Below are 72089 nucleotides of genomic sequence, written 5' to 3'. Positions count from 1 at the left end.
GGTGCTAATCACTGTTTTAGTTTTGCCTGCAAGATGAGTGAGAAGTAATCTCTCATTGTGACTTTCATTCCTATTTTCCAAAACTCTCAGTGGGTTTAATATCCTTTTATAAATGATCATTTGGATTTTTTTCTTTTATGAAATTCTTATTTCCAACCTTTGTCCATTTCCCTATTGTGTTGCCTTTCTTCTAATAAATGAAAAAATCTAAACTTTTGCTTGCAGACTTTTAATGTTTAGTAAAGTTATGTATTGAATACTATTTCTGATATTATAGCTGTCTATGATGCCCAGTGCCAGGGAGATATCATGGGAAATAAAACATGCTCATATTTGGGAATAGAGCTAAGATGGGTACATAGACATCTATACTACCAAACAGTCTGTAATAAACACTTTAAAATAAAATGTATCACACAATTGGAGACTACAATCACATTATTGGAGCCAAGAAGCAGAATGTATTCCTGCTAACATGGTCAAGAGAAATTTATTAGGGAAGAGAATAGGAACTTGACTTTAATGATTTGGTATGATTTTGGTATTATGTCAGAAGAGAACAATCCAAGTAGGAGAAATAACAGAGATTTTAAAAAACAAATGAGTAATTCAAATACCAGAAGATTTGACCTAAGAACCATGACTTAATCTTTAGTAAAATTTCTTATTGTAACAATATAATACATAATTTTCAAGTTCTAAAAAAGAAGAAGAATACAAATGCCTTCTAATTGTAGTTTTAAAAAATGATGTTATGCTTATTGTTAAGAAATGCAGAGAAATTTGTGCGTCTGTGCTTAGTACTTAAAATTTAGCAATCACTACGCAATTACTCAAGCTATAATATTTTGAAAAATAGGAAAGTCTAGAATTTATACTAGTACCTTATCTCCTTCGGTAACACTAAAATTACAAAGCAGTAGGTTGAAATTCTGAAAAGTAAGACAACTTCCTAAAACATCTAACTTTAAATTAGCCAGAATCTCTGACTCAACCTGAATTGTGCTAGCGTTTGACTTTTTAGCATACCATTATCTACTCTGTGTATTATTCAGGGGTTATTGAAATACACGTATAACCCAGGTCCCTGAAGAGCCTTCTTAGCTACATGGAATGAAATAAATAATAAGAATATTAATAACTCACTTGGGGTAGCTGGGTCAGCTGAACAAATGCAAATATATAACTATTTCACAGTTTCCCAAAATAAACATAGAAGTCCCTGAGCGTAACTACTCTCAGAACTAGTGTGGTATCCATTTAATGCTCTACCTTTGTTGGGCATTTGTAGCCTCTCTACCATAGTGCTTGTTACTACCCTTTGGCACCCTGGCATTTTTCCCATGTCATTGTCTCTCTGATGACCACAGCAGCTGAATACACTGCTTCAGGGCTGCACACTCCATTTTCCCAGGCATAACTGCCGTTTATCTCTTGTCTCCAAAGGGCTGATCATTTCAAAGTCTAGTACCAGAACCTTAACCCTTTCCTTCCAGACAGCACACTCTCCTATAAGCTGCTACCACTGAAGCACTGGCAAGCAGATCAAAGCGGCACAATGGCCCTGATGAAGAGGACAAGAATGCTTCTCTTTGTTCTTGGTGTTGTACATTGTTATGGCAGTCCCCAACGGCTGCTGCCTGTCATAATAGATATGTCAGTTATTAAAACTCTCTCTCTTCCAGGAACTCGGGATGAGGGCTGAAGGGGGCTGGGTGCGGGGGAAGATTGTTATAATGCCCTCACTGTAGATCCTGAAGCCTTCTCTCCTGCCCTGTTTGGCAAGGCAAGGATGGGGAGTTTCCAGGAGGCAATGAAGGTCGCACACCTTGAATTGTCTTAAAGGACCACTGACTCTAAATGGTCCCAAATTGACAAAGTACAGGGACCCTAGCAAGCTCCAGGTTCTGAGGAGGCGTGAGAGGTTCAAAGAAGCTTAGAGTGGTATTCCACATCTTAGCTGGTGAAACCTGTGGCACAGCAGTCCCCATGGGTAGCCTGTAAAGGATCCCAAAATGCTTGCCAAAAAATCAAGTTAGCTTTGGACGTCTGTCTGCCAAGAAAACTCCAATACTAGGTCATGTTAGAATTCACTATGAGTAAAGATCTCTTCTGCATGTTAGTTCTCCTCACTCACCCTCCATAGTCCCAAACTGGAAGGCTCAAAAATTGAGCCCCTAAGTCAGGAGGGAGGAGGAAGAGCACAAGGCTCAGGAAATAGGAAAGATGCTGACAATATTATCTATGGACATCAAACCTGAAGCAGGCTCAGACTAGGAGAAAGGGGAAGCTCTAACTCTCAATGCATTTATAAACATCAAAGATCTGACAATGAGATTTTCTGATTAAAATTGCCAGAGAATTGTTTTAACTATCATAGAGTGACGAGAGAAGTCATGGGACCTATACTGGTGGAAAAGAACTACCCCTACTGAGCAAGTTAGACTGAGCAATGAGTAGAAAGAATAATGTTTTCTCCTAGAAAACAACTTATCTTGTTCTTTCATTTCCTTGTAATGGTTACTGAATTTCTACTGTATGCCAGCCTCTCTTCTTAGCTAAGAAGATCAACAAAAATATACTGATAAACTTAATTTTTAAATAACTCTGTGAAATGAACACGATCATTACCAACCCTGTTTTATAGATAAGGGCATTTAGGTACAAAGAGTTAAGATAATTTGTCAAGGATCACTCAGCTAGTGAGTGGAGAAGCTGGGATACATTGTTCCCTATAGGACTAAGTAAAAACAGAAATATCATAGGCTATGGAGAAATGAATTTCAAAGGATGCAATCTTTACTTCTGTAAAGATTATGAGTTGCTTTTCTTTAAAATAAACTACAAGAATAACAAAAATTTTTATATAATCTCCTTTATGTTCACACAGAGGCACAGCACATTTAAATCCAGAATAAATTACTAGTATAATGGAAAGTTTTGAAAAGGAATAACTGCATATGTTTTATTCATTTCTAAATTATAATCTGTGAATTTTACTATAATGAAGTGTAAGGTATATTAGATACTACAGAAAATAAAATTAAAGATGTTGAAAAATATGAGAAGTTCTTCTAAGACATAGAAGGAATAAAATGATTAAAATGAGAAGAAAACAAGCTATATGGAAAACAGATTGGCAAAGTTTAATCAAAGTACATGAGGATAGGTGGAGGAAAATCAATAATCAAATAAAGAGTGGGAAAGTTTCATCTAATAAAACATCATTCTGAAATCTTGAATAACTGCTATATTTCAGGAAATCAATAAAGAGAAAACAATATCAAAACATAGCTAGTGGAATTGTCACAGTTAAAAGATAAAGAAAGAATCCTACAGTCATTTGGGGGAAAAGTAATAATGTGCACAGAAATAAGATACAATTGGCCCAGATTGCTCTGCAACACTAAATGCCAGGGGACTGTGAGACAATATTTATCAAACTTTGAAAAAGTTATCTGTGAATTCTATTTCCAGGAAGACTGTCAATTCTTGTGTGAAGGTAGCAGAAAGATATTGGATATGCAAGCATGCAGATAACATTTCCCAGATCTATTTCCTGACCATATGAATTGAAGACATTCTGAAGGACAAGAATAAAAATCCAGGAATGAGAATGTCATCCATAAAAAGCACTGACAACCAGTTAACCATATTGAGATACTTACTAATGCAACAGAAACTTTTATTTGAACTCAACAACTTAACAAGAACCTCCATTCCCATGTAAATCACTTAGTGTCTGTTTTCTAGGGATACCGTAATAAAAGACCACAGTCTAAAAGGCTTAAACAGCAAAAATTTATTTTGTCACTGCTCTGGGGGCTGGAAGTCCAAGATCAAGATGCTGGCAGAGTTGGTTTCCGGTGAAGCCTCCTTTCCTGGCTTAGAGACAGCTGCCCATGTACCTGAACAACTAGTATCTCTTCCTCTTTTCTTTCTTTTTTTTTTTTTTTTTTTAAGTGATCTCTACATCCAACATGGGACTTGAACTCACAACTCTGAGTCAATAGTTGTCCGCTCTACCAAATGAACTAGCCAGGTGCCCCACTTTTTTCTCTTTATTTTTTTTTATTTTAAAGATTTTATTTACTTATTCATGAGACACACACACACACACACACACACACACACACACACACACACATAGAAAGAGAGAGATATAGAGAGAGAGGCAGAGACACAGGCAGAGGCAGAAGCAGGTTCCATGCAGGGAGCCCGATATGGGACCCGATCCTGGGTCTCCAGGATCACGCCCTGGGCAGAAGGCAGCCGCTCAACCGCTGAGCCACCCAGGCGTCCCTCTTCCTCTTCTATAACCGACATAAGATTTATTGGATTAAGACCCCACCCTTATGATCTCATTTAACTTTACATACCTGTTGGAAAGGGTCTATCTCCAAATACAGTCACATTAAGGGTTATAGCTTCAATTTTAGGGAGATAATTCAGTATTTAATGGTATTCATAACTAACAGGCTAATCTCAACTCACTGTGTGAAGCCTGCTAAATCTGAGTGCTTATTGGTAAGGGTTACTCCTAAGGCAATAGGTTACCTCTAATTTTCCTTCACATTTAAATTACCAAATTCCACCATTTAAATAGACCAACCATGAATCAGCTATGATAGTTTCCAAATCTTTTTATTCAGTTATAGTTACTTATTAAGTAATTTATTCAAATATTACACAGATTAATGAAATAGTTTGAAAAGTTCAGAGTCATTATATCTAAGTCCAATTATAGTATTTGGAAAGAGTGAAAGGAAATCATATAACAAAATTGATTTTAAATTAATTAGTTGTAGCTGAGGCAACTATAGAAGATGAGAGTAAAACTTATAAACATCCAGAAGGACTCTACCCATGATTACCTCATAAGTGTCCAAGTTCCTACTCCACAGAAACAAAAAAAATATTGTTTTAAGACTGTGGCATAAGAAATAAAAAATGAAGTATAATTAGTAGAAATATACTCAAAAAGATGCCTTAACTCTAAATATAAATGAATAAAGTACATTTAAATGTTTTAAGTTAAAATAAAATGTTTAATTGTGTGTGTATTATTTTTTAAAAGAGTCAACTTTCTTGGTTACTCAAGCAATTATGGATCATGTTATATAAAAAGGATTCTTCTGTATCTATTTAAATACCAGTATAGGGGCACCTGGGTGGCTCAGTCAGTTAGAGCAGCTGACTTCAGCTCAGGTCATGATCTTGGGGTCCTAGGGCTGAATCCTGCACATCATGGTCCATGCTCAGCGAGTGGTCTGCTTGTTCCTGTCCCTCCCCTTCCCCCCCTCATGCTCTCTCAGTCTCTCTGTCTGACTCACAAATAAATAAAATCTTTTAAAAAAATTGTAAATGAATAAGTAACAGTACAAAGCTGATTATAAATCATTTTATTTAAAAAATTATATATTTGCTTTAAGAACAGGGTTTGTATCCCTAATTTCCATTAAAATAAAGTTATCAGGATGACTGAGTAGGCTGCATAATCTTTATATTTAAATATAAGTATTGTAGTTATAAATACTGTAGAGAATGGAAGGGTTTTGTGGTGGATCATGAAAAAAGATGTAATGTAGCACACACAAACTTTATGGGACTGCACTTGGACAGAGTTGCATAAGAGAGAAGCCCCTCACAGCATGAGATTATCCAGAGGCAAATGGCAACAGGGACAACGGAACACGTGGGAGAGACGGGTATGACAATGGGGGCTAATACATCTAGGGAACAGTGTGGCTGGGAGTGTCTGGGTCAGAGGACTCCAAAGGACCATAGCTGTCTGATGTCTTATAGCCACAAGGCTCTATTGTATCAGTGGGCAGCAAAAGAAGATAAAATTTCTCAAGGTATGAAAAGATGACAGGCTCTAAATAGCTAAAAGTCTGTTTGGGCTATTGTAAAAGTAATTGATTATAAAAATTAGAGTTTCATACCAGTGGGCTTTTGAGCCAACACGTGTCCACCTATTGTGAAGAAATAAACAAGCTAGGGATCAATATACAATGGCCATCTTTGGCTCTTCTATAATACAATTACAGTATAAATAATATATACGTGTACATATATACATACTGACACTATTTCACATTGGTATCTGTGATATTCAACAATGAAATTGCCAAACTATAATTGCCATAAATGAGCATGAACAAGGAGGACCGAATATTTATTTCCCCTTAGTAAAAACAATTCAAGTGAACAAAAACACTATCCAGGAAAAATTAATACTTAAGCAGTTTTACCAATTATAAATGTATATTTTAATGTGTTTAATTACAGATAAATTATTTTAACTTGTGTAAAATTGCCAAAAGAATGGATTACCATCATGCTTTTCAGAGGAAATTTTAAGTATTTTCTCCTCTCTTATTCTTATTTTTATTCTTCTTATTTTCTTACAGTCACTCTGGCATTGCTGTCAGGGAAGGAAAGTCAATTGAAATACATATTATCGATGTTACATTAACAGACTCTACAGCTAACAATGTAAACCATGAATATAATAACCACATAAAATACAAATGTTCGTAATGTTGGGAAAGGGGGAGGCAAAAATAATAAATAACAGCTTTAAAATTGTGTGAAAAGGAAATAAAACATCATTCCAATAAATTAACACACAGGACCCATTAGATTTATTAAATGCAAAGCACAGATGCACTTTACATGATGTTAATAAGACCAGATGGGGCATATTTTATTAAGGAGCTGTTCAAAGTTTTAAAAGAATACTAAGATAACTGTAGGTTGAAAGCTTGCTTTGAAATAATAATAACAACAACATCAATAATAATAATAATATGTGTGTTAGTGGAAGGTCAAGTAGAATAGCTCAGTTCAGCATATCATTAAGAACCAATTATGCAGTAGGTGCCCAGGATGTCAAGGTGAATTCAAAAATGTTCCTTCCAGGTCTACCATGTAGTAGGTAGTCAGTGTTACTGCCTTAAAGTAGCTCACAGTCTAGCAGAAACAAAACAAAACAAAACAAAAACAAAATACCGTATAAAGAACAATTGGTCTTTCCCTTTTAATTACCACAGTGCCTGTCTTCTCCATAAAGCTATGAGTACTTTGAATATAGGCGCTATGTGTGCAGATTCTCCACTGTAATAGTGCATGGTAGGCACTCAGCAAGCATGTATTAAATTAGTTAATAAATAGTATAGGAAGAGCACCAGCCTGGATTCTTATTCTGCCTCAAGCATAAAACCAGAGTTTAGTCAAGTAACCTATTACCATCTTTGAATTAGTACCATATAAATATGTTTTGCCATTCCAAACAGAATTTCCCCAAACTCAGCTTCACTACCTTTCTCTTCATGTCCATGGTACCTCTTTTATCTGTGAGTTGGGGGAATGTTGTATAGTTTCTTCAAGGACCCAAAGATCCACTGATTAGATCAAGAATACAAAGGGGAAACTTTAGAGCATTATCAGAAGCCCAATTGGAAATCAGTGGATCTAAGAGCCAGAATGCTGGGTCACATGTGGTCAATCTGGCCAATCTGTGATCAGTTACTACCTGCCTCTTCCAAGACCTTTTTTTTTTTATTTTTATGACTCAGAGAGAAGTCAGGTTTACATTTCACAGAATCTCCTTCCCTATTTGGTTCTAGGTTAGACTTTTCCAAAGAGAGGCTCTGACACAAGATTTTGAGAGCAAAAGAGGAGAATCCAGATTCCTAGAGATAAGTGCAGTCAGCTGCATGCACAGATCTGAGGTTCACAGAAGCTTCCTGGGAAGGTTTTGAAAACCACCCATTTCACTAATGCAGACTGAGAAAATTGGTGGCAGTTAACCAGTGATTCTAGACTATTAAAGCAGCTCCTGGGCAAAATAAGGACCACCCACTTCGATATTTTCAGATGAGACACTTAATGACTACTTTACTGACATGTGTTCCCTCGCTATTCTAACAGTTGAATGAGCTTCTATTTCCTATAGTAAACTTTTGTGTCCAAGTCACAGAGTGAATAATAATTAAGTGAACAATATCAGAAAATATTGTTGATATCCACCCCCAGTTCTTAGGTTCTTAGATAAAAGGTAAGAGTGGGAGACCTCACAGAACTATTTTTGTGTCTGCAATATTAGCCAAAACCAAAACTAGTTGTGTGAGTAGTAAAGAACCTCAAATATGGTTTATGGATTTCTTAGACTTTTCTAAGAATTGAAGCTAGTATCAGTGGTAGGACTGATTCAACTTCTGAGCTTGTAAGCAAGTAAGTTCACATTGTGGTGCTCCTCATCTCATTGGGAGATAAAAGCAATCTGCAACTTGCTCCTTGCTCAGTGTTTTCATTCTTTCACATGCATGTAATTGTGGTAAAATTAAAATAGACTATTCATCCCAATCGTTGGACTGCCCTGCTCAAATAGGGATTCTCTACTTCACATCTGTACGTGGCATAGCTCTATTATTTATTTTCTATACACAGAGCCTCCTGGCTTAACAGACGACTTTTAGTATTACTGAAATTTCACTCTAATCCCCAGTGGCTGCTTAGTATTTTCTCTGTCTTTGTCACTAACCTCTTCTGAGGTTAATAGAGGTAAACTTAGGCTATAAATACATATATTCTTACTAATACAAAGAGGGCCTTACTTTATAATTTTCACAAATCTTATTTTATTTTTTATTTTTTAAAAATATTTTATTTATTTATTCATGAGAGACACAGAGAGAGGCAGAGACCTAGGCAGAGGGAGAAGCAGGCTCCCCACAGATCCCAGAACTCCAGGATCACAACCTGGGCCAAAGGCAGACGCTCAACCACTGAGCCACCTGGGTGTCCCTCACAAACCTTATTTTAAACAATATCATCAGAGTACTGCTATATTAGAAATGTGGTAATTTTTAAATGTTGTGTGGAGGGGTGCTTGGGTGGTTCATCCAACTCTTGAGTTTGGCTCAAGCCAGGATCTCAGGGTTGTAACATCAAGCCCTGCATCGGGCTCCATGCTGGGTGTGGAGCGTGCTTAAGATTCTCTCTCCTTTTGCCCTTCCCCCCTACTCCCCTCTCTCTTTCCCTCAAATAAATAAATAAGTAGAAATATGAATTGAGAGTTTTTTTCTCTAGCCCTGTCTATAACCATGTCCTAACTATGCTACACTGGACCATCAAATTGCTCTTTTAACTCACCTCTCCACCTTCAGTATGTCTCTCCTCCATTTCCAATTTCTTCCAGATTTCCAGATTACCTATTGTACATTCTCTGAGAGTAGATGGGATCACGTAGATCAGTTCTGAGACAATGTAGGCAGAAGAGAAATGCTCTTTCATTCCTGCCCCCCCACCAAAAACAAAAACAAAATGCTTCTCATACACTAATTTAAGTGCAGTGTTTTCCACTGAGGTCATAGGAGCTGGTGAGAAGATCTCTGGATCCTGAATGGCTGTATGAAGTAGAGCCTCCCACTGACTCATACTGAACTATGATGTGAGCAGGAGAAAAGGGTTGATTTGTGAAGCCACTGAAATTTTGGAGGTAACCAGTTAAGAGTAGAAAGCTTAATCTGGTTAAAGAGGTTAGTCAAGTCTGTCTAATCTCTAACATGTCCCAGGTGTCTACAGCATGGAAATTGAATATTTTATAATGATTTTCTAAGACATCCTTCCAACAAACTGTTCTAGTGTAAATTTATCCCCTTCACAGACCTCATGCTTAAGATCAGAGTCAAAATTAACTGAAGTAGTTAATTACATGATCTAAATAATCTGAGAATATATCCATCAATTTTTTCCCCATTTAGAATTTCTTTTCTTGAACATTTACCATGTGAAATCCCACATATGTGTTCATTAAGGTGACTAAATTATCAGGGGCACTGTATTTTTTGTGAATGTGTGAGTGTGTATGTGAGCGTACTTAGTATGTGCATTTTAAAGGTTGTCATGACAATAAAATTGGGTCTGCTTGGTAAAGATAAAGGTATTATGTCGTACAAAAATTGAAACTCTCATCTGTGAACTATGGTTTGCAGCATTCTGATTTTTAAATTCTTTCAAAGAAAAGATATTCCAGGGACACCTGGGTGGCTCAGGGGTTGAGCACCTGCCTTTGGCTCAGGGTGTGATCCCGGGGTCCTGGGATTGAGTTCCACATCAGGCTCCCTGTATGGAGCCTGCTTCTCCCTCTGCCTATATCTCTGCCTCTCTCTCTCTGTATCTCTCATAAATAAATTTAAAAAGGAAAAGATATTCTTGGTTTCAGGTGAAAAGCCAAGCCTCACATTATATTCTAATCTCACTACCACAGTATATTAGACAAAATATTAGGTAAAACATTAAAGCCAATCCTAATATTTTAAACATTGTTTCTAATTTTCCTTACCAACACAGGTAGCATATTTTGGAAATGACATTTGTTTTGCAGTTTTGTGTTACCCCAAAAGAGGTAAGATCCATAAACTAAATAAAAGACACCCACTCTGAAGAGTGACGGTTTATTGTTGTTGTTATAGACTCATATGGCAAATCTATATAAATGCTCTTACACTGCTTGAGACAAGATTAAATATATAATCATTCCAAGATATTCCAAAATGTATATATTTACTGATCAGTCAGCATTCTGAAGGATGAAAGTCATCTCTTTGTTATGTAAGAGTTGGCTTCATACATGGGAGACCATGGAGCCTTAAGGCTTAATTGACATTTGTAAGAAACAATCTGTCTGCACAGAGCACCATCTGTTTACAGTTATTGCCTATCAAAAGAATATAAGAATCATCTTGTGAACAATCATTGTAGAAACCATTGTATCATTCTCACTGGGTAGCTGAGTAGCAGAAAAAAAAATATCATTTTGTTAGAAAGTAGGCTAATTTCCATTTAGGAAGAACTATGGAATTTAGAATCAAGTTATTTCTTGTCACTGCTTAAATTATATATGGTAACCAAGAAGCCAGGTTAATTCCTTTTTTCTTGAGCAAGTGGGATTATTAGAAATGACAAAAAATGGCTGAGGTAGTGTTGTGTCTTTATATCCCAGACAGTGTCTTTCAGAGTTTTTGTACATAATAAGAAGGTAAACATTTGTTTAATATTAGTTGAAGAAACTGATGTGGCATCTAAACACACAAATTGAGTTTGTTTGTTTTTTAAAGCATAAATATATTTAGACTAAGTGCACTGTTTGATTCCTATCTTGTTTTGGCATAAACACTCACAATGAAAACTAGCAAAGATGAAAATCTAGTATCTATTGTTTTGGATAGGACAAAAGCAATATAAGCCCTGCTGTTTGTGAACATAAAAGAAAATTGCTTATCTGATTCAAGAAGAAGTTGGACCAATTCTAAAAACAACATTCCTTTTATACTTACTCTCTTTTTTTTTCTTTTCACCAGTCCTGATTTTTTTCTTTTGTTTTTTAAGCTGAGATTATCTATGTGCAGACTTGATAATATGGTTAAGTAGGAACAAGGCTAAATAAATCAACTGAATTTTTACTTACAATTTGAATGTCAATGATGCACAGTTTTCAAGAGACAATGCCTATAATTAAGTCCATTCCCCAATTTTTTTATCTGCAGTGATCGCATAGCAATACCATAATTATACAAAATGACACATTTCCCAAATTATGCATTATGAGACATTAAAGATATTTAAAAAGTAATCACATGTAGATTTTAAAAAGGCAAAAGACTGTTACCTAATCCTTCAAATGAAATTATTGACTATCAAATTCCCACTTTAAAAATTTTAAATAGATGTTCATGGGTTATTTCTCCTATGGTTTCAGTTTGCTTACATTCCCAAGTTAACTCCTTGCCTGTATCTACAAGATAGTAAGCACTCAGATAACATTTAAATATGTACTTCACCAACAAGAAAGACAGAAATATGTAACATAATAAAGAGGACACAGAAATTGATTAAAATATGTTGGTAAATGTTATTAACTATTATATTTAATAGTTTTATGTATTAAAAGAAAAAATATGTGGCACCCAGCTTAAGCAGCGCAGAGAGAATTTTTGGCACTGAACATCTACATTAGAAAAAAGTCAATTTTCAAAACAGTAATTTACAGTCATCTTACATTTTACGAAGTTTTAGTATTATTCTGATATCAAATCCAGACAAAAACAACACACACACACACACACACACACACACATACATACACACACACAAAACACAGCCTATTATTCCTCATGAATATAGATGTAAAAATCCTTAACAAGATGTTGGAGCATAGAATTCAACATTACATGAAAAGAATTATGTTCCATGATCAAATGGTCAAGGTATAAGACTGGCTCAATAGTTGGAAATCAAACAATGTAATTCACCACATTAACAAACTGAAAAAGAAAATCACATGATCACATCAATTGATGCAGAAAACACATTTGACAAAATGAGACACCCATTCATGATTTAAAAAAAAAAAATTCTCATCAAGCTGGAGTTAGAGGGGGACTAAATAAAGAACATCTACAAATTTAGTTTGTAGCCAGAATCATACATAATGATGAAAGACTTAATATTTATCCCCTAAGATCAGAAAAGGGCAGGATATCCACTCTCACCATTGCCATTAAACATAGTACAAGAGGGACCTTTGGGTGGCTCAGCAGCGGGCGTTCACCTTTGGCTCAGGGCATGATCCCAGGATCCCGAATCAAGTCCCACGTTGGGCTCCCTGCGAGGAGCCTTCTTTTCCCTCTTCCTGTGTCTCTGCCTCTCTCTCTCTCAGTGTCTCTCATGAATAAATAAATAAATCTTTAAAAAATAAATAAACATAGTATGAGAACTTTAGCCAGTGACATGGAGCAAGAAAAAAAAATAGAAGGCATTAAGATAAGAAAGGAAGAAACAAAACCATATTTGCAGAAAACATGGTGTTCTACGTAGAAGCTGATGTTGAGTGACAAAAGTCAATCTCAAAGGTCTCATATTGTGTGGTGCCATTTATATAACTTTCTCAAAATAATAAAGCTATAGGGATGAATAATAGATTCATAGTTGCCAGGATTACAGGATGATGGAGAGGAAGGGAGGGAGGGAAGTATGACTAAAAAGGGAGGGAGGGAGGGAAGTATGACAATAGAGGCAGCATGATGGAAAATGTGTTAATGGAATTGTTCTTTCTCTTGATTTTGGCAGTGATTACACAAATCTACACATCTCATAAATGATATCAAACTGCACATAACATTGTACAATGGTCACTTTCCAGGTTTTGCTAATGTATTACTGTTATGTTCCAAGGAAACTAGGGAAAGGGTATATGGGATCTCTCTATATTGTTTATGCAACTTCCTGTGAAACTACAGTTATTTCAAAATAAACTTTAAAAAAGAGAAAGCCACAGACAGAAGAAGATATCTACTATTACTATGAGTGACAAGAAATTATTACATAAAATTTATGAAGAATCTAAAAATCAGTAATAAAAGTAAATAACCAATTAGAAGAATGTGCAAAGTCTGGAGGGAAATTCTTAGAGGAAGAAAAAAGTGCTAGTAGACATAATTAATTCACCCTATTCATTATGCTACACTCTGTTTCCTGTATATTTGGAATATTCCATTAATAAAACCATGAATTTCCTCCAAGTTATAAATGGAAAACTGGACACACAGATTTGTCCACACAGTTACCATTTATCTTTTCTCCTATTTTGTAAAATATTCAGACTTAAGAATAAAAACTACTTCAGATACTTTGAAATACTAAATGTTAGTGTACAGCACCATTCCTAAATGCTTTGTTTAGAAGTCAGGATCTCCCAATTTCTAACTAGTTAAAAATACTATAAAATGAATAACTTTATTTGATTTGCTGCATAAATCGTGTGTGTAGACAGTGGAATAGATGTTAAGAGAAATAGCGGCATGGAAATGCTTGTGAGGGTGGGGAGGAATGTAGTTTACAGAGCTAAACAAAACTGTAATCTAGCCAGTATATACAGAGTTTAATAATTCAGACTGACAGAATTTTTTATTGATTTCAGGTAGTCATTTTTTGAAGAACAATGCCATGATTTCTGCCTCAGTTCAACTAAATTATCATGTTCCGACCTGAAGGGAAGTAAGCCTTCTACTAAGGTATCAAAGTTACTACTTTCTATTATAACCAAATCTCTCAGAGCTCAAGATTAATGAGAAAATTATCTTGACTAAACGAAGGGAAAGAAACATACCATACAACAAACTCAGTCAAGTTGATCTTTAGTTTTATAACACATATGAAATAAATACATATTTTCTGTAGCAGTATACATTTCCAGGAAGAGAGTATATGCAGAAAATAAAGATTTGGGGTGTTCAGTGGGAAAATTACTCTGGAGCCTAAGTCAGCAAAATCATCCCTGAACCTCCCATTCCCTAAGCAACTTCCTCGATGGGAGATGGGGTGGGGATGGGTCCAATTCAGGATGGTGCTAGTTTGCAGTAATGACAGATTTTTCAATATGGTGGTTCAGGTGTAAGTATTATGCATTCAAGGGGTAATCTAAGAAAATTAAGTCATTAGAAGAAAAAAATGTGAGAAATAGCATCATTTGGAAAAGAATAGTATTTGTCTTTTATGTTTTTATAAAATTTAAAGTTGGTTTGTACAAGTGTTTTATTAGTAATAAAAAAGCTGGGATGTTTTAGATGTTATGAAATTTATACATGTTGAATAAACTGATTTCAGCTTAATATAGATTTATCTATGATATACAATAAATGAATTTCTGGTAACATTTTTGAAAAATAGATTTCCCAATATATATTTAGATTTCCAGGGAAATTCTTCATTCTGGACTATCTCTGTTATAAGTGAAATACTGCACGTATATAGTATAGCATTTTTAATTTAATCACGATGAATTCCAAAGTAAGTATCTTTCATCATCAGTCACCTTGTAATTATAATTTTCTCAAAAAGCCAAATTGGAAAATATGGTTATTGAGAATACTTTGAAAATATAAATTAATTTCAAAGGACCAATGGCAACCTTTTTCTTCTTCTTACCTAAATATCGAAGACTTAAGTAGACACCATCACTTGCTTTTCTTTTTGTTCACAGAAGTGATTAATGTATTTCAGTGAAAGATGATACTCAAGCAGAAGAATAATTTCAGAGTAATTAAGTAGTTTCTTACATTTGATGTTCCAAAAATGCTTCCTGTTTATTTGTTTTACACACTTCTTTTCTCCACACAGAAAAAGAATATTCCAGAGGTGCCTGAGTGATACAGTTGGTTGAGTGTCTAAAACTCGGTTTGGCTCAGGTCATGATTTCATGGTTGTAGAATTGAGACCCGGGTGGGCTCCATGCTCAGTGAGGAGTCTGCTTCTGATTCTTTCTCCCTCTCCATGCCCCTTCTACTCCTCCTCACTCCTGCTCTCTCTCTCTCTCTCTCTCTCAAATGAATAGTCTTAAAAAAAAAAAAAGAAGAAAAAAGAATATTCCAAAAGAAGATATACAGCTTAATAACCCACATAAATTAGCACCATTAGACTGGTTAGAAGATACCAATGCATGTAACAGTGTTTATGACAAATGAATACTTTTCACTTTCTAATTCTCTTATTATAAGTGTATTAAAGATATTTTTTATATGCCGATATTGCTTTTTCCCAATGCAAGTGAGATATACACATTTGTTATTTAGATTTTCACCTTGGATTTATATGTTTCGTGAGACATTTTTTTAAAATCTGTTTGATTAGGGTATGAAGAAACACCATTACTTACTGCAACCTCAGGTGCATTAAAACTAAAGCATTTCAAAGGCAGCTAAAGAAAAAAAATGGGTATAATATTCCCAGGGAACAGCAAAGCACTCAATGCATTTCATAGTGGTAACAAAACTTTTCTCTTAAAATAGGAAAAAGATATTTATATGAAACTCCATCATCATAATCAAATATAGCACTACAATACCGAATATTGACTTTATACATCATGCAAGACTTTGCTATGACTGAAATGTATTATTAAAAGTAGAGTGACAGTTGTGACAAATCTACTGCTTGTGTGCCTTCAACTACATTAAGTCTCATCACGAACTGAAAGAAAAGTGTATCACATGGGATAAAGAATAAAAAGAACAACTCCAAGGGTTATTATCTTGTCACTTTCTATATATCCAGACTTACTCTAGAGCTATTCTTTTAAGTGAGTGAAGAGCTATACTACATTACAGTCTATAGCATGTTTCTAAGACCTCTCTTTCAATGTACTCTTATGTCCTGAAGTGATCACCTCCAAGCCCATGGCCTCAAATCAATTGTAAATTGATGTTCTAAATCAGTTTTATTTCAGAATTCTTCTCTGAGGTCCATATCCACCATGGCAATGTCTACTCAATTTCTCTATTTGGACATCTCAAGAGTGCCTTAATTTCAACAAAGCCAAAACTGAACCAAAATTTGTCAGTTTCCATTTTTACCTTATTGTTCTCTTATTCATTTTCCTTTATCTCCATTGAGAGCTTCCCAGTCCAATCTATTATCATCTGTCATCAAATTCTACAATCACTAATGGCTTTCCCACCAGTCTTCTAGAAATCATTTTGGCCCTATCCTAGCCATTCATTACTCAATAGTCAGAAACATTATTATTTTTAAGACAAAAAAATGACCCTGGGACAAAGGGAATCATCAAATGTATCTTGTACTACATTCAAATAAAATTATAAATGACCAGAGAAAAATGAACAGAGGAGTTAACAAAATGTAGGACCCTGGTGATGTTGACAAGAGAGGTCAGATTCAGTGGAGTGGTAGAGATGGAAGCCAGAGTGCAGTGAGATGAAGTAGAGATATTGTGTGAAAACAATGGATTTAAGGACTTTCTGGACTCAAGCAGAGAAAGAGAGCAGGTGTAACACTGAAATACTGGATCAAGGAAGGAATTTCCTAGGATTTGTATGCTGGTGGATCCATCATGCTCCAATAGTACAAAACCAGGAAGAACAAAAGCGGCAGGCTTCTGTTTTTTAATGGGAAAAGATTGTTAGATAAAATCTGTGGTTCACAGGACATTTCTCCATCCAAAAATTTTGGCCCTAAAGACAATATTGTGATCAAAAAGGCAATTAAGTAATGAGTAATTGTTTCTCACCACGCCCCCTCCCTGCACCGAGGGCTGATGAATGTAAGGTACCCAGCTGTATGAAGTGGAGCTTCACTAAGAACTCTAAATGAGGAGCATCTGGGTGGCTCAATCAGCGGCTCTGACTCGGTTTCAGTTTAGGTCATGATCTCAGGGTTGTAAGATCAAGTCCCGTATAGGACTCTGCAATCAGCACTGAGTCTACTTGAGACTCTCTCTCCCTCTGCCCCTCCCTGCCCTCTTTCGCTCGCACACTCAATTTCTCTGTCAAATGAAAAATGAAATCTTAAAAAAAAAAAAAAGAACTCTAAATGAAAGGCATTAGAGTGGTCTTTGTAGAACTCTGCCAGATTGTAGACTACTGCCACTTTTCCTTCCTGCTTCATTGGTGCACTAATAATACTCAACTGTATTGATCCTTACTAACTATATAAATAACTAGTTAAAGTGAGAGACAATTCATATTAGCATAATGGAGTGTCCATGACCAAATTTTCTCAGATTACCGGACAAAAGAGTTGTATTCCTAATATCCACAAGTTTCTGCCATAAAATTATACCAGAATATGAAAGTAAAAGCAATGGAGTCCTAGAGCCAGCACCAAAGGGTGGGTAAAGGGATGAAATAATGAAATTCTTATAATAAAACAATGAAGAAAGTACTAAAATTTCTCTACTGGTAAAATTGCAAGTTCCATAGGTTTTTATTTAAAAGCCCAGACTCTGGAGTCAGACTGAATTTAAAACTCATGTAGGCACTATCATTTAGAAGCAGGGTAATATCCTAAGCAATCAATGTTCTGGAAGATCAGTTTTCTTTGAACAATGGAACAATTTCTTTTATTAATTTCATGTTGATTTTTATTACTGCCAGCTGTTTTTTAATTGTTATTTTTTAAAACAATAGCACAAAAAATGTTTCAAGGAAGCAGCCTCACAATCTGATGAACTGAAATCCAGGTAAGCCATACCACAAATGAATTCCTGTTAATAATGGACACACAAAAAAAAATTAAGGAAGAGAAAAAGAAAAAGACAAAGAGAAAAAGGTAGAGAGCAAGAAAGAAATGAGATTCAAAGTTAAAACATGCTGTATTGGATAACTAAGACTCGTTAGTAGGATTGCTGTTGAAGCAGAGCAGTACAGTCTTAAGTCTGCTACTGGTTTTTAAGGGGTTACCACTAATCTACAGGCCTGGCAGCAGTTACCACTGACTTTTCACCCATCCAAAATGAACAAGGAGAAGCCAGTTTTGATACTGTCATAAAGAGGTTTAATGGCCTATCAAAAAACAAAAATCATTCTTAGCAGAATAACTTTTTCAAAAAAGTTGAAAACCTTTTCATTTCTATTGTGTCACCTATATGTACTTCAGGGTTCTTAAAAATCATCTTAAAAAATAAAGAAAAAATAATGTGTACCAGTTTCTTTTATTTAATGTGGCTATAAAAGATACTTGACCCCCAAAAAACTGAAACATCAGAAAGAAAAGCTTAAGACTCCTGTTAATGTGATATTTCTGTTTCATCCTTATTCTTGTATTCTGTAAATATAAGGCAGAAGTATAGTAAGAACAATCAACTGACGCTACTCTTTTTTTATAATATTATGGATACAAGAAACTGGATGTACTGGTGAAATTCTATGTCTCCATTCGGGTTAATTATAAGAATGGACAGACGGCTGGCTAGTTGAGTTGCTAGAAATGTGAATCTTGATCTTGGGATTGTGAGTTTGAGCCCCACATTGGATATAGAGATTACTTAAAAATAAAATATTAAAATAATAATAATAAATGAAAGGATATAAACCTTTGACTGACAAATATCAAAGTAAAGCATTTTACCCCTGAAAATCGCTATTTGAAGGATAATAATAGTAAAACAAATCCATCAAAATTCAGTGTGGATTTTTATGATGTTAGTCTTTGAAGGTTGGCATCTTCCTTCACACTTTACTGCACTGTCAGTGGGAAGTAGAGTGTTTTATCAGCTTCTGGAGAAAAGGCAGTATTCTAAACAGGAATAACGGTTGACACACTTTTTTTTAAGATAATGAGCAGCTTATTGCCATTAAGACAAGAAAATTACTATTACAGACAGTCATCACTTGTAACTTTAATTGCAGGCATTCTAAAATGTCTGTTTAGGAAAATTACCTCTGGTATATTTATGGACTACTTGGAGATATATAAATTATAGATTTACAAAATTTTTTCTAGGGAACTAATCAATTGTAGATAAATACAGCTTGATCAACAATTCAAGATACAAAGTTGCTACACTAACTTTAGAGACAGTAAGTGTGTTTTATTTCATTACCTATACTTGTTTGTTTTAAAACAGCTCAGACATATGTTTGACAGAGCTTAACTCAGGCCTCATTCCAGAAATAACTGTTGAATTTAATGAATGAATGATTCCATGAATGAATTAACAAAATAGTTAACTAGTAGAGAACATTTATAAAGTCAAAAATAAGGTTCTTTTTTTAAAGATGTTATGTATTCATTCATGAGAGACACAGAGAGAAAGAAGCAGAGACACAGGCAGAGGGAGAAGCAAGCTCCATGCAGGGAGCCCGACGTGGGATTCGATCCCGGGTCTCCAGGATCATGCCCTGGGCTGAAGGCTGACACTCAACCACTGAGCCACCCAGTTGTCCCAAAAATAAGGTTCTTTATTAAAGGACTGATTTAGAACTATTTTTTAATTTAAAATGTTAATCTTGGGATGCCTGGGTGGTTCAGTGGTTGAGCATCTGCCTTCCGCCCAAGGAGTGATCCCGGGGACCCAGGATTGAGTCCCACGTCCAGCTCCCTGCATGGAGCTTGCTTCTTCTTCTTCCTGTGTCTCTGCCTCCCTCTCTCTCTCTCTCATGAATAAATAAATATCTTTTAAAAAATAAAAAATAAAATGTTTTTTTTAAAGATTTATTTATTTATTTATGATAGACAGAGAGACAGACAGAGAGAGAGAGAGAGGCAGAGACACAGGAGGAGGGAGAAGCAGGCTCCATGCAGGAAGCCCGACGTGGGACTCGATCCCGGGACTCCAGGATCGCGCCCTGGGCCAAAGGCAGGCGCTAAACCGCTGAGCCACCCAGGGATCCCCTAAAAAATAAAATGTTAATCTTTATTGTGTCAAAATCTTTCCATCTAGTGTTATCCCTTTCATCTCAGCCACTCCCAAGGCTCAATGCTCTTTCTTTAGTGACCACAGCATGTTATGATTACTTTACCACTTATTGAACTTTGTTATAATTATTTATATTTTGTGTACTCCACTAGACTGTAACTTACCTTAGCGCCAAGGTAATAGAGCACTATACCTAATATCTAGCATCGTACCACATTATAAGCATTAAAATGTTTTGAATGAATTAATGAACAAGCTCATCATGAACGGAATAAGTGATCTGGCATAGAGACCAGGAGTCCACGAAGGCTGCTCTCAGGATACAATAGTATTTCTTAAAGTGAGAAAACTTTCACCAAGCAAAGGATGCCAGGGACATGGTTGGGGTAACAATGGACATAAATATGAAAATTGGAATCTGAAAATTTCTCAGTGTGTCAATAATTTGGTATATCTAAAAACAAAATGCACGAAGAAACTGGGAACTTAGACACATCTTGCAGTCAGTGCTGTTGGTACCCTGGCCAGATCCCCCCTATTTTTTTGGTGCTTCATTGTTAAGGCTTCAATTGTGCCTCCCAAAACGATATGTTGACATCCCAGTACCTGTGAAGATGACCTTATTTGGAAATAAGGTCTTTTCAGATACAATCAGGTTAAGATGAGGCCATTAGGCTGGACCTACTACAACTCATTTCCTTTTAAAAAGAGGGGAATTTGAGCACAGATACAAAGAAAGAATGCCAAGTGACAACAGAAACACACACAGGAAGACACTGGCTGATCCCAAAAGCAATAGCAGCATCTCACTTCCAGATACCAATTTCTGTTCCAGTGATGTATTGATGTACACAACACCACCCCAAATTTAGTAAACAACCATTTAGTTATGCCCATAGAAATTAGATGTGCTGCAGAACAGAGTTTCATTATGACATCCATGCAGACCCTGATGTTTAAGAACCACATTCATGCCTTCCTACAAAGTGGCTGGGTTTCGTTATCAGGGACAGACTACTGGGCTGGGTCGTCTCACAACTTTGAAAGTTCTTTTTGGCGGTGGGTTGTCTCTACATCTATTTCTCTTTTATCCTTGGAAGACAGAATTCAATAATCAGCAAGAAAACCTGAAATCTGCATTGCTAGCAGGTAAAACATGTTCCTGTTACAAAAATGTCTGCTTTTCTTCCTATAGTTAATTTTTTGCTTAATCTCTCAAGATTATTTTATAGTTCAAAGTCACACACAGTTGTAATTAAAGTCTGATAAAACATCCATCATTCTTTAAGATTTCTGGTACCACTCATGCATAGATAGGCAAAAATACTCACAGCCGACGAGGCATTTTTTAATGTGCTAGTAAAAAAGAAAGAGAATTCTAAGGTAATATTAGCCATTTTCTTTCCTTCATTTACATTTTTTATTAGTTCTGAAATGTTCTGTGTACTATACAATATAAAATAAGCATTTTAATTCAATTGGTTAAAAGTATTGACATTGCTTAGCAAAAATCAGATTTTAGGTAATTAAATGTTGAACATCTTCCAAAACATTCTCTTCTACCTTCTGGCTGCAAAAGAATAAGCTTCAAAAAAGAAATTACCTCTGTTTTCACTGTGATGCCTAAAACCAGTATACATTTATGAATATAACGGAATTGATTTTTTAAAGTTTCACAATTTGGGAAATTTTGCTTTAGTCCATTCATGTTTTAATCACTTAATCCATCCTTTAAAAAAAATTTACTTCATACTTAAGAAAATAAATGTTTGCTTTAAGTAAACAAAATATGAGGCTAATAAATAAGATAATAAAATTTCATACTCTATTCTTCATGTTTCAGTACTAAAGCACCTGTCAGCCTATCTTATTTTCAAGTATGCAAAACACATTACAGATTTTGTCAGTAAAATCTAAGAAGGGGGCAAACAAGTTTAAGTAACATCATCCTTTTTTTCTTAGCAACTGAAAATCAATGAACTTAAAAACTAGCATTAGTCTCTTATAGATCAGTGTTCTTCAAAGAAAAACTATACACTGTTATGAAATTTTAGGCAATACTAGAAACCTTATATAAACTCCCATTTTACAACTAACTAGTTATTAGTAAATATCTAAAATTATTCTATCTTATTTAAAAAAAAATTAACTGTGGGGTGCCTGGATGGCTCAGTCGATTGCTTAAGTGTCTGTCCTTAGCTCTGGTCACAATCCCAGGCTCCTGGGATTAAGCTTCTTATTCCATAGGGCTCTTTGCTCACTGAGGAGCCAGTTTCTTTCTCTCCCACCATCCCTGCTTGTGTTCTCTCTCTCTCTCTGTCAAATAAAGAAATAAAATCTTTAAAAATAATAAATAAATTTAAAAACTTAAGAACAATTAACTTTTTATTAATGTTTGATCACTTCCTCTTTCTAAAAAGAGTTTTAGACTTAATTTTTTTCACTATTTTGTAAATTACATTTTTAAAATTCACAATATACTTATTGCTACAGGTACCAAAGTGAAGTGAAATGGAGCATTAAGCCTTCTGCCATGATCTATTTCCATGTGTCACTTATCTATATATTTCACAAGGAAAAGATTTGACTAAATCCTATATTTCATTGTGGTTACTTTTTGATGTTTAGAGATTATCCCACTATTTCCTTAAAATCACCTTGTATATTATAATCAAACTTAACAAACTATACATTATTAAAGATATGATATAGCACTTTCTTGAAAAATTGATTTAAAATTTTTGCATTTGTTTTTTCTGGCATATCCAAATTTTCCTTACATTATTTATGATCTTAACTGCCACATTAATAAAATCACATAACACTATACTGCTATTTCTAACATTGTGTACTATATACACAAATAGAATCACTAATACAAAAAAAAAGTGCTAAAATTGTAAGATTTTAGTATGGATGCCTTAAATTTGTCTTTGGGATTATGTTTGTACAGTAATATGTTTGAAAGGGATAAACATGATTTAATATTGCTAGGAACAATAACATTTTTGACAAAGTAATAAAATAGAGCATGTTTTCATGTATTTTCAAGTTGAATGTACCTTTCTAACCAATATGAAAATATTGAAACTGTTATTTAAAAATTATCATTGAATATGCTTATTTTAAATACCTAAAACAAATTGTAATCTAAGATATAATATGTAAATGATATAGTTGCACATATACCCAGGAAAGAAAACTTACCTAGAAACTTCCATGACTTCATTAAATGTACATGATATAGAAATCACCTGAATATTTTAAATTTTGTCCATAGTAGTCTGTCCTAATTTAACAAAACAAAGAATCTTCCTCTTCATGTTGTCTGAAATTATCTGTAGAAGCATCATTTCTTTTACTTAGACTTTGATTCTTGCTAACTTGCAAAGTCTTCAGAGAACATTAGCACTCCAATATAATGTCCAACTGTTTATATATTAAAAAGCTATTAAATTTAGATCTCATAAACAAACATTTTCCCAGAGACAGTGTGTTTCTTGAGTCCTGGAGAGGAACGTGCAGAAGAGAAGAGTCATGATGTGGTAGAACAGGAGTAGAGCTCAGAAACTGAAAGACTGGTGCACCTAGGTTGCTCAGTCAATTAATCCTCTGCCTTTGGCTCAGGTCATGATCCTGGAGTCCCAGGATGGAGCCCAAGTCAGGCTTCCTGCTTAGTGGGGAGTTTGCTTCTCATTTCCCTCTGCCCCTCCCACCCCAGCTCATGTTCTCTCTTTCTTGCTCGCACTCTCTCAAATAAATAAATAAAACCTTAAAACAATTGAAAGATTAAGGGCACTATTTTTTAACCTAAGAGTTGTGTTTGATGTGGGTACTGTGCTCATACACACCCGCGTGTGACTTTGAAATTAGAGGATAGAAAATCAAGTATAAAGTTTTTAACTTTCAAAAACTTTCTTAGAGTAGTGCAGAGGGAATGTTTTCCTTTCATCCTTCCACTTGGACTCAGAGAGAAATAACTAGCTAATGTCTGCCCTGAGATACCCACTTAAAACAGTCAGCACTGTAATACCTGCGGCTCTGTGTGCATGGTGAGGAAAAGAGTATTTTGCCATATGTCTAGACCCTTCCTGTTTCTACACATTTAAAACATTCGATTTTTTTTTCTTTCCACCCTACTGCCTTAAATGCTGAGTCCCTTGAAAAAAGAGAAAAAGAAGTTCAAAGACAATTCTCAGATTCCGGACTGGGATGACCAGAAAATGGAAATGGCATCAATGAAAAGACAATTAGGAGGAAGAGTAGATTTGTGGTGCAGGATGGAATTGCATCAGCATAACATATTCCCTTTTATACAGACTGCCTGGGGTGCTATTACGACTCCGTAGGGGAGCTTATTAAAACTCTTCAATGATGGCAGCATTGACAGAAGGGTTAATTAAGTACAGAAGGTGGAGGGCATTGCTTTCAAAAAGATGACCAGTTCAGCATCTAAGAGGGAAAGGAATGAGAACTTTTTCTCCTATTATCATTATCAAATCACCCTGTCAAACCTTTTTAGTTTTTATGATTCAAACTTTGGGATCTAGCATATTATTTCCCTGATATATTTTAATTTGGCATAATTTGCATCCTTAATCTTTACTGTTTCTGTCATCTTTCCTGGAATTACAAATTATTTGATGTTGCAATGTGATTTTAACGTTGTATCTGTATATTTTTGCCAAATTCCCATGGTTCACATGAGAAAGAGAAAGGGAGGAAGGGAAAAAACTTGTCCAGAACAAAATTGTTTATATGTTATCATTTGTTATCTTGCCTGTTGATCTAACCACTCTCTTTAATCCCTTGCTGCTTCCAGCCATCAACTCCACCTCAACCTTTCCTAGGTAATCTTGCCTTCTAGAAAGGTTTTGGATTGTGAATTTAAGTCAAATTCTTACTTCTGTTTTTGATGTGTATCTAAACCTTTGTTTCTAATTTTAGAATGAAAGATTTTACTTTCCTTTTGAGAATGATAGGAAAGTACTGGGATTTCTTTATTCCCCTGTAGTCAGGTTTGTCTACTTCCCCAATATATGCACAAGACTGCTCTGAGAAGTGGATGTAATTCACATCAGTAATTTTACTTCACATAGTAAAAACCTGTGTCCTGGGAAAATAACTTTTAATTCATCACCTGTTTTTTTATTAACCATGAATTACCTTTAGGTCTATCCTCTCCCGCCATTTCCTTCCTTCAGGATAGGATTTCTACAGCAGGAATGCAAAAAGAAAAAGGGGGAAAAACCCTTCAATTTCAGCTTTTGAGTTTCTGTAAAGACTTTGGAAAATACCAAGTAGCACAATAGGTTGAATAATAGGGATTTGGATCTTGCATTCCTGAATACTGACTGTCAAAAGCCATCTTAATGCTGATAGCTCTGGGATAAGAATACAAAATTCAGACTTGTTCAGCAATGACTTCGACAAAGTTTCCCAAGTTTACAATAACCTATACATCTACAAATAATCTACAAATAATACAGAACATAGTAATAATAACCTACACTTCAATAGTCTCCTACTCAAGGTTTCTTGCATGATTCAGATTATTTTCCTCGCAATAAATGAACAATATTCTGATTTCCTCATTTGGTAAGAGAAGTGTTTTTTGTCGCATTTTAAGTTTATATTCTCTTTTTTTTAATATTTTATTTATTTATTCATGAGAGACACCGAGAGAGAGGCAGAGACACAGGAAGAGGGAAGAGAAGCAGGCATCATGCAGAGAGCCCGATGAGGGGATTCAATCCTGGGACTCCGGGATCACACCCTGAGCCAAAGGCAGATGCTCAACCGCTGAGCCACCCAGGTGTCTCTATATTCTCTTTTTAACAATTATGTTATTTACCTTTAATAAACTGTAGTTAATATTTTTAATACAATGCTTTTGTTTATCTTTGTTAATCAAAAAGTGCATGAGGTAGCAGTACAGAGCTCCGTAGCTCTTGTAGGACAGTGAGAAAACTAGGAAACTTTCAGAGATAGAACACCTAGGGTTTTTCCTTCAAAGGATGGTCTTCCTCATGGCACCAGTCTAGAAAGAAGTTCCTTCTGAGTCAAATGATAATAGAATTTCCTGAGGAACTGATTGAAAAGCTGGGAAATGTCTGATCCAAAAGGCCAGGAGGGTAGGAGTGCCGTGATGGCCTGGGTGGCTTGAGAAGGTATCTTTGAGACATATAAACACAGATTTTGCAACCTTAATACAAAAGCTGATGATACAAACAGAGAAAGTGCAGTAGGTATGAGGAAGGTAGGTGATCCCACAGAGGGAAAAGTAGCAGCACAGACAGTGGTATGCAAGTAATAGTAACAGCTGCTATGTGTCAAGCATTGCCACTTGCCAGAGATAGTGCTAAGCACACATGCTTATTTAATTAAAAACTAATTGTCTATTTTAAAGGTAGAACTAAGGATAGGTTCATTACCTTCTAAATGAGTGGCTATCTAAGAACACAGATTCACAAGATAGGAATAAAACAAAAGCAAGGTTTAATATTACTTCCCATCTGCCCTCGATGCAGTGTGGAACAGAGGGGAGGATCAATGGAAGCATATAAATGTTCAACACTCCAGGCAGCGGATAGCATACACTGATGACAGAAAAGGGAGTGGGCACTCTGCCAACAGACTGCAGAGCGGACTAAGGCAGTTGGGCTTTTCCTTGTTGAGAAGGGTGAGTCATTGCAGTTCTCCAGATGGATCTCAGCAAGTGCAGAAGGACTGGCTCAGACCACGTGTATGTTCTTTTGACTCATGGTGCTGTGAGGAGATGGCCACAGGGCAGTGGTTTTCAACCCAGAACAAAGTTTGCCAGCAGAGAGGACTTTTGATAACATCTGGAGACAGATTTGGTTGTCACAACTTGGAAGCTGAAGTGTTACTAGCATCTGGTGGGTAGATGCCAGAAATGTAGCTAAGCATCCTATAATTCGCAGGACATTATCCTCAGCAAAGAATTATCTAGGCCATAATGGTCCCCTGTTGAAAAACTTTGCAGTAGAGCCAACTTATGTAGGACTGAGTGCAGCTTTGGCTTTAATTAAGAATATCTAGGCATCAAAGGTTAGGGCACTTAGGGGCAATTAACAAGCCAATCCCCTTAAAGTATTATTTCATTGCTAAAAGTAAATTATGGATGCTTGAAACGTTCTATATCTTAATTGTGGCATTGGTTAGCAAGTATATACAGTTGTCAAATTCATTGAACAGTCTACTCAAAATAGACGTGTTTTGTTGCACATTACTAATGTCTTAATGAAGTGGATTTTAAAAACCAAATCATAATCTCACACTCAAAACATAATATTTGTATTTATGCTGAAATTGCCACATAATTTGTTCATTGTTGGGGATCCCTGGGTGGCTCAGCAGTTCAGTGCCTGCCTTTGGCCCAGGGCATGATCCTGGAGTCCCGGGATTGAGTCTCGCATCAGGCTCCCTGCATGAAGCCTGCTTCTCCCTCTGCCTGCCTATCTCAGTCTCTCTCTCTCTCTCTCTCTCATGAGTAAATAAATAAAATCTTAAAAAAAATAATTTGTTCAGGGCAGCCCCGGTGGCTCAGTGGTTTAGTGCCGGTCCAGGGTGTGATCCTGGAGTTCCAGGATCGAGTCCCATGTCGGGCTCCCTGCATGGAGCCTGTTTCTCCCTCTGCCTCTCTCTCTCTCTGTCTCTCATGAATAAATAAATAAAATTTAAAAAAATAATAAAAATTTGTTCATTGTTTTCGGCAAACATTTCGAGTGTCTCCATGGAGGATTCTTAGGATAGATACATAAGTGATAAGTAAAAAAACAAAACTTTGCTGCCCTCAGAGAGCTAACATTCTAGTAGAGCATCACACTTCTTTGTATTTCGGATCTACATACTTCAGACCATCGAGAAAGACAGAAAGTTAATTAAAAAGTGATATATGGAGAGTCACAGGAAATTTGCTAATATAACATTTTGAAGCAGCAAATATTTCAATTAACCCTTCTTGTAACCCCATAGAGTAGGTAACATTATTGCCCCATTTGAAAGATGAGAAAAGGTCATGCAACTAATTAAAGCTAGATAATTAGGATATATTGTGGATTTGAATCCATGTCAGTTTGGTTCCAGGTTATAATATATTGCTTGGAGTGTGCAACTCTGGGTAAATGTGCACGAACGAGAAATTATAGAACAATTATGACAATTTACAACCACTTTAGCAAAGTTCCAAAAAGTATATAAAACCCTTGGAAATTGAATTCCTATAGAGGCACTCTATAAGATTTCAACAAGAAACTGGGTCTCTGTAGAGGAGATGTTATGTGTTCAACTAGACCATTTCCCTTTTCCTCTAGGACACACAGAACTCTCAACTCTTCAGACCCCCTGCATCTGGATGGTAGCACATGATTGATTCAGATAATAGAATTTGGGCACAAGGGGATCCCTGGGTGGCTCAGCGGTTTAGCGCCTGCCTTTGGCCCAGGGTGTGATCCTGGAGTACCGGGATCGAGTCCCGCATCGGGCTCCCGGCATGGAGTCTGCTTCTCCCTCCTCCTGTGTCTCTGCCTCTCTCTCTATGTCTATCATGAATAAATAAATAAATCTTTAAATAAAAAAAAAAAAAAAGAATTTGGGTACAAGCAGTGTATGCCACCTACTGACCTGGTCCATGAACAACCCTGTGTGAGCCTCTACTTTCTCTTTCTTAGCATCGTGGCAGGCAGAGTCAATCCAGAGGATTGAGTGGAGCACAGAGGATGATGACACTTGAGTATACCATGTGGAAGATCACGTGCTGAACATCTCATTCAGACTGTGACATAGTAAGAAAAAAAATCTTCATTGTATTAAGCCATTAACATTTTGGGATCATTTGTTATGTTAGCTAGCTTTAATTACCTTATCTAGCCCAGGCTCCATGAAGCAAAGAAGAGTAAAACTGATAAAGTAAGTAATACTACAACAATTTGCTATGTGAAAAAAAATTATGATTTATTAGTTTATTTACATGCTGATATTGTTCCAGAAAACATTTGAGGTATAGAACAAAGACATATATAACAAGATAGAATAAATTTAAAATTGGAGAGGAAAGTGAAACAAGGGTAAATAAATTTAGAAAAGAAGATGGAGCTAGGAGTGAAGTAAAAAAAAATAGATCCATCGTCTCCACTAAAGGTGGGTCACATAATGGGCTATAAGCATCCTAGGAACCAGTATAAGGAGAAAATTACAGTGAAGTCTGTTATTCACGGTACTCATAAGACAAAAGCAAATCAGCTATCCAGGAGAAGCATGTTTATTTGAGTTCTAAGACCAGGAAAAAATTTGTCCTATGGGTCCTCATAAAAATGATGATGTGAAATATATTGAAACACATCCTCAGAGGAACAAATATCTCCACAGTAAACCCAGCAATGAGATTCATAAGTCTGATATTTATAAAATCCCTTAGTACAAAGTGGTGAGAAGATACTGAGCACAATTCACATTCAATGATACAGTTTTAGAACGCTGCTCAAAGAGAACTGGAAATTAAGCCTAACCTACTTTGTGTAATAATTTTATAATTAGTTTAAATGTTTAAAATAACTGTTTCGTGAGTTCAGTAATAATTTACTCAAACTGCATAGATATTCTCAAGAAATGCACATTTTTCTTAATGGTAAGTTCAAACTAAAAAGCCAAATACAAAAATTGTTATAGCGTAAACAGACATCTTGATGGGTTGTATTAACTGTAGAGTTACCAGCCCATTGTCTAAAGGAACAGAGTGCCTTTGATCTGATTCCTGCAATCTCACCCGAATGGTCAAAATATAGCAGCAGCTTATATGCTATTGATCAGCAGTAATGGACGTGGTAAGAAATCAAGATTTCCAGAAGATCCTTACTTGCACAATTTTTTACAATCATCACATGTAATGCAACATGGTTGGTTCTATTGTCACATATCTCCTCTGTTTTTCTTCTGCTCTAAGAAAAAAGGACTTCTTTTCAGAATGATGCATCAGATTGGTTTTTGGTGCGCCTGGGAGGCTCACTGGTTGAGCATCCACCTTTGGTTCAGGTCATGATCCCAGGGTCCTGGGATCGAGTCCCACATCGGGCTCCCTGCATGGAGCCTGCTTCTCCCTCTGCCTGTGTCTCTGCCTCTTTCTCTGTGTCTCTCATAAATAAATAAATAAAATCTTTTTTAAAAATTGGTTTTCAAAATCCCCTGCCTCATTTAAATTATGTTTGCCTTGGAACCCCTGGGTAGCTCAGCAGTTGAGCATCTGCCTTTGGCTCAGGGTGTGATCCTGAGGTCTGGGATCCCCGAGGTCTGGGATCGAATTCCACATTGGGCTGTTGTGTGAGAGCCTGCTTCTCCCTCTGCCCACGTCTCTGCCTCTCCCTGTGTGTCCCTCATGAATAAATAAATAAAATCTTTAAAATAAATAAATAAAATAAATTATGCTGCCCTAAAATAAGTTAATAAAACTATTTAACCACTTAGTATCCCAGTTATGGAAACAACCAAGAGATACCATAGGGCATTTAAAGAAACCCGTTCAAAGCAATGATAACAAGTTCCATTTCAGGTTAAGTCAGGATGGACATGGAACATAGATGTAACTAGAATCAGTGATTTTTAAATTGAGAAATGTTAGTTTTGTATTTATTTTGTAAAAATGTACCTACCTATACTTGGCGATTCTTAGTGACAAATAATTATATTACTGTTGCAGGGTTGCAGGGTTCTTGTCTCATGGAGTGGAAGAATGAATCTCGCCAACAAAAGGATGAAGTGAAACTTTATCAAGTAAAGGTGAGAATAGAAAGGAAAGAAAAGGAGTGCTTTGGAGTGAGAGGTGTCTCAAATGGGTTGCCATTAAGGGCTTTTTATGGTCAGTCTTTTATAGAAAACTGACCAGGGAACTTGATAAATATCTTGTCCATATCATTGAAGTCAAAGTAGATTTGTAAATATTATGAAAATATCTCATCTATATTTAGAACAAGGTGTATTTATTATGTGCCCTTGTCTCTGGTTAATATCTTATCTATAACATTTCTCCACATCTGGGATTTCTGTGAGCCTGGTTATATCACCCCCTGCGTGACCCTAGTCACATCACCCACTATCTAGCCTCAGGTTTCCCTTACTCGGCATGAGTGAATCTATAAAAAAAAAAAAAAAAAAGAAATTGTTTTTAAACCTACAATAAAATTGGAATAAGAAATGTGAAATGCTTTTAAGAAAAAATGGTATTCAAAAGTAATGAAACAAAAGGAGGAGAGGAGGAGTAAACATACAGCTTGATGAAGTTAGCATTTTTTTAGCAGAACTTTTTCATCCAGTTGGCCATCAGTCAATCATTCGGAAGGCTAGGAGAATATTTTCCAATCCTAATTGCCACAGTGGTATTACATTTTGTCTTTTCCTAAAACCAGGTACCCCACCCCCACCCCCCGCCTGCCACAAGCGTAAAATTTCAAATAAAAGCTAACACAGAGTCCTGACTTTAATTCTGCAGTAGGAGAAATTCTAAAAACCTAAAACCAAAAAGAACATATTAACTTGAGTTTTTCAGTGTAGGACAGAAACATAATTTCTTCACTAAACAATCTATTTGTAAATAAACTCTAACCTAGTTCTTAAAATCCTATATAGTAGCTGTTGAGAGAAGTGACAAATATTGTACTTTAATTTTTAGAAATACTGTTCTATATAATGTAATTTCAGTCTCCAAAGACTCCTGAGTCTAGAAAGTACACTGCTCACTCTATGATATACACTCTACTCACTACTTAAAATAATTGGATTTTATTTTTAAAATATGACTTTGGAGTAGGCCTCGTGTCCCTAAAGATGTTTTCTATTTTGTACCAATATGTGAAATGTCTCATTTCTCTTGAAATTCATTTTATACCAAAAAGAGTATCATACTGAATCAAAAATTTCTCTAGGTTGATTCACATCTTTCTTGCCAACTATTTTTTTTTTTCAAATGTAAAAGCTAGAGATTTATTGTTATTTTGTGATTAATAAATTGTCAAATTGGTTATGACACTATCCCACACTGTATACCACCATTCGCCAGTACAGAAGTTTTTTAAACCAGATTGAGGCATACGGCAGAGAGTGCAAAGACACATGAATACCATCCTTAACAACCTCCTCTAGTCATGCCTCCACCTTGATCATCACTCATCTTGCCAACTATTTTGACTAGATTTAGATTGTTAGGCTACATGTATAAGAAACTACGTGTGATACCAGTTGCAGATTTATACTCCTGTATAACAAACGGTCCCAAAACTTAGCAGCTTAAAACAATCATTTATTATCTTTGCTTATAGTTCTGAAGGCTGATGAGTTCATCTCGGTAATTCTTATTTAATGTAACTCATAAAACTGTAGGCAAATAATGGCCATGGCTGGAATCACCTGGAGGCTTCTTTACTCATATATCCAGTTCCAGGTGCGGGGGCGGGGAGGATGGCAAGAAGAGCTAGAGGCTGATCTGGCCTATTTTTTCCCCTTATCTTACCCACCTTTCCCCCACGTGGCTTCTCTAAATGGTTATCTTGGGCTCCCTATTGTCCTGGTACTCTTGGGGTAGTCAGACTTCTTACTTGGTGGCTGACTTTTCTTAAGAAAACATTCCAAGTTGCCTGATTGGAAACTGCAAGGCTTTTGATAAGCCACCTTCAGAAGTCTCAGAAGTTTACTGTGTTGCATTCTATTGGTCAAGCAGGTCACTAAGGTCAAGAGGAGGGGACTTAGATCCCACCTCTCAAAGGGAAGAGTTACAAAGAAATTGTGGCCATCTTTATCACAATTCCTATTCAAAAATGGAAGACTGCCAAATTTCTTTAAACTTTTCCTTCATTCTACAGCAAATTTTAAGAGATTGAGATTAGCCTAAAACCCCTAAACTCAGGGTATGTTAGTTAATTAATTTCTTACTAGTTAGCAATTAAGAAAAACAATATGGAAACCGGTAAGAAATTTTCCCTAGTTCTCAGTTTGACTTTTTTTGACAAAAACACTTTAAAATAATTATCAAGAATGTGTTCTGTGGGTGGTATCTAGCCATTAATAAAATGGTGAATAATCATAGAAATAATAAGAGATCTCAGCAACTTTCTTTTTTCTTTTTCTTTTTTTAGCATGAAGGCCAACTCAGGGCCCCATCCCTGGACCGTGAGATCCTAACCTGAGGCCAAGTCAAATGTGTAAGGGACTGAGCCATCCAGATGCCCTTCTCAGCAACTTTCAATTCCATTCCAATTTACCCTCTAAGTTGTCAGGAGCATCAAAAAGCTGCAGAGTGCATTTCTGAGGCTATTTAGCATTCCCCCAAATTATGCCAGCTGCTACATCACCATCATGTGGAACCGCTCTGCTTCCCAGACTCTAGGTAGCATTGACTGGGGCCACTCACTAATGTTCAGCTGGCGGCTAGACTGAGCTGGGGGGTCCAAGGTAGCTTCACTCACATGCCTGACACCTACCCTGACCCCCACCTCCTTTGGTGGACTCCTGGGGACTCTTCAGGAAGCATCTCCAGCAGAGGAGTCAAACTTCTTACATGGATACTCAGGGTTCCAAGGGCAAGTATTCCCAAAGACAGGAAAGGGACCTGCCAGTATAAGATCGGGGCAGGAGACTAACACGGCATCACTTACAACAAATTCTCTTGGTCAAAATAGAGAGTCCACCTGCATTTGAGGAGAGAAGGCATAGACTCTGTATCTGGATAAAAGGATTTGCAACTATCTTTAATTTGTCGTAGGGCCCATAAGAAGGCAGGCAGTTCTGAAGCCACATGCCAGACTCTATCCTGGGATTCACTTTGGAGTTTGCTGGAAGCCAGTTACACACAGGAGCCTCAAATGATGTGAATTAGAAGTTACAATGAACCAAACACACAGGGGATATTACTTGCATTAGACTGCAAAGGACGATCCAGAAATGCTCGAAGTGAAAATGTTTCCCCGATTATAGTTAAATCAAAATCCTTTAATACATACGAGCCCTGAGGGGGACATTTAGAGAAACTTGAGGTCCTGTAGTCTCTATTAGGAGTGGATTGGAGTTTGCTCCGCCCTGTGTCTCCTGTTCCACTCAGTGACCCTGTTTTCAGGACTCCTCCCCTCCGCCCCGCCCCTGAGCTCAGTGTTGAGGCGTCCTCGGGCGCCTGCACCTCGGGGCGCTGGCCGAGCGCGGCCCGGCAGGTGCCCCCCGCAGAGCTAGGGTAGCCGATCTAGTCATACAAAGGATCACCACACTAGTAGAGCTTGGAAAGGTTTATTTTTGTATCTCATAAACTCAGCGAAACTGCGTCCCTAAATTCAGTAAAATCGCTCAGGTGTGAATCCATCGCGGTAGGCTCTCCGGGCCGCCCCCTCCCGCGCCCGGGCTCGTCCCTCGGGGACCCGGCTCCCGCGTCGGACTACATGTCCCATAATCCTTCAGAGCCGACGCGGCGGTGCGCTCTCTGGACTACGACTCCCACAATCCTCGGACACCGCCCTCAGGTCTCTTTCTCTGCGGTCGCTCCCCGCTTCCCATCTTCCCCGTTCGGCCCCGGCGCGCCGAGGAGCAAGGTCGCGGAGGGGAGCGCGCGGGGTGTTGCCGTTCCTGCCGTCTCGGGGCCCGCGGCTCTCGCAGGACCTTCAGCGGCGCTATGTTGGGACAGAGCATCCGGAGGTTCACGACCTCTGTGGTCCGTAGGAGCCACTATGAGGAGGGCCCCGGGAAGGTTAGTGCGTAGGGCCCCCCGCCGCCGCCTCGTTGGGGGAGGGGACCTGGGAAGCCGGAAATGGGAGCGCGGCGGTGGAGCGGGGGAAGGGGGCCGGCAGGAGCGGGAGCCGTAGGCCGCCACCTCGCCCCGGCGCGCCCCTGCGCTCCCCCCCGCTCCCCTGCGCTCCCCCCCGCTCCCCTGCGTTCCCCCCGTTCTCCCCCACCCCCGCGCTCCCCTCTCCGCTCCCCAGCCCCCCCCCCCCCCGCGGCCTCCAGGACCTGCAGGGCCCCTGGGCCCAAGGCTGCAGGTGTTGGCGGCTTACTGCTGAGCTGGAGGTCATCGGAGTGAAGGTCGCTGGCGACGCATGAGGACGTGAGGCCTGTGGTTGTGGGTCGAGCCTGATTAGAACTCTTACCCCTCTTTAGTTGGGGTTGGGCTCGGCTCAGGTGGGGATAGATTCGGTTGGAGGGGCGCGCGTGGTAGGGCTCGGCGGTGGAAAAGGCGGACCTCGCGATGAGTTGCCCTTGCCGCGTGCCCTCCGCAGGTGGCTGATGGCTCACATCGTAAACCACGACGCCGCCTTCCATTTAGAAAACAGCTCCCCTGGAGAATAGTTTTTCGATCTTCTAAAATGAAAACTTGGCGCCGTGTTAGCCTGACCTGGAGCCCTGCCTAGAGCTCAGTAAAGCCTTTTTTTTTTTTTTTTTTTTTTTACCGCATAGTGTTCGGTGGGATTAAGATCATATGTAAAACGTAATAATGTCCTAAAAGGAGGTATGGTGTACGGCGTCCGTAACCCGAGGCTGTAAGAATGAAATTACTATCTCCTGTGTACTCACCCGGTGGTTTGAAATTTCATTTTTGTTGCTCTCTCTTTTTTCCCCAACAGAATTTGCCATTTTCAGTGGAAAACAAGTGGAGGCTACTACTTATGATGACATTGTATTTTGGATCTGGATTTGCTGCACCTTTTTTTATAGTAAGACACCAACTGCTTAAGAAATAAGGATGTTTTAATTGATCCACTAAACAGGTAATCCATGGATCCCTAACCTTCCCAAAGTCCTGCTTTCCCTTCTATTTCTTTCTTCCTCCCCTCCCCCCACCCACAGTTACACAAACAGTGTGCAAGGCTGATTCCTGAAGTTAGTGTAGATGTGGCATTGCTGGGGACATTTTGATGAAGCTAAAAACAAATATTCCTTTGTTTAAAAAAACAATTTTTATTGGATGCTATTGTTTGTCAGGCGTATTTTACATTAACGATCTCTTGGTGTTACGGAGCAAGCCTGTGAGTGAGATGGGTGACTTAACCTAATCTAAGACACAAAGATGTTAAGTATTAAGTAGCCCATAGCTGGTGGTCGTGGACCAGGATTTTTACCTAGTCTTGTTCCAGAGTTCACGCTCCCAACCAGGTAGGGTTCTGGTTAGATTATCCTTTTTTTTTTTTTCTTAAGATTTTATTTACTCGTGAGAGACACAGAGAGAGGCAGAGACACAGGCAGAGGGAGAAGCAGGCTCCATGCAGGGAGCCAGATGTGGGACTCTGTCCCCAGACCCGGATCACGCCCTGGGCCGAAGGCAGACACTCAACTGCCGAGAGCCCACCAGGCGTTCCCTGGTTAGATTATCTTCAGGGCAATCGGTGTCGGTATATGCCCAAACCAATCTTGTGTGTGGGGTTAGCAGATACTTCGTGTGAGAAGAAAAGATTTATTTAGCTTAATTGTAATCAGAATTTTCCTCAAAGCAACATCATGGGAGGCTCTGTGGGCTGGTATGAATTAATTCCAAAAATACTGTAAGAAAAGGCTTTTATTTGTCTTAATTCATAAGGGAAAGGATTTATCCAGGTGACCCATAATGGAAAGATTTTGGTGCATATGATGAAGCAAATCAGTATGAATAAAGTCATGATACTGTAAACGCTTTCTGATGTACCAGTCATAAACTGATAGACGATATGTTGATGAACTAAATGATCTCTTTTTAATGAATGAGACATTTTAAATGTCAATAACTTACTATTTTTATTTGCAGATGTGAAAAGGAACATTTTAAGAGGTGCAGTCTCTGAAAAATGGATCAAACTCTTGAATTCAACATACTCAACATGTTTGTAAATAAACTTATGGCATGAATCTTTAATGCCTCTTCGCTGAAACATGGAATGTAATGATTGTGCTTTTTTATTTGGGAAATATTCAGGATTAGTTTGTTTGGTCAGAATATGTGTGTGATTGTGCCTGTTTCTTGTTTTTAGATTTGAGGTTTTTGACTTTTGATTACTAGGTCAGGACCTTGTTGGTAATCTATGTTATTAAAAAGGCAAACTTTGTTGTCACATAGTAATCTTTTAGTTGAAAAAGAAGTGTACTTTTATTTGCCTTTACTAAATAAGCAGTAAAATTGGTTTTCTTCATGAGTGACATTTAGTCATGAGGGAAAGCACTAGTGTATACAGACTGAAGCCCCAAGAGTTCTCCAGACCTGTGATCTAAAACTAAAATTTTCCCATGATAAAATTTCCTATTGACCAATGCTAGTTGTTTTTAGACTAAGTAAAAAGTAGAATACTTGAAATGTAATAGCTTGTAAAACCATATGGAAATATTCCAAGTTTATTCTGGAATTTTAGTAGAAATGGACTAAAAGATGGCTCTGATTAGTAATTTATATCAGTAAATCAATTTATGTTGATAGTGAAATGCTACTAGCTAAATAAAATGTAGTGACTTAGTTCCTAGGGCTTTGTATTGGGGCAGGAAAACAGTTTTTAAATGTTTAATCCTCGTTTAGTTACTTTTGGAATACCACACTGATGTTAGAAAAATGCCGTAAAGCAGAGATTGTAAACTGGTGCTCCATTTGAGCTCTAGACTTTTTGGTTGAATAGGGGTGCTGTACTTTTTAAACCATTATTTAAAAACGAGAATAGTTGGAAGAAAGTCTCTTTGGGTTCTTGAAAAATTGCTCTGAGTGGTTCTACATCCTTTCATAGAACAAAACCGCTGCCTAAATTAGTCCTGACAACATGAGATTATCTGTGTACCCCTAATGTTAAACTACTCATTTGGCGGAACCTTAAAAAACTTTATGGTTTGACTGGGCCTATCATCACGATCTCCAATAATCCTGCAATAGTTACTTAAATATGGATATAATTAAATCTTTAGGACTGCCCAACTTATTCCCTGTACTTGAATATCATTGTTTTTTTTTATTATTGCTGAATCAGATGTCATCTGTGTTTATGGAACATTAAGGCTTTCTGCCTTTGGGAAGGTAAAAATGAGTTCAAAGACCATAAAATGATTCCAAATTCTTGGTTCAAATCTCTACTGTTAAGTTACAAATTTAGCTGTCATTCTTTACTTGAGGGAAATTGGAATACAACCTATCTTGTAGTGTTTGGGGATTTGGTAAGCTATATAAAAACATTTTAGTTTCTGGCAAGTTCTAAAAGATTTATTTTTTTTAATGTAAAATACATCACAAATCAAATGTTACTGTTACTTACCAGCAAGGTCTATCTAGCAAACATCTAATACATTAAATTGTTTTCCTCAGTGTTTGAGATTTACATGAATGAGGGGGGGAAAATCTCCCTTGCCTGTCCTGGGAGAGGAGCACAGATTGTCCCAACATAAAAAGGCTTCAGTAACCTGGGTCGTAGTCCATAAGTATGTTGAGAGGTAGAGGCCAGAGAAACAACCAGTCAAGTATGTATAGAAGATTTATTGTAAGGAATTAGCTCACGTATATCATGGAGGTGTGAGAGGTCCAAAATCGGATGCGGGTAGTGCTGAAGGCTGGAGACCTAGGAAGAGTTGCTATTCCAATCCAAAGCTGTCTGTTGACAAGAATTTACTCTTCTGGAAGCACCTGAGTGCCTCAGTAGAGTATGCTACTCCATCTTGGGATCCTAAGTTTGAGCCCCACATTGGGAGTAGAGTTAAAATAAAATCTTAAAGTCCTTATAGGCATGTGGATGGCTCAGTCAGTTAAGCATTTGCCTTTGGCTCAGGTCATGATCTCAGGGTCCTGATCTAGCCCTGTGTTGGGCTCCCTGCTTAGCAGGTAGCCTGCTTTTCCCTCTTCCTCTGCCCCACTCCCCCATTCATTCGTTTTCTCTCTCTCTCTCTCTCTCTCTCAAATCTTCCAGGGAGTTTGGTGTTTGTTTTTTGAGTTTGGTGTTTCTATTAAGGTCTTCAGCTGATTGCATGAGGCTAACTCACATTTTGGAGAAGAATCAGCTTTAGAAACTCAGTTTAAATGTTAATTTCTCCAAAAAAAAACAAAACACTTCACAAAAATTTGACCAAATAATCTGGACTCATGGCTCAGTCAGGCTGACATTAAATTTTAACCATGCCAATTTCATATAAGCATGTGACTTAACGCAGTGTAATATTTAAAATGTTGGAGTTTTAAAAACCACAAAATTCTTGTAAAAATCCAGATTCTTTTGGAAAACCCACTGGACAGACCCACACATTCCTGTATGAAATTGAGCTAGGGCAAATAAAGTACCTCACACACATGCTTCCTCAACTCCAGGATACCTGAATAGGGATTTAGGCTGGGGACTAGAACCGAGGATTTGTTTTGAAGGAAAACCGCTACTGCTTCCATAGTTAAGCTTTGGCCACCCTGAAGGAAAAAAAAAAATCCGTATTTTGCTACAGAGGCAGAACAAAATAGTTAATGGTTTCAAGAGTAAGGTTTGCTTGGATTCCAAGCCAATCTTTGGTCACATATTGTCAAGAGACTGCCTGAGTTCCTGTTCTATCAAGAGTATCTAGTTGTGAAGGTTAAAAGTGGAAGTAGGTCTAATCGAGGCAAATTTCTTTAGATTCCTGCTGTAGAGTACTAATGAAAAACAAGTGAGGTGGAGGAAATAAAGTGGACATGGTTGGAACTGCGAGTTGATCCCAAAACCGTTCTGCAGTTGCTGGCAGGTGTTTGCAGTTACTCCAGCTGCACTTCTAAACAGCTGTCTAGCAGGTACTTCAACCTTAACCATGTGCAAAAATGTGTGGATGCGTATTGTAAGCTGTCACCATCAGTAAAATTCCAGCTTCTTAGCATGTATTTAGTCATTTCCCTACAGTTTCAGCCTCCCCCCTCAACATACAGCTCCATTTTTATTACCACCTCCGCGTCTTTGTACAGGTGCCACATTTTCAGTAAAGCTCTCCTGCTGATTCCCCCCTTTAGCCCAAACATATTACACAAAGGTCTCCCGATACCTTGTAAACAGCTTTATAATGACCTCAGCATGTACTGTAATTACTGACTTCCTTCCCTATCTCATACCAGCATAAGATCTTTCCGAGACCAGGGAGACCATTACTTATTCATGTGCCCTGCATGTATAATTTAGTGAGTGGTCAATGGACATTTATTGAATGGAAGCCAGGAATGATAAAACTACTTGAAAAGAGCAAAGCCCCGGCCTAATCTACACATCAAAACGGTGTATCTCTCAATGTTTTCTAGATAGTAATAAATTTCGCCCAAATAACTTGCTGAGGGTCAGCCCAGGTGGCTCAGGGGTTTACCTTCAGCCCAGGGTGTGGTCCTGGGGACATGGGATCGAGTCCCACGTCGGGCTCCCTGCATGGAGCCTGCTTCCCTGCCTGTGTCTCATGAATAAATAAAATCTTAAAAAAAGAAACCTTGCTGAGTTAGTTTCTCTAAATATATTTTGCAGTAATCCAATTTTGTAGACTAAATGAGAGGAGTTTGCACCAAAATGTAACTGAACAATGTTGCTACCCACACTAAGCAGTCCAAGATGGACTAAGCAGTGTGGACAGTGTATCTAAGACAAACTGATGAAAATAAGTGTGTGTTGACTTACATTCTAACTATGGATCTTGTTTCAGGCTAGCATTTTGAGAAGCACGTACTTAAAGAATTAGATGTATGGTTTTATCTAATGCTTGAAATAGATCTCAGTAGATTTAAGGTCCTAAATGTTACTCAGCCTGTTGTTCCTAAGTTCACTCTTTGTCACGGGATGGCTGCCATAGTTCCAGGCATCCTGTACAGATTTGACAATTTCCAGCAAGAAGAGTTGCAGTTTCAAGTTTTTTTTTTTTTTTTTTTTTTTTTTTTAAACAGGCTCCATGCACCAGGAGCCCTATGTGGGATTCGATCCCGGGTCTCCGGGATCGCGCCCTGGGCCAAAGGCAGGCGCCAAACCGTTGCGCCACCCAGGGATCCCTCAAGTTATTTTTAAGAGTGGAGAAAGATTGCTTAGAAATCCACCACTCAGTGGGCACAGGAGTCATGTATTCATTCCTAAATACACTAGCAAGGGGAATGGCTGGCACCATAGTTGTTAGTTTCCATGATTTATACTCTGCTATGTCAAAACGTTTATTAAAAAAAATTATCCATTATGAAGTAATGATTTTATTTTCCTAGCTTTTGAAATATTACAGTTTAGAAGGAAGGTAGCCGCTTTCTATATATTTAACAATACAATGAAGATTTTCTAGTTAACATATAATTCAAATAATAGTTGAGTTGGGACAGACTTGAACTCCTATTTGAATATGTGTACGAGCTGTTTTGGTCTTTCCCTAATCTAGTAGAGTAGTCATTAGGGTTTTTCACAACCGTGCCAGTTCTGTGTGCACGGCAGGATTGAACTCTGTCTCCTTTGCTTTGACAAATGAAAATAAGAGCAGAAGTGATCTGTTACTCCTTCCTAGAAGCTTAAAAACATTGTACAGTTCAAGTTCCCTTCCTCATGCTGCAGGGATAGAGCCTCCATCAGCTTGGCTTCCTGAGACTAGTGAGTACAGCCATTTGTTAAATATATAGAATGAGCAAGAAACTTGCATTGTTTTAATCGTCTGGGGTTAGGATTGTTACTGCAGCAAATCTTGGCCTACCCTCAGTGGAATACCTCTGTCTCTGTATTACTGATTCTTTGATTGTAGAATTCTGTGTCAATACAATTTTCTAAGGCCTCTTCTGATTTAGAATGACTTCTATGTGGGCTGCCTGGGTGGCTTAGTTGATTAAGCATCCAACTTGATTTTGGCTCAGGTCATGATCTCACAGTTGTGAGATCAAGCCCCAGTGCTGGGCTCCTTGCTCAGTGGCAGGTGTGCTTGAGATACTCTCTCTCCCTGTGCTCCTCCCCGCAATCAAACACGTATGCATGCTCTCTCTCTCTCTTAAATAAATCTTTATAAAATGAATTGTATCTACAATTGCAAATGTGATTACGATATAAAAGCTTGATTAAGTAAGGAAAAAAATCTCTTCAGCACTTTCCATATGTGACAGGAGCCAGAATGATGGCGATACACCGTTTTTGGCTTTCAAACTGATTTTTTGAGCTGCAGTTTTCAGTTTTGAGCCTTTCCACCTTCTCTATCATTTTGGTGGACCTCACTTACCCATTGGACATCTTTATAAAAATTAGAAAATTGAATCTCTTTTTCCAGATGGACACAGCATCATGCTGGAGCACGTTTGTTCCCTTGTCTAGTGCTCTTCATTTTACTTTATACATTGGAAAATAGTACAACTTTATAGTATTCCTGAACAAATTCATCTCAAATTTGAATTTTTCAGATTATTCCTACTAAAATTTACTGTCCTCCCAATCTTCCCAGATATGACAAAAGGCAGGTGCACAATAACTGGATTAAATAATTACTGAGTCTTTTAGCAGGACTCTATATCCTTTAGAACAAGCTTTGTTTTCTTTGGTGGATTCCAAAACTTAGTACCATGCTTGGTAAATATTAAGCCTTCAACAGATGTATTTAAATAGATGGAGGTAAGAGGAACATTAATTGGATTTAATAATATTTCCAAGTATATGGGGAGCCAGTCTAGGAAATTCTCTCCTGATGCCTAATAGCAGGAGATGATCAGTTAAATATCTTAACCCTGATTTTCTCTAATTAATATTATAAAAATCTCTCATAAATTATGTCCTAAGAGCCTTTCTCAGTACAGTTCTGTCTATAAACTGTAGTGAGAAATCACTATTCATGCTCAAGCTCTGCTGCTAACTATCAAAATCCATCACACATTCCCCAGACAGTATATATTAAATTGAACCATATAAAATTACTGATGTATCATATTTTGACCTAGAAAATGGCTCAATTTCTGATGGTTCAATGGTCATGGTTTCCTTTCTCAGCTACTGAACCACTCCTGGAGTTTCTTCCCTCCATATACATAACAGGAAAGCCATGGATTTTCACACAACCAGAGATTAATTGGTTTGTCTGCAGGCAGTATAGCAGAACTGAAACTGTTTAACATGAGTATATTTTATTATACCCAGTATATAATATATATGATATATAATATGTATAATAATAATTATACTATCATTTTATTACCATTTAAAAAAACAGGATAATCTAGAATTCTCAAATGCTACTTTTCCCCTAACAATCTGAGCTTTTGGGGACATTGCTCCCAATTACAGTACAAAAAACACTTTCTCATGTACACAGTATGTAATGTGGAGAGTGAACGGTCAAGAAAATTCTTGAGATGTTTTTGGTGCAAATAGATAAGTTTTTATTAAAGCATGGGGAAAAGACCCATGGACAGAGCTGCACTGTGATTGTGAGGAGTGATTGATTATATATTTTTGAGTTGAGGGGAGAGGTAAAGGAAGCTTCTAAAGGAAAATTTTCATAGGTTAAACAGACTTACAGGATCCTGGAGATGCGGCTATTGTCAAGTTAAGGTTGCTTTTTGCCTCTAGCAAAGCATTTAACATTAAGGCAGCTGTGAGTTTCTTGAGAAATGTCATATTCGGCCTGTCTCAGGTGTTTATCAATGGGCTGCAAGTAGTAAGGAAATTTAATTTTATCTGCATTTCTTTCACCTTTTTTCTCATCAGTAGGATGATTTTACAGCAAGAATCTGGCTTGCAATTTTTTCCCTTATGGGATTTAATACGAATTGTCTGAAAAAAACAACTCTGGATTTTAGAGAATTGTAAATATTTCTGTTGTCATAGGAAAAAGGAATTTCCTGCTAGGGACTGAACGTATGTGTTCCCCTACAGAATTCATATGTTCTAAACCTAATTCCCCCATGTAATGATATTTGCAGGTGGGGCTTCTGGGAAGTGATTAGATCATGATATTGGAGCAGTCATGAATGGGGTTATTGCCCTTTTAAAAGAGACCCCTAAGAGCTCCTTCACCCCTTTCTGCCATGTGAAGACACAGCAAGAAGACCGCAATCTGTAAACCATGAAGCAGGCTCTCACCAGACACTGAATCTGCCAGCACCTTGATCTTGGACTTTCCAGCCACCAAAACTGTGGGAAATAAACCTCTGTTATTTACTTAAAAAAAAAAAAATTCATCAGAGACACAGAGGCAGAGACGCAGGCAGAAGGAGGAGAAGCAGGCTCTGTGCAGAAGTCTGATGCAGGACTCTATCCTGGAACACCAGGATCAAGTCCTGAGCTGAAGGAAGACGCTCAACCGCTGAGCCACCCAGGCGTTCCTACGGAACTCTGTTATTTATTAAATACCAATGATATTCTGGTATAGCAGCCTGAACAGATAGATAGACACTTTCTGAATCTAAGTTCCCCTCTGTGTCCTCCAGAAAAACCTTACTGATCAGGGAAAGCAAATTCACCCATAATCTGTGACTTTAAGTTTATTTCTTAAGATTTTATTTACTTTTTCAGGACATAGAGGCAGAGACATAGGCAGAGAGAGAAGCAGACTCCTCACAAGGAGCCTGATTCAGGACTCAATCCCTGGACCCGGGACCACACCCTGAGTTGAAGGCAGATGCTCAACCACTGAGCCACCCAGGTGTCCCTGTAACTAAGTTTGACATAGTGATTTACAAGAAATGCATATATTTGGATATTTAGGTGACTAAAATATGTTCCTCCCATATATTTAATTTTCATCCACTGTTCTTGGCTCACAGATCCCAAAACCTTGTAATTTCCTGAGGTAAGAACAATGGGAGCATCTTTTGTTATAATTCATCTCTTGCCCTCAGTTCCCCAGAATGCTTCAGAGCCATAAAGGTGAAATGGGTGTCTTGTTATTCATAACAAGTTCCTTTCCATCACAACTGGGTTTATGTCAAAGAAGGTGACTTTTGGAGATCCTTGGGTGGCTCAGTGGTTTAGCACCTGCCCAGGGCGTGATCCTGGAGTCCTGGAATCAAGGCCCATATTGGGCTCCCTGCATGGAGCCTGCTTCTCCCTCTGCCTGTGTCTCTGCCCCCCAATCTCTCTCTCATGAGTAAATAAAGTTTTTTTGTTTTGTTTTGTTTTAAAAAGATGACCTTTGGAGAGCTGCTAAGGATGCTGGGTGGTTGCCAGGAGAAACAACCTTAAGCAAAAAGGTGGGAACTTTCCCATTCCCTGTAGAGGGAGGGAAAAGAGCTAGGGGTTGAATCAATCACCAGTAGCCAATGAGCTATCAATCATGCTTAAGTAATAAAACCTTCATTAAAACCCAAAAGGAAAAGTTAAAAAAAAAAAAAAAAGGGGGGTTCGGAGGGCTTCATCAGAATACTTCCATGTGCCTCTGTGTCAGTCCTTAAGTTCCATGAGGACAGAACTTCCTTGGCTCAGGGCCTTGTCCTATGTATCTCTTCATCTGGCTGTTGATTTGGATCTTTTAATATCTTTTGCAATATGTCAGTAATCTAGTGAATAAATGAGTTCCCTGAGTTTTGTGAGCCTTTCTCACAAATTACTTGAACCTAAAGAGGGGTCTGTGGGAACCTCTGATTTATAGGCAGCCAGAGTACAGGTAACAACCTGGGCTTACAATTGACCTCTAAACTAGAGGGTGGGCTTGTGCACTAAGTGAGCCCTTCGTCTGTCTCCAGATAGATAGTAACAGAATTAAGCTGAGTTCAGTTGAATTCTTGGTACCCTCTTGGTGTCTTGAGCATTGCTTGTTGATTTAAAGAACCCTAAACACACACACACACACACACTCACACACAGGAATTGGGTCCAGGAACCAAAAGACTAAGGGACAGATTTTAAGTTATCTCTAAGTTGAAAAATACGCGTTATGACGGGCAACACTGTGTCTAGAGCCTATACACAAGGGGAGACAAACAGATGGGGGTAGGGGTAGAGAGGATATGAATGAGGGGTGGAGGTAGGGATACTGGGGATGTTAGGATACGGATAAAATCACTCTCAAAAACCAAGTGCACTCAGAATAGGAAAACACTCAGAATCAGCTTGAGATCTTATAGATTGGAGCGCTGGCTATAGTGTAAATGAAAGGAAGGGACTTGAGAATGAGCAGAGCCCAATGTAGGGTTTTAGAATGGCATCACTTCTGAGTAACTGCAAGTGACAGGAAGATGCACTCTTAGAGGCTTACTGGTGAATGAAGAAAAGGAAACAAAAAAGGGAAATTTTCTTGTAAAAAAAGAGAGAGTCACAAAAACAGTAGATACACCAAGCCCTCTCATTGAAACAAGTGCAATCTTGGTTAAAGAAACAGTAACATTTCACCACATCAAAAGAAAATAATGGTTTTGAATTAAGAAACCTAGTTAGAAAAAAAACAAAAAACAAACAAACAAAAAAGAAACCCAGTTAGCCTCCTTAAACTCTCTCTCTGGCTACATATAATTGTATTACTAGTACAGGAAAATAATATTTCAAGGAGAATAGCATATAACAGTTTCATACAAAGTTACTGTAAGAAATTTATATTCATAGAATTTCATTTCAGCTGATGACAATTCCACAATAAACACCATCCTTGAAACAGAAGAAATCTTAACACAATCCAACTGAATTAAATATCCTTAAACATTTGCAAATACTGAAAGAAAAAAACATTTTAAATTAAAAATTCAAAATCTTAGAACAGGAGTTGGGTCTGGGCGGTGTGAAACAAAAACGAGGAAAAATGAGGGGAAAACAACAATAATCTTTGAAGTTAAAGATGCCTAAAGGAGGATAGATTTGCTTGAAATTGAATGAAGGAACTGAAGGAAAGGCATAAAACAGCTAAGGAATAAATACAAGACAAAGACATAAAAAAATAAAATTTACATACAGAGAAAAGGGCAAAAACTTAGTGGCTATTTGAAATATTTAGATAAATACATACTCCTGTTTAATGCAAAGCTTAAGCATATTGTTTCCCCATGTCCCTTCCCCATCTATCCCTGTCCCTATCTCCCAGACGCAACAAGGCTTCTGATTATTTTCACCAGGGATTAGTGTCTTTTGAAGCTGCCTGGGTGGCTTAGTGTTTGAACATCTGCCTTTGGCTCAGGTTGTGATCGGAGGCTCCTGGCATCAAGTTCAGCATTGGGCTCCGGGCGGGGAGCCTGCTTCTCCCTCTGCCCGTGTCTCTGTGTCTCTCATGAATAAATAAATAAAATCTTAAAAAAAAAAAAAGATTAATGTCTTCTAGAACTCCACAGGTTATATCATTTTCATATACAAAAGTTTCAGAGCATATGTATGCTTTAGTTATACCTATTACATGACCTATTATTTTAAGAAATATGAATATTATTATAAATTCTAGTATTTTCAAAGTGTTTCCCAGAGAAAATCTGACCTAAGAAGTTACAGATGACATAACACAGCTGAAGAGCTATGGAATGAATATGGAGTAAGAGTATCTATAGAGTAAAACAATAAGCAGCATGAGGTCAGACAAATCAGATATTTTCTTTCTCAGAAGTATCTTAAGCATGTACAGAAAAGACCAAGTGGATCGACAAAGAAAGATTATAAGAATGAAATATCCTCAAAGGCAGCTGCTGTATATTTACATTTTTGTGTTCCTAGCATCTAGCACAGTCTCCAGTAAGCAGTGAGAGCTCAGCTAATGTGTGTGGAAGTGAATTAAACTGAAGACTGTTCCAAGTATACAGAAGAATATGAACATAGTTGAACATATGAGAATAAGTAAGATTTCTAGAAGTATGAAGAAGCCCTCAGTGTGATATGGGAGAGCTTGGTTCTTGTCTCATGGAGTCGAAGAATGAATCTCATGGACAAAGGAGAGTGAGTAAAGTGATAGAAGTTTATTAAGTGAGGGTACAAAGAAAGCTCTCAGATGTGAGAGGGGTCCCAACGGGGTTGCCACTGGGGGGCGCTTGTAGGGTTGGTCTTTTATTGAAGGCCTACCAGGAAACCTAAATCCTTTCAACATATCTATTGATATCACCATTGAGTAAGGACTAGTGATAACATCTTTAATGGTTTATTTCTTCTTTGGAGTCTGGTTATGATTTGTTGTTCACAGGTGACTATCATAAAGAAGACACCCTCCCCTCCAACATTTAGGGCAGGGTAGTCTGGCTTGTATCCTTATCTCTGGTTTCCTTACATCTCAGCGTTTTGGGGATTTTTGTGACTCTGGTTCATAGCCCCCTACCTATCTCTCCCTACCTAGCCCTATTTTGTCCCTAACTCAACTGAGTATCTTAAGATGAGACTAGATAGAGAAGTATGGTAAAGGAAAGGTCATGGTGAGACAGGGTGGGCAGGGCAGGGAGGGCCAATCTGACATCTTGAGCTATAGGATTGATGGTGGGCTACAACCTTTTACATGTGGGTGACAAGAGCAATATTAATTTACAACTACTTGCCTGAAAGCCTAATAAGAAAAGAAACGGGAGAAAAATAACAACCAGGAAATGGTAATCTGAGAATGGGAATATGAGGGTCAAAGTTACAGCATTAAAAGTGGATGGGTTAGAATATTCACTATAAGAGGTATTTGGAAATTAAATGCAGGAAAATAGTATTTCTTGTTGCCCCAGTTGTCTTTATTAGATTATTTAGCAATTCTCTTAAAGTCTGCAAAAATATAAAAACTGTATCTTTACATTGTGACCCGAAAAAGGAATAAGAATAGAAAATTCTTCAAGAAGCCAGGCAATGTGAAAAATATTTTGCTTCTCTATCTCTACTCTTAATTTAATTCTGGTCTTAAAATCTTAAGGCCCCTACATTCTAAGACCCGTGGTAAGGTCTTTTGATGTCTTGAATACTTAACACTTTCTCTGGCATTATAAAATAACTTTATAGTGCAGTTAATCAAGTGACAGTAAGAGGTAGTACTCTACAGAGAGCTCATTTTAATATTTAATAAGATGAATGTGAACTCTAAAGTTGAAGGCAGCCCCATTTGCATATGTACATAGGATGTCACTACTCCATCAAGCAGAGCTCTGTGTCCCTGCCCAAGGAGTTGCTTGACTAAGACATGTATTTATTGTATTCAATATCTATAAATATCTATAAAATCCTGTGTTTTAAGATACTGTAGTGGTCTTTGAGAGAAACAAAGCAAGAAGTTAAGATGGTATTTCCCATCTTTCAGAAGTGCAGAAACCCGGGAGAAAGATAGATGCTTATACATATAAATTGAGTACAATTAGGATAGGATAAGTGCTGGAAAAGAAGTTCAGAAAGAGCTATGAGGGCATGGGAAAGCTGGATGGCTGGCGTATCTGAGACAATTTTATGGAGTTTGGGTCTTGAGGGATAGACAGAATTTGAGGTCATGGATATGTGGGGAGAGGACAGGTCATAGAGATATAAAGCATATATTTACATATATGTTACAGATAAAATGTGTATACATACAGACTTTTTTTTTAAAAAAGGTTTTATTTATTTATTTATTCATGAAAGACACACAGAGAAAGGCAGAGACACAGGCAGAGGGAGGAGCAGGCTCCCTGAAGGGAGCCCAATGTGGGACTCGATCCCAGGATTCCCGGATCTCGGAAGGCAAACACTCAACCGCTGAGCCACCCAGGTGTCCCCATACAGACATTTATATAGAGACATATGTTGATGAATTGTACAGATATATTTATTTATAGGAAATTCCTTAAGCATTCCTTCTTAATGCTCATGGTAAACATTTCATTTACTTTATAAGTGGTTTCAAGCACTGCAGAGGGATGATATTACTGAAGTATGAAAAATATATCCGAAAATCTGGAACACTAAGCTATTAAGTTTTGGTTGTTATGACAACCTTTCATATAGTTTGTAAGTAATCATGATAGACTCCAAAATATCACATTGTTAAAAGGAATCACTAAGACAAAACTTTGGACCTCAATGCCCTGGAGTCAAATCAATCATCAATTTGCAAATGTGAAAAACTTCCCAAGCAACAAACTAAAATAACATGTTAAGAGCACTTAAGGCTAAAATTCACCTGTTAAAATGATATCTACAAGGCACAGAAATTATTGTTAAAAAGGATGAAAGCAAGGGTTGGCAGATTTAGAAACAGTTGTTGACAAAATTTGTTAAAGTTTTCATTTAATTTCTATATTCATAGAACTCTCTCTATATATTCATTTGCATATACCTTTGAGTTGCCCTCAAGGATAATTTAGGCAGATACTTCAGACTTTTAACCTTTTAATTTGCTTTTTAAAAAAGATTTATTTATTTTAGAGACAGAGAAAGAACATGAGTGTGGAGAGAGTCAGAGAGAGAGAGAAGCAGGCACCCCATTGAGCATGGAACGCACTGTGGGCTCAATCTCTTAAACCCGAGATCATGATCTGAGCCAAAATCAGGAGTCTGGTGCTCAACCAACTGAGCCACCCAGGTGCCCTTAACCTTTTAACGTGTGTGTGTGTGTGTGTGTGTGTATGCACACATACGCACATATATAACAATCATTTCATGAGAGTGAATAAGAAAACTGTTTTTTTGTTTTGTTTTGTTTTATCTCCTGAGTACCTCGAGAGTCTCCTAGAAAAGAGAGACTATGTTCTGAAACTTACCGAAAAATTGGAGTTGCACTTTGGATATATGATAGAGACATATTAGTAGGCCATTTCAGGCTGTGTTTCATGAAGAGGGTCTACATGAGTCCAGAGATTAGACATCAGGTTTAGACATTCACTTTTGTTATTTTATTTGTGTGGGATAACCAAAATCACAGAAGATTGAGTCATAAATGAGAATGACAACATATTGGTGTATGCATAAAAATCTTCATGGAACTTCTCAAGAGGGAAATCATTGGGGAAATTAACTTAATATAGAAAGTATGCCTCGCTTGTTTTTTTTTTTTTTTAAAGATTTTATTTATTTATTCATGAGAGACAGAGAGAGAGAAAGAGGCAGAGACACAGGCAGAGGGAGAAGCAGGCTCCATGCAGGGAGCCTGATGTGGGACTCGATCCTGGGTCTCCAGGATCACGCCCTGGGCTGAAGGCAGCACTTAACCGCTGAGCCACCCGGGCTGCCCTGCCTTGCTTGTTATAATCAGAGAAAATAAAATTTAAAAACTTGAAACAATTTTGATATCAAACTATAAAGTGTAGTATATCTGCTTTTTCTTTTTCTTTTTCTTTTTTAAATGTTTTTTTTTTTATTTATTTATGATAGTCACAGAGAGAGAGAGAGAGAGGCAGAGACACAGGGGAGGGAGAAGCAGGCTCCATGCACCGGGAGCCTGATGTGGGATTCGATCCCGGGTCTCCAGGATCGCGCCCTGGGCCAAAGGCACGCGCCAAACTGCTGCGCCACCCAGGGATCCCCTGCTTTTTATTTTTCAAAATCAACTTTACTGAGGAATAAGTGCTTCATTTAGGAACCTGCACACATTATATAATGTATGTTTCACCACAGTTCAAGGAGGTATTAATATTTCTTTTTTTCTCCTATTTATGATGCAGTTAACTAAGCTGGTAATGTGTTGCCTGAGATGGAAACATTATTTAGATCTCAGTATATTTTGTAACTTCTTAGTGCTATTACTGGGATCTTCCTTCATTGTCTTGATCTTAAAACTGGTTATTGTTCCTGATGGTGTGTGTGTGTGTATTTACTGTTTCCACAGAGGCTTAATCTCTTCAGGATGTTCTGTTGGCAGTAGGATTAGCTAAAATGCGTCTAATAAAGCTATGAATGTTTCAGTGGCCCGGGGCTCTAGGCCTCAAAGCAAGCAAGTATATTAATGAAGCAAAAAAATATATAGCTCATTTTTAAAACTGTTGTTACATTATGTCTTTTATATTTAATTCTTTTTCTATTGGAAATATGAGGGTAACTTATGACTTTTTATAAACAGAAAGGCTTAGAAATATCTAGACAAGAATATAGTGGTACTATGAAACTTTTATCTTCAAAATAACACTTATTGGCATAGGTACTTTTTCATTCATTTATTTAACAAATATTTATTGACTACCTACTAATTTCTTTTTTTTTTAAGATTTTATTTATTTATTCATGAGAGACAGAGAGAGAGAGAGAGATTGAGAGGCAGAGATGAAAGCAGAGGGAGAAGCAGGCTCCATGCAGGAAGCCCGATGTGGGACTTGATCCCAGGACTCCAGGATCATGCCCTGACCCAAAGGCAGGTGCTAAACCACTGAGCCACCCAGGGATCCCTACCTACTAGTTTCAATGCAATGTTCCAGAAGCTTGATATACATCAATGAACAAAAGAGTAAAATCCCTCCTTTGTTAAGTTTATATACTAAAGGGAGAAGAGAGGTGATAATAGGCATAATTAGCAAATTATATAGTATCTTAGAAATTAGAATGCTAGGGAAAAATTGAACTGAGAAAGATAGTGAATAGGGCAGGGAGGGATTAGTCATAATTTTAAAGTAGTTAAGAAAGTCTCATTAGGAGTTAATATTTAAGCAAACACTTGAGACATCTGGGGGAAGAGTATTCCTAAGGTAGGTGCCCGTTGGATTCAAAGAATAGGGAAAAAGTCAGAGTGACAGGAGCATAGCAGTTAGAGAGCCTAAGAGTTCACCGTGGACTAGAGCAAGTCAGGCCTTGTAAGCCTTTATAAGAACCCTGGCTTTTACTCTGGATGAGAAGCGGAATCACTAAAGGTTTAGAGGAGCAGAGTGACACAATCTGACTTAAATTTTCAAAGGTTCACTGGGGCTGCTGCATTAAGGACAGAAAGGAGCAAGATTGGAACCAGGAGGCAAAGGAGAAGCATATCACAACATTCAGATGAGGGATAATGGGCACCTGGAGTAGCATGGACATATTTCAAGGTAGAGCCAGTATGAATTCTTACAAAGATTTCCTAGCAAATTAAGTGTTAAGGAAGGAGAGAAAGAGAGAAGATGCTCTTTTTACATATTAAGGACCTGTAGCTAAAAGAGTACCCAAGTATGTCCAAGGACATGTACCTATTAAATGACAGACATATGGATATTTAAATTCAGGTCTAGCTCATGCCACAGAAGCTCTAAATCATACATAGGGTGGGGAATGGCAGAAGGATGCTGTAGAATCACTTATTTTCCCCTCCAAAGTAAGTATTTCTTTTGTAAATAATTTCTTTTTGGTGCTTCTATACCCTCCAATTCTTACTCATTCCTCTATATTTTTTATCATCTAAATTATTTAAGTTTGCCTTTAATTTGGTTTTCAACACATCACTTATCAAGGCTAAAATCTCTAATTTTGTACCAAAACTACTCAAAAACATGATTATGAGAAAAAATAAGTTAAGCCATTGAAAGAGGCTCTGTCAAAAGAATTACAAGGAAAAAATTTCTTATTTACTTTCAATTTTTGATGTAAAAATTACTATGTACTTATCATCTACTAGCATATTGTTTACACGTCAATTAAATTCACAATGCCTATAAACACTTTAATTACACACTATTAAGAGCTAGAAAATTATAACTAGGAATGTTTCAGATATTCATTCACAGATGTCAAACTAAATTACACGTGATGATAAAACAAATATCATGTGAACTGCCATAACCATAGGAGCAATTGATGTAGCAAATACAATCACTATTTATTTACCTCAGTTTTTTTTTTGCAGTAAAAATTGGTATATAACATATTAACTTCCAGTGTACAATATAATAATTGGATATTTGTGATCACCATAGCCTAGTTACCATCCATCACCATACAATTAATCCCCTTCACCTTTTTTGTTCATCCCCATGCCCCTCCCCCTCTGATAGTCACCAGTCTATTCTCTGTCTCTATAAACTTTGTTTTCTTTGTTTGCTTGTATTTTAGAGTCCACAAAAAAGTGAAATCATATAGTATTTGTCTTTTTCTGTCTGACTTACTTCACTTAGCATGGTACTCTCAAGGTCAATCCATGTTGTCAGAAATGACAAGGTTTTCTTCTTTCTCATGGGCTAATATTTCAGTCTGTGTGTATGTGTGTGTATCATATCTTCATTATCCATTCATCCATTGATGGACACTAAGGTTCCTTCCATGTCTTGGCTATTAATAAGGCAGCAATTAACATAGGAGTGTATGTATCTTTTTAAGTCAGTGTTTTGGTTTTGCTCTAGTAAATGCCCAAAAGTAATATAACTGAATTATATGGTAGTTTTATTTATTTTTATTTTTTATTTTTAAAGACTTTTATTCACTTATTTGAGAGTGAGAGAGAGAGGAAGAGAGAGAGAGAGAGAGAGAGAGAGAGAGAGAGAGAAGGGGGACAAGCAGAGGGAGAGGGACAAGCAGACCCTACACTAAGCACAGAGCCCAACTCAGGGCTTGATCCCAGGAACCTGAAATCATGACCTGAGCTGAAACCAAGAGTTGGAAACTTAACTGACTAAACCACCCAGGTACCTCTTATTTTTAATTTTTTGAGGAACCTCCATTCTGTTTACCATGGTGAGTGCAGCGATTTACATTCCCACCAACGGTGTACAAGCATTCCCTTCATTCCACATCCTTTCCAATGCATGTTATTTCGATAATAACCATTCTAACAGATGTGAGGTAATATCTCATTGTGGTTTCGATTTACCATTCTCTGATGATGCTGAACATTGTTTCATGTGCCTGTTGACCATCTGTATGTCTTTGTTTAGATCCTTTACCCATTTTTAAATCAGATTGCTTGTTTGCTTGTTGCTATTAAGTTGTTTGAATTCTTTATGTGTTTTGGGCATTGACCTTTTATCAGATTTATGATTTGCAAATATTTTCTCTTATTCAGTAGGTTACCTTTTCATTTTGTTTATGGTATCCTTTGCTGTTTCTACTGCTTTTAATTTCACATATCCCCACTTGTTTATTTTTGTTTTTGTAGCCTCTACTTTTGGAGTCAGATCCAAAAATTGATAGCCAAGACCAATGTCACGGAGCTTGCTGCCTGAGTTTTCTTTTAGGAATTAAATGGTTTCAGGTCTTACATTTATGTCTTTAATCCATTTTGAGTTGATTGTTGTGTATGGCCCAGTTTTATTCTCTTTTATATGGCTGTATAGATTCTCAGCACCATTTATTGAAGAGACTGTACTTTCCCCATTGTAAATTAATTGGCCATATGTGTATGGGTTCGGAGGGGGGGCTTCTATTTTATTCCTTTGATTTATGGGCCTGCTTTAATAACAACACCATACTGTTTTGATTAGTATAGCTTTGTAGCATGGTTTGAAAAATCAGGAATCGTGATATCTCTAGCTTTGTTCTTTCCTTCTTTCTTTCAAAGATTTTATTTATTTATTCATGAGAGACACACAGAGAGAGAGGCAGAGACATAGGCAGAGGAAGAAGCAGGCTCCCTGTGGGGAGCCTGATATAGGACTTGATCCCAGGACTCCAGGATCACACCCTGAGCTGAAGGCAGATACTGAACCACTGAGCCACCCAGGTGCCCCTATTCTTCTTCCTTAAGGTTGCTTTGACTATTTGGTGTCCTTTGTGGTTCCATAAAATTTGAAAATTATTTGTCCTAATTCCATAAGAAATGCCATGGAATTTTGATAGGGATTGCATTTAATCTATAGATTGCTTTAGGTAGTATGGACATTTTAATAATATTAATTCTTCCAATCCATAAGTATAGAATATTTTTCCACTTATCTGTGTCTTACTCAATTTATTTCATCAATGTTATAGTTGTCAGTTCAGATCTTTCACTTCCTTGGTTAAATTAATTCCTAGGCATTTTTTTGGGTACAATTAGAAATATGATTATTTTCATGTTTATTTCTAATAGTTCATTACTAGTGTATCAATACACAACAGATTTCTGTATATTGGTTCTGTGTCCTTCAACTGTACTGAATTCATTTATTACTTCCAACAATTTTTCTATGAGGTCTTTAAGGTTTTCTATACATCGTATCATGTCATCTGCATATAGTGACACTTATTTCTTCCTTCCCAATTTGGATGCCTTTTATTTATTTATTTTTTCTTGCCCAATTTGTCTGGCTGGACCTCTAATAATATGGTGAATCAAAGTGGTGAGAGTGAGCATCCTTCTTTTCTTCCTGATCCTAGAGGAAAGGCTTTCAGCATTCTACTATTGAGTATGTGAGCTGTGCGTTTGTCAATATGCCCTTATTATGTTGATGTACATTCCTTCTATACTATTTTGTTAAGAGTTTTATTATAAATAGATGTTGAATTTTGTCAAATTCTTTTTTTTGTACCTACTAAGATGATCATCCGGTTTTTATCTTTCATTTTATTTATATTTTATCTTTTTAAATTTTATTTATTTATTCATGAGAGACACACAGAGAGAGAGAGAGAGAGGCAGAGACACAGGCAGAGGGAGAAGCAGGCCTCATGCAGGGAGCCTTACGTGGGACTCGATCCTGGGTCTCTGGGATCACGCCCAGGGCTGAAGGCAAGCGCTAAACCGCTGAGCCACCCAGGGATCCCCATATGTTTCATTTTATTAATCTGGTATGTCACAATGATTGATTTGCAGATGTTGAACCATCATTGATTGCATCCCTAGAATAAATTCCATTTGATCATGGTGCATGATCCTTTTAATGTATTATTGAATTTGGTTTGCTAATATTTTGTTGACAATTTTTACATATATGCTGTATGGATATAGGCCTGTTATTTTGTGAGTGTGTGTGTGTGTGTGTGTGTGTGTGCGTGTGTGTGTGGTGTCCTTGTCTAGTTTTAGTATTAGGGTCAGGTTGGCCCCATAAAAAGAGTTTAGCAGCATTTCCTCCTCTTCAGCTTTTTAGGATAATTGGAGAAGGATAGGTATTAAATCTTTGAATATTTGACAGAAATTCATCAGTGAAGCTGTCTGGTCTGGACTTTTGTTTCTTGGGAGGTTTCTGAATTCTGATTCAATCTCTAGTAATCAGTCTATTTAGATTTTTCTATTTCTTCACGATTCAGTCTTAGAAAATTGAATGTTTCTAGGAGTTTATCCATTTCTTCTGTATTGTCTCATTTGTTATTGTATAATTTGTTCATAGGAGTCTCATAATCCTTTGTATTTCTGTGGTATCATTTGTGACTTCTTTGTTTTCATTTCTGATTTTTATTTATGTGAGGCTTCTTTGTTTCTTGGTGGGTCCAGCAAAAGGTTTTTCAATTTTGTTTATCTTTTCAAAACACTAGCTCTTTAATTTCATTGATCTTGTCTATTCTTTTCAGTTTCTATTTCACTTATTTAAGCTCTAATATTTATTATTTCCCATTATTTCTTTATTGACAATTGGTTGTTCAGTAGCATATTGTATAATTGCCCTATATTTGTATTTTTTCCAGTTTTCTTCTTGTAATTGCTTTCTAGTTTCATACCATTGTTGTCAGTATTCAAATATGTACGGTCTTGTGGGATCACAATTGTAAACCTGCTGACCTCTAAATCAGGAAATCTTGAGGTGTCCCCTGGGTCACAGTTGCAAAAATCAGGGTTTAAAATGAGTATACAAGCTTCTTTCTGGGAGATATCAATGAGCTGTGGTGAGGTATGGGGAGGGGTGTCTCCCTACCTATGCTTCTCAGCATGTCTCTGTGGCAAATCTGAAGCCTGTCCCTCAGGTTGAAGTTCCAGGACAAACAAATGGACCTTTTTTTATAGGTGAAGGTTATTTCTAAAGAAGACTAGGGGTATGTTTCAGTGTGCTATCTGTGCAGTGCCCTGGAAATGGTAGCCTGTCCAAAACTATCTTTTCAATTGCTGCAGTACAGTGAGGCCTAGGAATGCAAGCACCTGTGGCCACTAGAACCAGGAGATTAAGGTGTATCCCCTTGTGGACTGCATTTATCTACCAGCTTTAACAAGGCCTGCAAAAGAGTGTTGAGAGTGGGGCACGTCCACAGCTTTAGAGAGGCAGGGAAAGAGCACTAGTTACATCGAGTTTTAGTGACACAAAAGAAGATTGCTTAGGCAGGTCCCTTCTGTGGCTTTAGTGAGGCCTGGAAAGGGCACTGGGTACAAGGCACACATTAGTGAGGTGATGTCCATGTGTGCTTGCCTGAGCTAGGTAAAGGAAGAGTGTAAAAATGGCACATGCCAGCACTTCTGTCCCTAAAGAAAGCCCCTCAGCAAAAGCCTTAAGATTAGCGAATCAATCTTCTCTTCATATAATCCAGTTACCTCTCAAACTGTTGCCTTTCTACTGGGTGCCAAGATGAGTGAGGTCTCTTGTAGGCCCTTCAAAAGGCATGTCAGATTCTCACAGCCCCCTGGGCCCTCTGGATGTAAGCCCCATTGGTTTCTAAGGTCAACCATTTTTAAAGCCTCATCTCTCCCATGCAGGTTCCAAGGGTTGGATTGCCTGATGTGCGGTACAAACCTCTCACTCCACAGGAAAAAGCTCTAGACCCTATTGTGGTTTGTTGCACTGGGGGTGGGATTTTTTTGGTGAGAAAATGCCTCTGCCTCTCCTATTCATCTCACTGTGACCCTTTTATCCCTTGTTGTGGATAGTTTTCAGGTTTTTTTCACCAGGATTAATTCCATATGTAGCTGTAGATTTGATGTCTCTGGGAAGAGGTGTGTTCAGGTAGAGTGTTCCTACACTACCATCTCGGACCATTTCCCTCTTTACCTCAATATTTTGAGGATATGGATTTTATGAGAGAGAAACTTATTTTTTTTTTTTTTCCGTCAGCAAGTCTGATCTCAAGGCAGAATGTTAGGGCTATAAAGGCAGACCCCTGTGGCTCTGTGTTGACGAACTAGATTTAAGACTAAAAGATTAAAGCCATGGATAAAGTTCATGTTATTTTATGTTGTGTTCTGCTCTGTTTACAGAAGGAGGAATCTTTGGCACACAATATACCAAAAATTTATATTAATAAAACCCTGGTCCCTCAAGAGAATCTCTCATCCCTCTTGAAATTTGGGTTAGAATTTACATTTAGAAAGATTTTATAGCTGATATTTAGATCTCCATTTAACTTCATTTAATGGAGTAATAATATAGCCTCAGTTTGAGAGTTTTATTTTAACCTTTAAAGGAAAAAAAAAAAACTTGAAGTTTCACTTGGTTCTTTTGATACCAACTCCAATTTACAGGTGGCTTGAATGACAACTGCTAGAGGTCATCACAAGAGAAAAGTGTGGTAGAGGTGACAGTAAAAGCCAAGCCTAAGGAGATGTTTGTCCCCTTTAGGCACATTCTGAGCCAGGTCCATGTGGTTAAATTACTTTAAGCTATTATACTAAATTTGTATCAGACTTCAAGAAGTCAGAATCCCCAGCCTTTTCTGAAGACTCGGGCTTTTTCAGAATTTATTCCAGAGAAGTTCATTTTTTAACTCCACACTTGCTACTGTTTTGAGCCTGCCTCACATTTGAATATACCAGACATTTGTTAGAAATCTCTTGTTGGATATATAGACATCTTTGAATAACAAAGCCTCAAAAGTCATCCTAATGCCTTTGGATGAATATAATACCAAATCCTTGACCTGACACTCTTAGTTCTTTTTTTTTTTTTTTTTTTGACACTCTTTTGAGTTCTTAAAAGTATATATGCAGGTTACCGTTTCAGGCTCATCTTTTCTATTTTCATTTAAGTAAACCATATTAGTCTTCTTTAACCATATTAGTCTAACTCTTAACTCTTTTTTATTCAGGTTAGACCTGAATTATTAGGCTAGACCGTGATAAGTGTGGGAAAATAAAACTTCCCTGGATTTCTCAATGCTCCTGCTCTAGCTCTTGGGCCACAGAAACTTAAAAACTATAAAATCAGGGAATGTTTGTTTTCATTTCTCTTAGAACATGAAAAGCATCTTCACATACCATCAAAATTAGTTCTGTAGTCCTTTGTCTACTTAATTTCTCTAATTTGAAAGGGCGATAAAGCTTGTTTTATCTTCCAAGAAGATTAACTGCATAGAACCTGAACTAGGTTCCTAGCTTAAACCCCAAAGTGCCTGGAAGTCTGGAGGGCTATCTCAGTAGGGATTTACATGTCAAAAAGGGATGAAACTCCAAAACTTGAAGACTTCTCTAGGTAGATGTTCTTATAAATTGAGACATGCAGGGGTTATACGGCTGCTGGAGAGACTTTATTTGCAAAAAGGGAGAAAGACAGCTTCCTTCTTCCTTTTTATAAGCAGAGGAAAATATATTTTCCTCATGTCTCTCATGGGTGTTTGGCTGATCACAAAAAACAATTGACATGCCTTTCATTGTACTACTCTAAAGGTAAGGATGAGAGCAAATGTGGCCCAATGGACTTATTATTTACTTAGAAGAATTTACTAAAAAATCTGTTTCTAACCCAAATACTTTACATGTGCATTCAGAATAAAATGAATCTATAGAGTTGTGAAGGTTATTTCTGAAGAACTGCCATTGAATTCTAATGCTAGAAAAACTTTAGGAATTACAAATTTCAAGGATGATTTAAAAGTTTTCTTCCCATCATATTTCTCTATCATGTCACTTCTCATTTTCTAGCCAGCGTTAATATTGTTTTGCTGTTTGTCACTTCCATGGGGGTTGACTATAAACTCACTTCAGTGGGCTGTGATTTATAGGTATTTTTTCACAAAAGAATTCTTGACAGAAAAAAAAGCACAATGGAAGTCTTGTAGTAGGCATAGTAATCACAGGTAATATGATTTATAGTTATTATTTCTTTCTCATTAGAAATTAGGGGACGCCTGGGTGGATCAGCAGTTGGGCATCTGCCTTAGCCCAGGCCATGATCCTGGAGTCCCAGGATTGAATCCCACATTGGGCTCCCTGCATGGACCCTGCTTCTCCCTTTGCCTGTGTCTCTGCCTCTCTGTGTGTATGTCTTTCATGAATAAATAAATAAAATCTGAAGAAAAAAAAAAGAAATTAGAAGTGACAGCCTAAAACACATTGTTTTAACAGTGAGAAAGAATCTTAAGTTCCAAATTGTCATTTGAGACTACTAAGGTACACAAAAGAAAGTAAAGTTCAATACTCATTCCCACACTGGGATTTGTGATATGCATTTTTTGGGCAGTCGATTCTCATGATTCATAGTATGTGAATGTTCTATAATGTTATCACAAAAACTGAATCTTGAACAGTGAATATTGAATCTTTGCTACTATGAGAAATATAGGGTTAGGTTCCCGTGAGCCCCTGTTTACAACTTTTTGTCAGCTGATCAGTAACAACCTTATCTTATGTGGGTTTCTGTTTACAGTTACCTCATTTAATATATATTGTTGGATCATTAACATTGAACTCATGGCCAACAACACTCTACCTCTTGCCTAAATGAAGCTTACCTAACAGTTGTATTTTCCCTTGTAAGGTACAGCACAGCCTTCCTGTGCGTAGGAACACTGAACAGCACTTCAGCAGTAAGGTTGGGGGCTATTTTACATGAAAACAACAAAAACGCCCACAAAAATGGAAAAACAAAACACCCCAAAACATGACACTAAAGAGATCACCAAAAAGAACATTTATTTTCAGAATGATATATAAAACAAGAAAGCAGAGTATCATTTTGCTCTTCAGCTGGGAGGGAGCATGTCTTGTAATTAAGAAATTTTTGCCATTTTGTGCATGTCCATGAATAACTGTGAAAATGCTACGAGTAATGATTTTGAGGTTATGAATTAATTTTTGCACCTGGGCAAAGTTTAAAGTACAGAATCCACAAATAATGAGAGCTGACTGTATTTTCAGAGCCTGAAAATGAAACAAGTACCACATAGCTGGATACAGACATCCATGTTTTAAATTTTCAATGGACTTGTTTAAGCAGAAGCTGGAAAACTTTGACAAGACATTTTGTGGAATGGATCAAAACATGGTGGAAGTTTGAGGACTAGATTTTTTTAACCCTATAAACACTGAGATTTTAAGACTTTGTTTTTGCACAGATGATACTCCAGAGTGTCAAACCTAAAAGAGGCCCATGACCTCAGATTTTTAAAAATATATTTTTAATAATTAGACAAGGTTTTTTAAAAAAGATTTTATTTATTTATTCATGAGAGACACAGAAAGAGAGAGAGGCAGAGACACAGGCAGAGGGAGAAGCAGGCTCCATGCAGGGAGCTGGACATGGGACTCGATCCTGGATCTTCAGGATCATGCCCTGGGCTGAAGGCAGAGCTCAACCGCTGAGCCACCCGGGTATCCCATTAGACAAGATTTTAAGTTGCCATATAATTATAACTCTTTTTCATTCAATAAATACTTTGTTCAGGCAATGTCTTAGACATTATTTTGATCTTTAAAAAAAAATGTTCTAAGATAAGGGGGCCACTTACACACACACACACACACACACACACACACACCCTACAAGCTATACACTAAAGCACTTAGATTATATTTAAATTCACATGATCAAGTGAATATGTTCTTTCCAATAAGTTTCCTTGGAGAAATGAGATAAGTTTCTTTTTTTGTTCTGTTGCCATGGTTTAAAAACTTTTTCACTCTTTAGAACTGCTCTAAAGGACCAACTGAAGCTGAAGCGGGCATGGTCTAGAGGGTCTCAGGGTGCCATCCACTAAGGCTGCCTTGGCTGGTCAACTAAAGTTAGTGCAGGCACAGTCTGGGGGTCATAGGGTGTACTGGGTCACCATGGCAGGATGGTTGGAGCTGGAGTGGGCTTGGGCTGGGAGATTCCGGGGTGCTCTGTGTCATGGCCATTCTGGTTGCATGGCTGGAGCTGGAGTGGGGATGCGCTGAGGATGTCATGGAGCGTGGCATGCCAGTGTTGCCTCAGTGGGATGAATAGAGCTGCAGTAGGTGTGGGCACTGAGGGGCTGAAGCTCACCAAGATGGAGCCTCCTGGACCCTTTCTCAGGTATTCCATCAAGTTGCAAGGGAAAAGTAAAAAAAAGAAAAAGGAAAAAGAAAAAGAAAAGAAAAAGAAAAAGAAAAAAGAAAGAAAAAAAAAAAAAGGCACTCTCCAATGTTTCCAACCCTGGAGAGTTTCTAGCATTTCCCTGCCCATCTGGCAGATGATCTATCGTTAGTAAATGGATTTCCTTCACTTATAGTTTAGCTTCCCTTTACACTATTGTTTTTCCCCCTGTGCCCCAGAGTGGATGAGCATTGCACAGGTCCCTCAGTGATATTCCTTCTTATCAAAAGTTGTCAGGTTGTATCTGTGGGATGGGGTTTCCATCGATAGCATGTATCCATCTCTTCCACCCTTCTCTAGGTGGTCCTTCTCTCACTTGTTGTACAGAAGCTGTCCAGTCAGCCTTCAGTTCCTCTTCAGGAGGAATTGCTCTGTATATAGGTATAGATTCAATGTGTCTGTGGGAGGAGATGAATTCATGGTCTTCCAATGTCACTATCTTGGACCACCTTCCTCAGTGAGTATGTTTCTAAGAATATAAATTTCGGGGTACAGAAATGCCTAATATCTAAAAACGTTACAAGAAAAATTTCATGCTTTGATTGAAATCAGAGTTGTCTCTTTAATTTCTCAAGTATTTCAAAGAAGTGCATTTTTGCATCTTTGCTATAGAATGTATTTTGATGGAAGAGTTGGCTTTTGATTTTAAAAAATGGTTCAAATTAATAGTTATTTCTATTTTGCATCAAATGGATACATTTTGTGTTTTACCCAAGTCTTCTCAGCCCACATACTCCATCAACATTCTTTTATATATTTTTTTCTAATGCTCTTTCTGATGGGTTATTATCTAAGAGTGGGTTGGGAGAGTCAATTTAATACAGTTTCTTAACTCCAAAAATAATTTCTTTTCAAACTAAAAGAAAGCTCTGCTTTGGTTGCTTTTAAGTTTGTTATATCAAGATGTGCTTTTTCAACCCCTAGTTTGCAGAGTCTATTTTTTAACCAATAATTATCAACCTAGCTAATTCTGTCACTAATTTATGGCTCTGAAAGAAAGAAAATAAAACATAAAACATAAAGACTAAGGGACAAAAGATTGAGAGTTTAATGGAAAAAAATGTTTGTTGTCCAGCAGGGAACCCAATTCTGCACTGAGTCTGGGCTCTGAGTTTCAGGGGAAGAGACATAGGGTAGGTCCTTTGAAGCCAAACTGTCATTGTTTCTTTTGGGAAAACAACATCTCCAAGAGTTGCAAACTAGGTGCCAGTTTTTGGATTTGTCAGTTAGGGAAATGCTGGATTGATGGGAAGGTGGCTTCTGCTTTAAAGGTGTAGCACCCACCTAAGGACTGTGGTGTCCATCAGCCTCTGTTGCATGTGCATTGGCCAGTTTAGGATCCTGGCTCCAGTCAGAGCTGCACCACTGTCAGTAAGTGGGTCCCAAGTGATGATTACTCTCGTGTAAAAGAAGAGCAATATGTGGTCCAACATATTTTAATGTTATTGTTCACATGAGGACCCCCGTGGACCTAATATTGCAGGAACTATTGTTAAAACCTTTTGTTATTACCACATGTCGCTGTACGTTGGTTGCTCTGTCTATTCAAGAGTGTTAGGTTAAGTCCTGTTGGTAAATCAATAATGAAATATGTTAGTTACCACATTGGTAAAAAGTTAGAAATAGTCAAAACTGGATCTGATACTATGATAGAGTAGAATGGCATCAAAGGAGAATTAAAAAAAAAAATCAAACAAGTGCCTTTGTAAAGAAGAGAGAGAAAGAATTGCTTCATTTAACTCCTTGCCTTCTACTACAAAACTGCCTCATTTCCCTCTTCAAACTAGAGTTGGTCTGACTGCCAGGCTCACTCTAATCAATCTTTTCTTTCCCTTTGAGGAAAAAATAAGTTCTTAGCTTCTGAACTTTTAACACCTAGCTTCTAGATATTTTAGGGCAATTTGAAAAATTCTTCAAAGAAATGTTTTTATCCTAAGAGCAATTTTCCTGTTACCTGCTAGAAGCAATACCTGTATAAATGCAACTGCCAGTTTTCAACTCTAAAATGTCATTTTTGAGAGTCCTTTTCTTGATATGAATTTCCAAAAATATTTCTATTCCACCTTCAAAGAGATGTTTACATGTTAATTAATGTTCAGTGGTAATTTTAATTAGGTTTCCCTTTAGGAAATTTCAAGAAAAGCATAGACATTTTGATATATAAAGCAATGCAGAGGAGAATGTAAGAATAAATACAGAAAACAAATTTCAAAAAGTAGATTAATGAGAAAGTGGGAAAATAAGAGTTATCAAAAAAAGTCAAAGTACAGAAGAGAGCTCAGAATTGGTGACTGATAATTAAGACCAGCAATATTTCCTACTTTCACTGCCTCACTTTCCTTCAGTTAGATCTAAAGTGATTCTGCTGATTAAGATTAAAGCCAGAGATGAATGAGGAGGACAATGCAGGCTGGGAGAAGTAGTTTAGGAAGCTAAGGAAAGTGAAATGGATGACATGTTACAGAAGGTTACAGAATTATGTGGCAGATTTCTCAAGATTAGAGTTTAATATTCTAAAATAAGAAACATTTAGAAAAAAATCCAAGATACAGTGGGCATAAATTGAGGTTAGGTATCTTTTTTTATGTGAATTTCCTAATTATATCCTTTGCATAATTATTGTTGTTGGTATATGCATCATTATTTACTTACTCATTTATAAAGACTTTGTCTCTTTAAGAATTAAACCTTTGTCTTTCATACCATTTATGTAAGGTAGACTTAAATGTTTATCTTAGAATCCTAACGGAAGGGAGAAACTAAGGGTTCAACTCAAGATTCTATTCTAAAAGAGAAAGAACTTATTGTTAACAATAGAAGCTTGTGTTTCCAGTTTCTGCAATCTTCTGTTTTCTTCATTAAGAATAAACTTTAAGCCAAGCTTTTTCCTGCAACTCTGTTAGGTTTGGAATTAAAACAATTAATTAAATGGATTTAAAATTAAACGAAACTTTGTTCTTAATTGGAAATCAATTGGCTTTGGATAGATCAGAAACTAAATGGTAATGGGATACAATCAAAGTAAGTTTAAATGATAAAACTTGTGTCTTTCCTTTCAGTAAGATAAAGAAAACATTAGGTGAAGTTATGCCTGGAAAATACTGCGTGGTCATAAAATACCAACAGTGAAGTGTTAAATTAAGCTACAACTGAAACCATGTATTTTCAGAAGCACACTTCATAGCTTCTCTCCTTATCTGTATCGCTTCATTAAATTAGCACCAAAAAAACTTCAAAATACCATGGCAAGTAATTTAATAAGAATTACTTAATGTACCTGATCCAATTTTTCTGCAGGTAGATAATAAAAAGGTGAATGTGAGAGCTTTCAAGATTTCATCCAGTCCCATGGTTTTAAGTACCATCTATAAGCTGAGGTCTCCCAAATCTCCATTTTCAACCTTGACATCTCCGTGGAAACTCAGCAACATTCAGACAACTGAATCATTGCAAGTTATCAACAAGCATATATATTAATTTATCACGGTAGATGAAACCATCTATTTGACCACATCAAGAACTAGGCATCCCTACCCATCTTTGTTCCTCATACCCCACATCCAGTTCGTTAGCAGATCTTGTATTTGCTCTCTTCCGAATACAGTTTTAGGTCTAGTTGTTTCTCACAGTTGGCTCACTACTGAAGCCCTAGTCCATGCCACCACTCTCATCCTCCTGCCTTACCTACTTCCAGTCTTGCTTCCCTACAGTCTATTCCCCACAAAGCTCCTCAGGTAAGTGTCTTAAAGCTTTCATCCCATCAGTTCACTGGCTAGCATCAAACTCTTTTAATGGCTTCCTTTATCAATAGTAGTAAACTAGAGTTCAAACTCTTTTCCATAAGCCCACCTCCCCAATGTCATTTCCTATCACTACTCTAGCCTCCATGGTAGCCTTTTTCCTGCCTTGGGGCTTTTGCATTTTCTGTTCTTCCTGGCATAATTTTCCCCACATTTTCATATGCCTTAGTTCAGCTTACATGTCACCTCTTTACTCCTCATCACTCTTTAGGCCCCCTGTATTTTCTACATAGCACGTATTATCTGAGATTATATTACTAATTAAGAGTTCATTGCCTGTCTCTCCTTAAGAGAAAGAAAGAAGGGCCGATAATGATCATATAGTTCAACTTACTTGTTTTTTTTTTTAATTACTTTATTTTTATTTATTTATGATAATCACACACAGAGAGAGAGAGAGAGGCAGAGACACAGGCAGAGGGAGAAGCAGGCTCCATGCACCGGGAGCCCGACGTGGGATTCGATCCCGGGTCTCCAGGATCGCGCCCTGGGCCAAAGGCAGGCGCCAAACCGCTGCGCCACCCAGGGATCCCAACTTACTTGTATTGTGTAAGAAGAAACTGAGGCCCACAGAAGCTAGATGTTTTGCCACTGTACTTCCAATTAGTTAGGGGTGAATCCAGAAAGCAAAATGAATTCTTCTGAGATGAGAGTAGAGAAAAATACTCCCTGTTCTGTTTCCCTAAGTCCCACTTCATCAATGTTTGCTTAATCCAATTGTCCTTCCTTTCTCACAATAGCCAGTGGAGGAGAGAGAGTTCAACCTTCTCACCACAGACCTGTAGTTTACCTACCACAGCTTTATAACTGAGGTATGTCATTTTTTTTAAATAAAGATTTTATTTATTTGAGAGACAGAGAACCAGCTGGGGAGGGGCAGAGGGAAAGGGAGAGAGAAAATCCTGAAGCAGACTCTCTGCTGAGTGTGGAGTCTGTCACAGGGCTTGATCCCACAATCCCAAGATCACAACCTGAGTCAGATGTTTAACCTAGGGAGCCACCCAGGTGCCCCCGAGGTATGTCATTCTTAATCACATAAGTGTTTATATAACCATCCATTCCTATGACTATTACAAATAACTGAGATGCTTCACCCATTTGGTGGCACCGAACAACTACAGAGGTTTTAGCATTTTTAAGGCTTCCCACCACTCCAACTCTGGTTGGGATGGTGGAAAACTCCGAATTAGAACTTGCTGTAGCTTTAATTTCTTAGTAAGTCATTGTAACTTGAATTCTTAGAGATGATTTTTGGTGTCTCCTTAAGTCTATTATTCAGAAACACTTTTTTAAAAAAGATTCTATTTATTCATGAGAGACACACAGAGAAAGACAGAGACATAGGCAAAGGGAGAAGCAGGCTCCATGCAGGGAGCCTGATGCAGGACTCGATCTCAGGACCCTGGGATCACAACCTAAGCGAAAGGCAGATGTTCAATCACTGAGCCACCCAGGTGCCCTTTGGAAACACGTTTTATGTGAATGTCTGCTTTTCAAAATCTAAAATGTCTAACATAGAGATGTCTGGCTGGCTCAGTCAGTAGAGCATGTGACTCTTGATCTCAGAGTTGTGAGTCTGTGCCTCATGTTGGGGGTAGAGTTTACTCAGAAATAAATAAAGTAAATAAAATAAAATGTATTACTTGTTTAATGAATAGAGTAGATAGCACGCAGATCAGCCTTTGATAAAGAGAGTCTGACAGTACTCTAGAATAGTCACAATGCACAACAGTGCTCATGTATAGCAGGATAACAGGAGATGGAGAAATAGTAGACAGAAAAATGTCAGAGATGTGACTTTGTGTGTACTGACTACCTGGAAGTGATATTTACAGCAATTTAATTGCTAAAATTGGCTGGTTTTTTTGGTTATGACTTTAGTGATTCTCCTTAGAGGGTTGAAAAACAAATTTGGATATTTGAGGACTCTGATCAGTTGATTTCAAAATAGTGAATCTTTGCTTATTATTTGAAAAATTTTGGAAACAATTATAGCTTATATGAATTATTTAGCAAGAATATATTAGTCACAATATGATTAGCATTGTGTTAGCTTCTATGTGATGTACCTAAAGGAAGCAGAAAGCATGGTTCCTGTCTTTTAAGTTTTCATAGTGAACATTACTGTACATTTTGACTTGACCTCCCTTCTCTGAGCCAGTGCTCAGTAACACTTGGCTGATGTCCACACAGTAGCCATTTTAACTGGGCTGTTTCTAGAAGTAGTATAGCTGATTTTTCAGAATTACCACAGACACTTCTTAAAGTTAAGTGAACATATACTTATAAGGCTTTATGGTATGCAAAATACTATACCATGTCTTGTGAGTGAGGAAGAAAGAATGTGAATAGATTTAAAAACTTGTCTTCTTTCCCAAAAGGAAAATTATGAAGTGTTGCAGACATTAAAAAAGAGAATGTAATATGATAAAAGCATGAATAAAAAGTCTTCTGGAAGTCTGGGGCATTTGTGCAGTGTCTTGAGGGTAGCTTGTGGACAAAGAAAAGGAAAAGGCTGTGGAATGGGGACATTCCAGATGGAGAGAAACATAAATAAATAGAGACAGGTAATCCTAGAGTTATTTTGGGAAGTGGGAAATAACTCACTCTGGCTGGAGATTGGGGCATACGTTATGGAAGATTCAGACAAAGATCATATATCCCACACAAAATAGTTTGTACTTAACCATCGAAGTAATGGGAATTACTAGGTTATGTGAGCAGCAAGGTGATGTACTGAGAGTTGTGCATTAGGAAGATTTATTTGTAGCAGGAGACAAAATTGGAGTAGAGAAAGACAGAAGACCAATTAAGAGGCTATTATGATAATTCAGCTGAGAGGTAATGAGAGAAGGGATCATGGGAATGGAACAGAAGAGACCAATTCAAGAGATTAAGGAAGTTAAACCAATAGAATTTAGTGATTAATTGTAGGTGGATGGCAAATGTATCAAGGAGATAAGAGTGATAACAAGGTTTTAAGCTTGAGAGATTAAGAAAATAGTATCGACAGAAATGATAATTTCTATAGAATACAGTGAGATTGTTTTGGCATTCTATTTGGGACTTGGCTTTAGACATGTTTGAAGCATCGTGCAAATGGAAATGCAGACCCAGAGCATAGGAAAAAGGTCAGAAATGGTCATATAGTTTGTGTGAGAGAAAGTGATGAAAATTTAAGTAACTCTTGGGGCACCTGGCTGGCTCAGTTAGAAGAGCATGCATCCTTGATCTTCAGGTTGTGAATTCAAGCCCCCATAGTGGGTATAGAAATTATTTAAGTAAATATAACTTTTTAAAAAATTTAAGTAACTCTTTGTTGACATGTAAAAGTCAATGAATTCATTAAAGGAGAAATAATGATGAGCATTATCCCTTACATGTAAGAGATGAAGAGGAGGCATGTAAGAAGAGAGAGTTAACAGAGAAGATGGAGGAGAACCAGTAGACCAGCATTTCTAAAGCAAGGGTATTTTTTTTCTTTATAAAATATATGTGACATCATGAAATTTTTTTAAGATTGTGTTTTAGATCGTCTTTAATTTCATAAGGGACTTTTGAACATATTTATCCTCATCGTAGTAATAGTATAAGTAAAATAGCAAGAAATCTTAAAACACCCCTTTCTATAGAGAAAACTTGGTTACATATTTTATCAGCAATCACAGTAAATGAATGAATTTTGTATTCATCCATCCAACAAGTATTTGCTAAGCATGGAGGCAACTTAATTTGAAATTGCTTTTTACTAGAAAAATAGGATTAGAGGCTACTAATGGGAAAATAAGAATTATGCTTCTGATTCTTTGACCCAGAGAGTTTGTGCTTTATTAGCAAGGGAAGTAAGTAAATAGTTTAAATACATTAAACTTCACATATGGTATCACACAGATTTCTAAATATTTCATTGAGTTCATAACTCACAGTGGTGAACTATTAACTGTTGCCACAATAACAAGAGTGGATTTTCCTCTTCATTCTCTTCTAGTTTGATGTAATTACTGTTAACTACTCACTTATTGAAATTTTCTCACTCATTAATTCAATATGGATTCAATAAATATTTATTAAGAGCCTATGATGTCAAGCATCTTTCTAGATCTGTAAATCCAGCCCTGACCAAAATATACAAAAGTCTTCATCTTTATGTAATTATATTCCAGTGGGAATTTACATTAATAAAAGTTCATCAGAATCTTAAAATATTTTTGTTTAAATGTCTACTATTGCATTATATCATTGTATTCTCATATAATTTGCTTATATTACACATTTTTATATTTGTGTCTTAGGTGGTTATTGTTCTTTTTGACATCATAGTTATGTGCTCCAGGAAATTAAGTGGTTGTTGTTGTTTTCCAGTAAAGGACAACCTGCTTTTTAAAAAAATTTCCTACTATAAAATTTTGCCATTATTTTGAATAATAGTCTTTTGTTTTCTGACAAGGTAAAATTGTATTAAAAGTATTTGGGAAAATAAGTGTTATACATTGATCATATTAACAGAGATATATAGAAGTGTGATTAAATAGATAAGGAATAATAGAAGATCTCCATTTTACAAACCTTAATACAATAACTGATTTAGGTAGCAATCATCAATGGCTGCTAAAATCATTAGGTAAATGGTTGATGGCAACTTTATAATGGATGAAGCTGAATTCCTTGATCAAATATATTTTTTGAATATCAAAAAAGTAGGAAAAGCAGATATTATGTGTTTCCAATGTAATACAGTAAGAAGCACATAGGACCACCTATGTGTCTTTACCAAATAAAAGAAAATAAAACCTGAATTTCTGAATCTAATCAAGCTTATAGTTCCAACCACTATATATAGAAAATAAGTCTAAACAAATATGCTAGATTAATTCACAAACATATCAATAAGATATATACTGTAAGAAATCCTATAAGACAAATGACCTGATTTAAAAGGAATGACCTTGTGGGGAAGGGTAGTTAAAGAGAGCTAGTAGAAAGAGGGAACTTGTTACTAATTAAAAGACACTTAAGACAGAAATCATTCAAATGTGATGTATGGGACTTATTTGGATTCAGATTCAAGTAAATCAACTATAAAAAGATGTTTTTAGGACAATGGGAAAGATTGAAACAGGAACTGGATATTGGCTGATACAAAATAATTATTGCTAATTTTGTTAAGTATGATAATAGTCCTTTGGTTACATTACTAAATATTCTTCTCCATTAGAGAGACTTATTGAAGTATTTATAGAAGAAATGATATAGTGTCTAGAAT

General features: G+C 37.3%; 1 protein-coding gene and 1 non-coding gene across 2 annotated transcripts; both read left to right on the top strand.

Moving 5' to 3' along the window:
- Window positions 1-34765: 34765 nt before the first annotated feature.
- LOC121489922 (cytochrome c oxidase subunit 7C, mitochondrial) lies at window positions 34766-37107 on the top strand. The gene is made up of 3 exons (XM_041753372.1): window positions 34766-34958; window positions 35830-35973; window positions 36984-37107. The coding sequence occupies exons 1-2, from the start codon at window positions 34884-34886 to the stop codon at window positions 35944-35946; spliced, it is 192 nt and encodes a 63-aa protein (XP_041609306.1). The 5' UTR covers window positions 34766-34883; the 3' UTR covers window positions 35947-35973; window positions 36984-37107.
- Window positions 36821-36883, top strand: LOC121490277. Its single transcript, XR_005987597.1, has one exon. It is a non-coding gene; the product is annotated as a small nucleolar RNA Z39 (small nucleolar RNA).
- Window positions 37108-72089: the final 34982 nt, after the last annotated feature.

The sequence above is a fragment of the Vulpes lagopus genome, chromosome 4, assembly GCF_018345385.1.
Source record: "Vulpes lagopus strain Blue_001 chromosome 4, ASM1834538v1, whole genome shotgun sequence".
Lineage (NCBI taxonomy): Eukaryota > Metazoa > Chordata > Mammalia > Carnivora > Canidae > Vulpes > Vulpes lagopus.
The sequence above is the reverse complement of the archived record's forward strand: the minus strand, read 5'-3'. Positions and strand labels throughout refer to the sequence as shown.

Excerpts from the sequence above, each read along its gene's own strand:
- LOC121489922 (XM_041753372.1), top strand. The coding sequence starts at position 34,884 with ATGTTGGGACAGAGCATCCGGAGGTTCACGACCTCTGTGGTCCGTAGG. Across the intron at positions 34,959-35,829 it reads ATGAGGAGGGCCCCGGGAAG|AATTTGCCATTTTCAGTGGA; the intron begins GTTAGTGCGTAG and ends TTTCCCCAACAG.